The sequence below is a fragment of the Pelecanus crispus genome, chromosome 14 (assembly GCF_030463565.1).
Source record: "Pelecanus crispus isolate bPelCri1 chromosome 14, bPelCri1.pri, whole genome shotgun sequence".
Taxonomy (NCBI): domain Eukaryota; kingdom Metazoa; phylum Chordata; class Aves; order Pelecaniformes; family Pelecanidae; genus Pelecanus; species Pelecanus crispus.
The window spans coordinates 6,505,304-6,574,952 of NC_134656.1; the positions used below are offsets into that span (position 1 = coordinate 6,505,304).

At 51.5% G+C, this 69,649-nt stretch overlaps 1 protein-coding gene across 3 annotated transcripts; it reads left to right on the forward strand.

Moving 5' to 3' along the window:
* Positions 1-9,005: 9,005 nt before the first annotated feature.
* Positions 9,006-56,470, forward strand: PMEPA1 (prostate transmembrane protein, androgen induced 1). 3 transcript variants are annotated; one of them, XM_075721252.1, is made up of 5 exons: positions 9,006-9,112; positions 41,136-41,146; positions 49,045-49,199; positions 55,768-55,821; positions 55,922-56,470. In XM_075721252.1, the coding sequence occupies exons 1-5, from the start codon at positions 9,006-9,008 to the stop codon at positions 56,468-56,470; spliced, it is 876 nt and encodes a 291-aa protein (XP_075577367.1). The 3 variants fall into 3 exon arrangements, with proteins under 3 accessions (XP_075577367.1, XP_075577365.1, XP_075577366.1); XM_075721250.1 differs by lacking the exon at positions 41,136-41,146 and adding an exon at positions 25,853-25,891 and having other exon boundaries at positions 9,006-9,108; XM_075721251.1 differs by lacking the exon at positions 41,136-41,146 and having other exon boundaries at positions 9,006-9,108.
* The last annotated feature ends 13,179 nt before the right edge of the window (positions 56,471-69,649 follow it).

Here is a 69,649-nt window from a genome sequence, read left to right on the forward strand (position 1 = left end):
TGCAGTTGTGTTTTTAATTAAAATACATACGATAATACCAAAAGGAGAGAGGGGGAGGAAGGGAGGGAACCCAGATTAAGTTTTTAATTGTTTTAATAGTGAGATTTGGTTCAGTGAGAACAGGGCATATTGGTTTCCTTGGAAACATTGGCGATGTATTAGCTGTATAAAATCTAGCATAAAAGATTTGCGAAAGTGAAGCCTTTAGGTTTTAACTGATATTATAACTCTTTTCATTTGGAAAATCAGATTCACACATGGCCCCTGGAGTCCCCAAAAGGTGTCTTTTTTGTGTTTTCTCTTAAGCCTTAGAATTAATAATTTCACAGATTATCAGAATCATTAGAAATCTAAAACTGCAATAACAACAACAAAAAAAACCCCTTCAACAATTCAATATCCCTGATTCATACGATTTAATTAGATGTGCCTGTAAGTTCTCTTTGTGCCAAGCAGTGCCAGGCTCAGGCAAGACTCCATGTGATTTGAGAAAGAAGTACAAAAATTTGGCTTTTTAAACGTTCCAACAAAACGAGAGGTTATTGGTAATGGAGCGGTAGGTGACGCTTTATATGTTCACTTATTTTATTGTACACAACACTGATACCTGGATATACAATATACAACACACTCTAGCCAGCTTCAAGTTCAGAGAATCACTGTAGCTGCTGCTGACGACCTGGCCGCACACGAAGTCTTCGACGCCTCTGTTTTTCCTGGCGTCTGTCCTAGGGAACAGTACCCCCGGAGAGCCTCATCCCCTGAGACACCCGGCGGGCGTGGGGCTACGGCACCCCAAGGCACCACAGGTCAAACGTGCATTTTAAGGTTGTTCTCATCTGAACTTAAAACATTTTATTTTCATTCTCTTTGAAAATCAGGCTCTCAAATTATCAGTTTTGTCTCTTTTGTGTTAGAAAATAAAGCCTTGTGAGGGAGGATTCAGCACTCTGCAGTCGAGTGGGATTGAAACAACCAATTTTAATATCTGTGATTCACCTCTGAGCCCAAACTGGGATGATAGAGTGCATCTGGGGATCAAATACTGCTGAAACTCTTTTAAACAAAAGGGGGAGGGAAAAAAAGACTGCGGATAAAGTACCAGATGTAGGATTTTGGACTATCAGAGAAGAGAATGGATGGCTGGGTTTTAGCATGTAAGACTAATCACTCCGTTGAAATCATTTCAGCAGCTGAGTAAATAGACTTACGGAAAAGGCATTTATGGGAACATTTGTGTTCCAGGATCCTCCCTCTTTCCTAGTCCTCCTGTTTGTTTGTTTTTCTGTCTCTTTGGCGTTGAAGCTTTCCAGTTAACAGGTTTATTAGGTAGCGATGAGGCTGTCAAACACGCAGCTCGGCAGCGCACATGGCCCCCGGCCTGCACCGCAGCCGCGCGGGCCGAGCAAATGGCGGGCGAGCTCAACGGCCCGGCCGCCGGCGACGGGCCGAGCAAATGGCGGGCGAGCTCAACGGCCCGGCCGCCGGCGACGGGCCGAGCAAATGGCGGGCGAGCTCAACGCTCAATGGCCTGGCCGCCAGCGACGGGCCGAGCAAATGGCGGGCGAGCTCAACGGCCCGGCCGCCAGCGACGGGCCGAGCAAATGGCGGGCGAGCTCAACGCTCAACGGCCTGGCCGCCAGCGACGGGCCGAGCAAATGGCGGGTGAGCTCAACGGCCCGGCCGCCAGCGACGGGCCGAGCAAATGGCGGGCGAGCTCAACGCTCAACGGCCTGGCCGCCAGCGACGGGCCGAGCAAATGGCGGGCGAGCTCAACGCTCAACGGCCTGGCCGCCAGCGACGGGCCGAGCAAATGGCGGGCGAGCTCAACGGCCCGGCCGCCAGCGACGGGCCGAGCAAATGGCGGGCGAGCTCAACGGCCCGGCCGCCAGCGACGGGCCGAGCAAATGGCGGGCGAGCTCAACGGCCTGGCCGCCAGCGACGGGCCGAGCAAACGGCGGGCGAGCTCAACGCTCAACGGCCCGGCCGCCAGCGACAGGCTGAGCAAACGGCGGGCGAGCTCCACGGCCTGGCCGCCGGCGACGGGCCTCTGCGGCCGTGGGGCTGCTCAGCTGCGCGCTTGGCTCGCCGCCACCCAGGGCCGCGGCCCCTCGGGCACACGCTCGGCCCGCGCCACACGCACGCGTCCCCGCGACTCTTCCTTCCGCTCGGGCGCGGCTCCCCGCAGCAGCACCCAGCTCGCTGCCCGCGCGTCCCAGCGAGCAGCCCGGCCCGTCCCGGGCGACGTTCCCGATCGGTGTTTTCCCAGGTGTCACGGAGGGGCACTTTGAGGGTGCGAAATAACCGAAGCCCGCAGGCAGCGTTCAAGGGCGCGGCGCCGGCCGCCGCTGCTCCCCGCGGCCGGGCGCACCGGGGCGGCGGTGCGGCACGCTCAGGCCACGGCCGCGCCGCGCAACCTTTGACCTCGCCCCCGCTCCCCGCCGCGGGCGCCCCGGCCCTGCAGCTCCCGGCGGGCCCCACGGCCCCGCCCCCGGACCCGAGCACGCCCGGGCCGGGCCCGCGGCTCCCTCCGGCTGCGGGGTCCGGGCTCTTTAAGGCGGCGGCGCGGGAAGGCGCGAGCTGCGCCTTTGTCACGGCCCCGGGTCAGCGCGCGGTCACGGCCCCGCCCCACGTGGAGTCGGAGCCCGCCCGGCCGGGCGCGCCCCGCCCCCCTCCGCTGACTGGCTGCCGTGCGCCCCGCGGCCGGGCCCCCCGCTTCTGATTGGCTGGGGGCGCGCGTCATTTAGAGGCGGGGGGCGGGGCAACGCCGGTCCGTGACAGCGGGCGCCGTCTGGAGCCGCCCCCGCGGCGTCTGGGGGGATTTAAAGCGGCAGAGCCCCACCGGGCGCGCGGCGTGGGGCGCCGGGCTCGCCAGCGCGTTGCTGCGCCGCGGGCCCGGGCTGGCGGGCGCGCTTCCAGGCCGCCCGATTCCGCCGGTGCTTTTCCATGCGAGCCCCGAGGGGGCGTTACCGGGGGGGGAGCGGGGCCGAGCCCCTGCGCGCCCCCGGGAGCGGCCGCCCCGGGCCGGGGGAGGCTCTGGCCCCGGCCCCGGCCCCGGCCCGCGGGGGTGCGCCCCGCCGCGTGCTCCGCCCCGCCGCGTGCTGTGCTCCGCCCCGCGGGGCCGCCGGCCCAGCCCTGCCCCCGCTGCGCAGCCCCGGTGGGCGCCCCGGCCCGCGGGTGGGTGCTGCGGGGCCGGCGGGGGCGGCTCGCACCGGTGCCGGCGCAGGGAGCCCGGGGCCGCCATCTCGGGTCCCTCGCGGCCCTTCCCGGGGTCCCCCAGTCGCGGGGCTCCGTGGGGCGGCTCCCGCGGGGGGCGGGCGGTGCCGGGGCTCCCCCCCAGGGCCCGGCGCCCCGAGGGCTGCCGCCCGCCGGCGTGCGCGGAAGATCGCGGAGCAGAGCCTGGGTTTCTGTGTTCGCCCCTTCCGTGCGAGAACCCAGAGCGACCGGAGGCAGAGCCGTTGTTCTTTGGCGGACACGAGCACGCTCGTGGGCACGTCTGCCTCCGGGCCCCTGCGTGGGTGTCCGTGCATCACGTCAGGACAGTTCGATCCGTGCACTGTCTGCAGCTGCTCCACTTGGGAGCCGCTCTGCGGACGGAGCCCCGCGGCAAGGCCGCTGCGAGCGCTTGGGAGCTGGCTTTCGGAATTGCTCAAGGGCTTCCTGGGATGAGCTCGAAGTCTTGGCTTCCCTACGCCAGCTCTCAGCCGGCGAGTTCAGGGTCACCTTTGTTCGCTTTCCAAAGCGCCATTCCTCTCTCCAAAATGCCTCTTGTTCCATCAAGAAAAGTCAGTGATTATTTTATGTTTACGGATGTCAAACTCTTTCCTTAGCGCTGTTTTATTTTACGTATGCCTCCCTGGTTTTCCTAGCGCAAGAAAATGAAACGTTTTCAGCTGGGGAGCTGTGAATTCGGAGGGTGATTATTTTTCGTTAGTGAAGTGATCCATTTCCTACCAGTGCCTCCAATAAAATGTAAAGGTAGGGTGGAGTCTTTCGAGTGACGTTAGCTGGAGTTGTATCAGGCCCCAAATGAGACAGAACGGGTTGGAATAACATTCTGGTGGCTTCAGTAAAAATTTTCATTGCAAACAAATACTCATTGACTTTTTAGCCCTCCTGGTTGGGAACAAAAGCTCCTCAACGGGACCCAACCCAGCGCTGTGCAGAGATGGAAAACCAAAAAGCACTTGGGAGGCAGCTGTGAGCTGCCCGGGGTGGTGCCGGAGCTCCTGCCCGGGGCCCTGGTCCCGAGGAGCCGGGGGGCTGCGGAGGGGCTCCCCGTGCAGGGGGGAGAGGGCAGGGGAGGGCATTTCGGCACCTTCTAGGTGGAATACTGTTTGGGTAGGTGACTGACACTCGGCAAATGGGGTGAAGTCTCAGAAGGAAAATGCTTTTGCCGTTCCAAACGAGGATATCGAGGGCTTGTCTACGGAAGACTTAATTCTCAGTATCTTGTACGCTTTAAATCGTACCCGAGATGCAGCTGTACTGACTTGCAAAGGCAAACGAGCCCTTAGCTAAAAGGGGCGAGCGTCTGCGTCCCTGCCCGGCGCTGTTCTCTGTTGCAGCAGAGATCTTGTTCTAATCGTCGGGGAGAAAACTTGAGTTTCTGGTACCAAACAGTTAAAAAAAATAAATAAAGATGTTAGTCACCAGAAAGTGGAAACCATGTCTGGAATTGTTAGAAATAAGGCTTGCTTGAAAATAAATATAGAATTATTCACCATGGTAACTATTGCCCTATTGCGTTAGTGCATATCGATTTAACATTAATCCAAAGACTAATGCTGTGAAATATTTGGTCTCTTTAATGTTTAGTTAACAAATCTTTGGGGAGTTGTGGAGTTTTTTGTTTTGTTTTTCCTTAGAGCATGTCAACCACTTCTGGGAGAAAATGATTTGACTCTTAGGGTTACTTATTTCTCACATGGATCTCTCTTTCCAATTACATTTTATGAATTTACCCTTAGTGCTGCACTACAGTGATTACGCAGGGTCGCTCAAATCTTTAACTAAAGCTGAAGTGTTGCAGTGAGGAATAAAAGGAAGGATTTAAATGTGACCGCCCAGGCAAATGTCTGACTTCTGGTCTGGCAATGAGTGAAATTATATTATAGTCCAGAACTAGCCAGGGCAGACTGATGGGTCCATGGAGTTCAGTTTGTCCAAGGACCTCAGGTATTACTGAAGCTCCTGTGTGTCCCTTTCCGTGGATGAAGAGGCACAGTGAGCGGCCCCGGCTCACCCTGAAATTTTGTGGCAAACCCAGGAAGCGAAGGGAGATTCACAGTGCCAGACTCATCCCGGAGCCATCAGAGGTGTCTCCAGGGAGAACATAAAAAAGAAACTGGAAAAAAAAAAAAGCTGATCAGTGACAGAATACAGGAGCCAAAACTCAACAAAAGTGTGTTCTGGACGTACCCCACCGGCCGCGCAGTACTTGCTGGTACAGAAGAAACTCAGACCGACGGCAGTGGGCTGGAGGGTGGATAGCCTTATTACAAAGAACAGGGTGAAGCATTTAAAGTTAGCTGATGTACTTTTAATTTTTACAAGCCCATGTGGGATGACTTTAATTATTTGTTCTTAAATCATGGTGGAAAAATGCTGATTGTTCTTAAAGCCACATGAGTCGTTCAGATGAAATCGGGACGGCGGTAAACAGTGCATTTTTAAACCAGCATCGGCTTGCAAACAGTTATTTTTTCTGTTTTTCTTTTTTTTTTTTCTTTTTAAGGAAGGTTAGGAAGATGTGTGAACTTGCAGCAGCCTGCATCTGAAACTGGAGCCTTTATCCACCAAAGCTCTGCAAACTTGTAAAAACTCCCCCTAGAACAAGCCGGCTGATTCACGGCGTGAGGACGGGCGCCTTTTCCGCCACGGAGCCGGCCGTTCCGCAGCTCCGTAGCAGCCTGGGCAGCGGTGCTCCCAGCTGGCGCCTGCTCAGCCCTCAGATGCCCCCACCGCGGCTCCTCCTGCCCCAGCGCCCGCGCCCGGCGCGTCCTGCCTGCGAACGGGCCTCCAGCCGGGCCCGTCCACGTGCCGCCCCGGCTCCCGCTCCCTGGGCCCGTGGGCGACGCCGTGGCGGTTTGCGAAAGGCAAAGCCGTGCTTGTTGCACACAAGGGAGCGGAGAAGGACGCTGGAACCCACCAGCCAAGGAACTGACCTGCCGCAGAAGAGTGATGTATTACTTAAAGCTGCATCTAATTGCTTAAGACCAGTTAAGGATGTGCCTTGTCTGTGTCTTAAAATACAAGAATTCTGACTCAAACACGAACTACGGCCGCATCCACGCAGCCGACGAACTCGGAGGGCTCGGCAGCGGTGGCAGGGCTGCTGCTGGCAGCTGGTATCTCCTGCAGCTCGAGGAAGCGTGTAGTGTTCACCCTGACTTATTTATGGAGGCAATATTTTTTTTAAGTGCAAAAGGACTGTTAGTTGCAAGATAGTGGACTCAGCTTAGCTTACAGCCACCTTTTCTGGCCAGTCAAGCAAGGTCCATTGGAAAAGGGTCTCTAATAGTCAGCTGCCAAGTGTTTTAAAAAGAAAAAAATCTCTTTCCAGCTAAATAATAATAAAAGTGGGTTGATTGATAAAGCTATCTGAACTGGCATTTGTCTTCAGAGTTTTGAACGTTCGAGCTGGCCTTTCTGGGGTTTGCGGGCTCGCCCTCGCCCGAGGCCCGTGTCCCTGTAACAGGGGTAACGTTGCTTCACGTTTTCACAAAGCATTTCTACAAATTTGCCTGGCGCAAAAGAAACTGAGACTCCAGGACCGACCTGAACGAATCGGCCAAAAGGCAGATAGGAATTACCCCTCCTGCGTTACTGATGAGGAAACAGGCTGGGAACAAAATATAAAAATAGTATTGGGAATGCTTTATTTCCAGTTCTAGCGTAGATGTTTTTCAGGTAACTGTCCTTCCTCTCCCAGGCCTGCACGCCAACCCCCACCTCCGGTGCCGCTCCCCCTGCGTTTGCGGAGCGGCACTCGGACAATAATTCACGTCGGTTCGGCGCTGGGAAGCACAAACTTCTCAAAGCTCGTTTCTATCCGAGCCGCAAGATCCTCTTCCGTGTTTCCTTTGGATTAGTAATTGTTGGGAGTTACCATCTGTCAAGTGGCAAAGAGTAAAAGATTAAACAACCTGGCAATTCCTTGTTCCTTCTCTTTGGGCATTTTCACAGGACCGGATGGGGCCGCAGGGGCAAAGCACAGGCGGGTATTTAATGTTAGTTTGTAAGTAATCATGCAGAAATAAATTCCATTTTTGGGGGGGGGGGGGGAAGTAAAGGTTAAACCTTACCAGTGAGTGCCACCATGCCTGACCTGACTCTCGACGCCATCCGTCTTGCGTGATTTCTGCGGCGCTGTGCAAGACGCGGCCGGGCAGCCCCGTCCCCTTCTCCGTGCGATCTTCCCGGCAGCCCCTCTGGGGAGCACGGGCCCAGCTGGGGACTCTTCAGATACTTCCAAATCCTAAATCAGAACTAGCAAGCATTACGGGAAAATACGCTTTCTTAGAAGGTAACTGAAGCTGTCTTTATCTCCCAGTAGCAGGATTCGCCAAGTATTACAGCAGCTACTTCGCACCACTATAGTTAAGCTTGTTTCAGCATTTTCATTATAAACCTCTGTTTTCACAGGTTTATTTCCCAGAAAAAAATAAAATTAGAATCTGTCTTGACTAAAGCTTTTGGCACACTGAGGACTCGCGGAAGAGATGACGTTTTTTCCTTTTACCTGTCTAAAAAGTGAATGGGGTCACTCCGTTTCAAAGTGGGCGGCTTGAAACAAAAATGGGAATTTCTGTGCCTGAAGTCGTTTCTGAGCTCTGCAGAAGCAAGCAGCGTTGTTGGCATTAACATGGGAGCTGACGGCAGAACTTGCACCCAGTTCAGCCGTGGCCAAATCGGTGCTTACAGGTTCCCCCCCCCGCCCCATTTCTTTTCCAACCTTTCCCGGTTTTTTTGTGAAATGCTGCATTTGGGAACCGTCTGGGCAAAGCAAGCCCAGAGCTCCGCGGTGCCTGGGGGCCGGGGGGGGTCTCAGCGGTCGCCTTGGGTGGCTTGGCTGGGCGCCGGGGTCCCAGCCTGGCCCGCGCGTGCCCCCCCGCAGCACGGCCGAACCCCGATGCCTTTGGGGCCGCGCTGCACCACCACCGCCCCCCCCAGCTCCCCCCGCCGCCGGCGGAGGACGGGGGCGGCGGGCGCAGCGAGCCCACGCGCGCAGCAGCACCCGCCTCGCCAGGGCGGGCTCGGCGAGCGCCGACGAGAAACACAAAACCGAAGGCGGGCGCGGGGCGGGCGGGCGTCCCCGCGGCGCGAGGCGCAGGCCGGGTGCCCGGTGCTGGCCCCGCCGGCGAGCGCCGCCGGCCGCGCGCTGCCACGGCCCGGGGCGCGCGGCCGCTGCCGGGCCCGGCGGGCGCGAGGCGGCGCGGGTCCCGCGCGGGGCGGCCCGGGGCTCGCGCCCGCCGCCTTCCCTCCCCCCCCGCCCCCTCCGCCCGGCGGCGGCGGCGGCGCGGGGGAAAGGGCGGGGTCCCCGTCTGGCGCTGACGTCACAGAGCCCGCCCGCGGCTGGCGGCGGCGCGCGGCCGCGTCCCCGTGGCCGTGAATGAGCGCGGGGGGCGGGAGCGGAGCGGAGCGGAGCGGGAGCGGAGCGGGCGGGCCGCGCTCCCACCGAGCCCCCGCCGCGCCGCGCTCCGCCGCCGCGCCGCGCCCCACGAAAGTGCGGGGCTGCCGGGGCCGGGCCCAGCCGCTCCCCGGGCCGGAGGGGCGCGGAGCCGCCGCCGAGCCCAGCCCAGCTGCTGCGGGGGGCGCTGCGCCGCGCCGCGCCGGGCCGCGGGGTTTTATTTCCAATTTTTGATCGCAGCTGCATTTCCCTCCCCCCCGCCCCCCCGCGCCGAGGAGGAGCCCCGGCTTTATGTGGTGCTGCCCGGAGAGCGCTCGGCGGCCCGTCGCCTTCTTTTCTTTTTTTTTTTTTCTTTTTTTTTTTTTTTTTTTAAATGTATAACTTCATGGGTCTGAACAGCACGGCCGTAGCTATTCAGCCCAATGTGTCCTGCACATGCAACTGCAAAAGGTCTTTGTTCCAGAGCATGGAGATCAGTAAGTACTTGTCCTGCTGCTGCGGCGGGGCCGGCCCCGGCTTCCCGGCGCTGGGTGCGAGCGGGCGCGGGCGCGGGTGCGGGTGCGGGTGCGGGTGTGCACGGCGGCTCCGGCGCTTGGCGGCTCCGGCGCTCCGCGCCCCCGCCGCGGGCAGGGAAGTTTCCGCGGGGGCTCCCTTCCGAAGGGGGGACCCTTCGCCGCGATGCGCTTTCTCCGAGTGATTATTTCACACACACACACACACACCCCCCCGCCCCTCCGTGCGAGCTCCGGTCTCTCGTCGGTTGCTGCCGGGGTGCCTCGTGCGGGTGTGACACGGCGCGAGCGAGTGCGTGACACGGCGTGACGGCGCGTGCGGGCCGGGCCGGGCTGGCGGAGCGGCCCCGGGCGCAGCCCCCCCCCCCCCCCCCCCCCCCCCCCCCCCCCCCCCCCCCCCCCCGGGGCTGCCTGCGGAGCGCCCCGGCCCCGGCCCCGGCCCCGGCGGCAGCGTGTGCGGAGCCCCCGCTCTGCCCCGCCGCCGCTCCGTGCCCGCCGCTCGCCCCTCGCCCCGCCGGCACCGTGTGCGGAGCCCCCGCTCTGCCCCGCCGCCGCTCCGCGCCCGCCGCTCGCCCCTCGCCCCGCCGGCACCGTGTGCGGAGCCCCCGCTCTGCCCCGCCGCCGCTCCGCGCCCGCCGCTCGCCCCGGCCCCGCGATGCTCCGGCGGCTGCGGCCGCCCCTGCCCCGCCGCTCCGCTCCCTTTCCGCGGGGGCGGTGCTGGGGGGCCCGGCCCCGAGCTCCCCCCCGGGCTCTGCCCGAGTCCCGGTGCCGGCCGCCCGCCGCTCGTCCCGGGGCCGGGGAGCCCCGCGGTCCGGGCAGCCGAGCAGGGCTTCTCGCCGGGAACCCCCGGCCCCGGGGCTCGCCGGTAGGGAGGGCTGCTGGCCCCTTCTGGCCACCGCTCTTCAGCCCTCGCCGAGCAGCAGCGAGCACGGCGCCTGACCCCAATATCCACTACTTTTCCGTTTGCTCTGTGCCTCTTGGAAATAACGTGCGTGGAGGTGAGGGAGAAGGAATGTCCTTGCTGAGGAGGGAGAAGCCAGTTGGTTTCTCTGGCAATCTAAAGCGAGTGGCGTTTTCTGCAAAGGGAGGGTTTTCAAGGCGCCCGGGCTGGGTGGGTTGTCAGGTTTGTACCCCGCTTAACGCTTTGTTCCGTGCCGTGAAAACTGAGCCCTGCGCAGACTAATGCAAAATGGCCCAAAATGAAAACTTGGGAAAGAGTCTGGATTTTGCATATATTCCTGGCACTGCGATGGGGCAGGCTCGCGCTGGGTGCGTGTAGGGGAAAGTCAGCTGAGCTGTGCCTGTTTCTGCTAGCACAGGATTTGCCCCGTTACCTCCAGCGGGGTTGCAGAGCAGTATTTTGGAGCCAGCATCTGTCCCTTGGTATTTTGGATGGCTTTTGTCCAGTGTCATCTGCCTTCGCCTTCTCCGGTTTCGTCGTTAATTCAGGTGCCTGAGTCCTGGAGAAGGTCTGTAGGCATTTGTATGCCGGGTACTAAAACGCGTTCGTTCTGAATTTTAGCATAAACCATATACCCTTTGTACTGTATGCGCATTTAATCTTGATTTAATCTCATTCGTGTTCAGACAAAACTAAGCTGGATTTGCCTGATTTTATTAACACTACCGGTACTGAATAGACCATTATTCTTTCCTGACTTTAACAGGCCGGGCTAGATGTGCATACCAATAGCAGTGTATAAATAATGAAGATACAGTTCTTTTTTGTGTCAGCCAGTTGGTGAACATAAACTGTGTCCCACAGAATTACAAGGATGAGAGACTTTACTTCGCGTCTGATCAAGGCTCATGGTTATGATAAAAGTTGTGAATTAAAATGTGTAATGTCTTTTGAAGAAAAAGCTTCTCTTCCAGTCTAACTCTTGGCATGTGGTTTTGTTGGAACAACTCGGGCTTTTAATTTCATTCCTTGACTTTTTAGAAATAGCACGTTTTGTAATTTTTTTTTTTTTCCATTTTTTCAGCATATGAAAGGCTTGGCAGGAGGCAGGTGCCAGTTGGGGGGGGGGGGGGCGGGGGCGAGAGGCTGGGGACAGTGAAGTACGCTGGAGGACACCTTGCCTGAATTCGGACGGGTGTTGCGGGAGCCTCGCGCCTGGTGCCACAGGGCTCCCGAGGTCCTTCCCCGCCTTGTCCCCCGCCAGCCCTGCGCCCGTCCCCCCTCTGTCAGCCGCTCCGCGCTGGGGTCCTGGCGCTCGGGCGCCGAGTTCCCGTTAGCTCCCGGGAGCCTGGGATGGAGCCGCCTTAGCGCTGCCCTTCCTCATTTCGTTTTCGGGCAGGTTTCTTTATCGCCAGCGTTATTCATTTATTTCCTGCCGACGGCGGGCAGCGTTGGCTCGCCTCTGTGCTAGGGGAGGGCTTGGTTGCGCTGCGGGGGCCGTTACCTGATCGCTTCCTCCACCTGGGTTCAGTGGAAAGGACAGAGTTGAGAGAAATTCGTTATACAGCTCTTCCCCCCCGCTCCGATCGCTTGATTTCATTCATCTTTCCAATACGACTTTGAGGGAGCCTCAGAGCAGCTACCGCCAGATGCCATTTAATTTTCTAGCCAAAAGTTACCACGCAGGAATGCTTTGGGAAAGTGGCATAACTGTAAACTCTTTTCATTTAACCCTCTAATTAGGCTAACTGCACAACCGATCCCCAAAAATACTTCTTTGCAGGCTTTATTCCGTATGGCAGGCTGCGGCGCTGCGGTGGCGGGAGCAGCTGGTTTCTGTGTGCGGCGCTCCCAGATTAGGATTATAAAAGGGCTTTTTGGGGGCGGGGGCGCGGAGCCTCGCCCGCCGCCGGGGCTGTGGTGCCAGCGTGCCAGGCGGCGTTAAGCGGCCGGACGTCTGCGGCAGTGGTCTCTGATCGCTTCGGCTGGGGGAAAGGGGTCAGGGGTGATCGCCGCGGCGGAGGAGCCTGTAAATAACTAATTATTTGGCGCGGGGAGCGGCGTGCCTGCCTCCTCGCTGGCCTCCCCGCTCGCCCGCCCGGGGCAGCTCAGCGCTTGCCGCCGGCTGGGTGGGCGCGAGCCACCCGCGCCCGCCCGCTCCCTCCCGGCGGCCCCAATGGCGGGGGGGCCTCGCGCTTCGCGCCCCGCGGGGGCTTCTCCCCAAGGGGTTTGGGTGCCGAGGCTGGGGATCCTGCCTCTGCCGGCGCCCGGGCATCCCTGCGAGGGGATGGCTTCGAGCGCGGGGCGTGAGGGCAGGTCTCTCTGGGCTGGGTGGCTCTCGGCGCAGGCTTTGCTCGCACGGTGACGTTAGCCGAAGCATTCGGGGCCTGAAGAGGCGGCGCTGAGGCCGTTCCCCGCGGCGCTGAGGCCGTTCCCCGCGGCGCTGAGGCCGTTCCCCGCGGCGGGCAGCAGCGCTCTGACGCCGCTGTCAGAGCTGCGAGCCCGGCCGGCGGCGGGCCGGGCCGAGCGAACGCCAGAGCGCGTTTCTGCCCAAGCCAGGACTTCTAGGTTTTCACATTCTTTGGTTTAATAACAAACCAAACGCAGATGGCTCAACCAGGGATCACATCTCCTTTCCACTTCAGACTGCTTTTTTGGCAAATACGTTTCTTTCCTGACGCTGTGTCAACAGCAGTTACGGCTTCTTCCAGGGCCGAGCGGGTAACGGCCCTGTACTTCTTGACTCTCCTCCACCCCACGTTTTCCTCCAGGAGATAGGGACGTGGAAGGCAGAGCTGCTGCCAGTGTTTCAGCAAGCCGGAGAGTGTTCGCACAGAGCGTCTTCAGTTTGTGGCATCCCGGTTTGACTTCAGCCAGACCGGGGAGTTCCCCGTCTCCGGCTCTGGCCGTGTGTCCGTGACAGGCGCTGCTTTTTGCTGAGGTCAGCGTCCCAAGGTGCAGCCCGGGAGGAGCAGAGCACGATGGCTTTTGCTTGCGGTGGCCTGACAGCGGAGCACGATGGCTTTTGCTTGCGGTGGCCTGAGAGCGGAGCACGATGGCCTTTGCTTACGGTGGCCTGAGAGCGGAGCACGATGGCCTTTGCTTACGGTGGCCTGAGAGCTGTCTGTGCATGCCCTTGGCCATCCCTGGCCCCAGCTCTGTGGGTCCCACCTCTCGCACCCAGGGCAGCAGGGAAGCTCCTAATTCCCTGAGCCTGGAGAGCACAGGGGTCTTAAAAATACAGTTGCTTTTGTGCCCTCAGGCAGTGATTTTAATCTTAGTGTTTTATAATCCGTGTTGAATGGGAGAATGAAAAGACACAGAGGAGGAAGCCGAGGGAAAATAGTCAAACTTTGTGGTTTTTTTTCCTCTGGGTGAACACCTGGATTGCGTTGTGCTGCACAGCGGGACCAGCACACACAGCACCAGAGGTGATCCCGTATAATCAGAGGTGATCATATATAATGTGGAGACAAGACACGGCTAATTCTTCCTTTTCAGTCAGTATCGGGGTACATTCAGAGGAGGGTGTTTGACACAGTAAGTCCTGTTACCTTCTGCCGTGAAGGCATCCTCTACCCCCTGAGTAAGCCTTCGGTTTGCCTTCGTATTATTTAGTAGTATCTTTTCAGATCCTGGTTGTGAGAGGACCAGCACTGAAGGGTGTGTGGGAAACAGCAACCATATTCCTTTCCTTAAAGCCAGGAATTCCCAAGGCAGGGTCTAGGATCACCACTAAATTTTCAGGATGTTGAATTAGCTGCAGTACCGCTGCTTCCTGTGCAGATGGAGAGAAGAGTACCTGGAAATGCACGTTCTTACTTATTTTTATTTGCTGTTGCCCACCAAATATACTAATATTTTTAGATTTCCCAGGCTGAGAGTTGGTGGCTGGATAAATCCAGTTTTAGAATGAATTTGTAAACCTAAATTATAAATGGATAGACGTGAGGAGACCTTTCCAAGGGAAGTACCAAAATACATGGTGTCACTAATAGACAGTAATTACAATCCAGCTTCTTTCCTGAGTAACTCATTGTACAGTCATGTCTGTCGGTCTTGTTTCAGGTAATAGCAACTGTTGGAATTTGGTAACCCTAATTAGTTAAAAAAGGTCATTTATTTGCAATGGTGTTTCGTGTAAAAACTGACTACCAGATTGCTTCCTGGAAAGAGATCCCCTGCGTGGTGTGTGGTTTGTCTTACCAGGTCCCTCAAGTTCTCCGATACGCGGTGCATCTATTGTTGGCATGTTTCATCAAAGTAATAAAGCCTGGCTGGAAAGCCGGTGAGGAGAGAGGTACAAGGGCCACTTTGCTGCAATTAAGTGGAAACTTGGTTCACACCATGAGCGTACTCCCAGACGTCCATAAAGCAAAAGAATCATTAATGTCAGCGGGGATGTTTTACGCGGTGTTCTTCCTGTCTGCGTGGCTAAATTGCCGGGTGATTACTTCATAATTATTTTGGGTGGCAGAAGGTAGGTCACTTGGGCAGATCCCAGGTGAGGAAACACATCAGAGACCCGCTCCAGCTGCGAGCAGCGCGGCCGAGTCTGGCCCCAGAGAGGAACAGGGAGGATTTCGGCACAAGGCTCCCCTCCGCGAGAGCAGGATCTGACCCGTCATCTCCGTCTTCCAGAACTGATGGCGTGGGCTGCTGTGTTGCTGCTTCCTTGCTGCACTGAGCGTAGTAGTGGTCGTGGAGCTCCTTGAGGAGCGATGCGCGGGCGCAGGGTGTAATGGAGCAGCGTGACAGCAATAGCGGCATTAAGCCCGGTGCTGCCATGGCAGGAACAAGCTACCTGAGCTGTCAGCGCTTCAGTGCTTGCAGGGTGAGGCCATATACGTATACACCTCTGCGAGCTGACAGGTTTCCAATACTTGAAAAAGTATCGGGGTAGTGTCTGTGTGTGTATACAGGCGTAAACGTATTTGTGGATGTTGATTGATTTGGTCATACAAGAAAGTCGTTCAAAATGAACTGGTTAATGGAATAGTTGGTAACCAGAGAAAGGAGTTGTGGGGTTTGGGTTTTTTGTTTTTTTTAAAAGCAGATAAATTTCAGCTGTAGAAGTTTATCATCCAAATCAGAGGATTTGGGGAGCTATTGAGAGTAAAGAGAGCTTTGATGATTTGGCAAGGAGTGCAGCTTCTAAGGCAGCGCTTTGATCTGCATTTTAAATGCTTCTTTGTAATGACAGTTTCACAATTTCTTTTCTCATTTTAAGTCAGTTTTGCAGAGGTATGTTTTGAGAGAAAATAGGAACAGCACACATTATTCTTGTTGGCTTCGGAGCCAGCGAGAACCTGTAGTTCATCCCAGATCTTTTGGCCACTACGGTAAATTTATGATTACACCAAAAAGGAAATTAGTAGAGCTGTTAAATATTATCAAAGCTTTGCAAATCTTTTGAAATATCTCCAGTGTGAAACCTAAACTTGCATTAGCATTTTTGCTGCGGTATGTTGCACAGTATTTATCTAAGTATCCACCTAATAGGGCAGGTTCCTGATTTAGGTTTTTTTTCCCTGCTAGAAGACACGTTACTGTTTAGCACGTGCATCCTTTTAGTCTTGCGTTGCACCTAAAGACCTTGATCCTAGTGACTCAAGCTTTCTAAAGACAACCTGGTGCTGCTGTAGTGGTGCTATTGGGAGCCTTTTTCTTCCCCTTCTATCTGCAGCACATCCTCAGATAAACTCTTGTTGGAGGGAGAAGGTTGTTGTCGCCTACGTATTCTTATACAAGAGAGCTTGTTGCATTAATTTATGTAGTATGGGTAGAGTAGGAGAGAGGGTAGGAATTGGGAATGTTTATTAAGGTTTTCATTTAAATCTCACATAGCATTTTTCCTTCTTGTAGCCAGTTTGGGGTAGGGTTTATACCTCTCTTGGGAAATCAGCACCCTTAAGGGTGAGGGACAAATAAGCAAGTTTTCCCAAATTGATTTAGAGCTGCGTGGTAGCTCTGCTGGTGCTGGTTTTGGCCTCTCCTGAGCTAAGCTGTACCAGGCTGGCAGCTCTCTGCTTGTGGACCAAGTTCCGCTGGTGTGCAAGAGGGCACACATTTCATTTGCAAGCTAAACCAGCCCGTGAAGTTGGGTCTTCAGTTACATGTACAGGGTAGCATCACTGGGAGGCCTTAAGCAAATAGCATCCTGTATACATTTAACTTACATCCTTTTCCAAACTGTCAGTGGCTTTGTCCAGCTGGACATTATCCTCGTTATTCTGCATGTCCCTCTGGGACAGGATGCTGATTTGGAGCATGTGAGGCTGCGTGGCCCTGAGACTTGTAAATTCAGCCATCATGCTCAGAGGTGCTACAGCCAGTGCACTGGTGCATATTGCAGGCTCAGGCTGGCACCAAGTCCACCATCACCTTTAGATTTTTTTTTTTAACTTAACGCTACTTTTTCACTGCGTACAGCAAGGTGAAATGCTAAGGTCGTAATCGATACAGTACCCCCTTTTCTCTCCAAGTAGTCAGACTTCCAATTTCTCATTGATACAATACTAGGCTTATGCTCCATCTAGAAGAGAGCGTGTTTTTCTCTGCGTGTGGTGTATGTTAGTGTTGTCACAGGCTGTGGCATTACATAAAGATACCTTGCACATCTTTTGAAACTTGTGTCACAAGTTGTCCATGTTGGTGGATGTCCACAGTGCTTTCAGATGGGGCACACATTTGTGTTCGGTGTATTCGGTCTCACACATATCTTTAATAAAATGTGTCAGACTGGCTAATTTTTCACTTGCAGTATACACTCAAAATCGTGCATTTAGAAAGGCAAGTGCTTTTGCACATGGCAGTTCTCTGATCTGTTCATGAGACCCTGCTCGTGCCCACAGTGCTGAGGAATTGTGCCTGTGATGGTTTGCTGGCGTGAGGTGTGTGCGCTTCAGCAGGTGCAGCAGGATTTCCCACATTTGCAAACTTGGCCCAAGCAACCCAGCAAAGCAGAATTTAGCCTTGGAGAATGAAAGCTGATTGACCCCCAGGCTTGGAGCATACCAAGAATGAAAAGAGGTACTTGCACAAAAATCAATACTACTTTTCAAGAATATATGCAGGACGTGGTTTGGGGATTTTTTTCCATCTCTTCATTCTGTCCAATATGTTAAGTAGCTGGTTTGTTACTCTAACCCCCTACAAATGATTGTCAGTAATAATTCTGTAAAACTATGAATCAACTCTGCATGACTTTGTGCAAATAGACTGAGTAATTTCTTTGTTCTTTTCTTCTTACTTTGTAATTGCAGTCTGTAAAAGCCCAACGGTTTAGTCTTGTGGAAAGCATGATTCATTTATTGGTGTCTGTGCCGACTAGTTATCTTTCAGTAATTCCAAAGTGCTGCTACAAGCCAAGAGTGATTCATACATGGCTAAGTGCACAAACAAATGGGGTCATGGCCATCTGCAGAAACTTTTCTAATCTATTTATGGTATCGGAGAAAGAAGTGGGTGTATTAAGGATGATGGAATAGGTGTCAATTACATTAGTGAATATAACCAGTTAACTAACACTAACCATTACTCAAAACCACATCTACTCATTGCTAAAGATCACGACAGTAGGTCCTATTTAAATGTTAACGTAGGTCTGATACAAGAGACGGATTGAGTGTCTAGCTTGCCTCCTAAGGAGGTCACCATCGTAACTGCTGTGGTAGTCTCTTCTACCTTCCTTGAGATTTAGATGTTAATTTGCACTATGAGTATTTGTAGTAGCAAAGTCCGTCTCTTTGGTGTTGCAGACCTTAGTCATTATATGCTTCACATGCAGAATTCGGCCTAATACTTAATTAACTTGCTGTTGATGATCAGTGGTAGGGTTTCTCATTTGCACATCGGGCACAACGGCTGTGCAACATCTTAGTAGAGACAGTGGTGGTCAGCTGAGTTGCTTTTCCTTACAAATGCATCTTGGGTGCTTTAAAATCTCAGAGGGAAGACGACCTGCATCTTAGGAGGTAGCCTTCCTCTACTTCTGTCCCGTTTCACTAATTGTGAGAATTAATTTTCCCCTTTGTAACTCTGATAACAAAACAGCCGTGGCTGCAGCCGCGTCAGAATTGCTTTGTTCAGATTTTAGTCCTGTGCTTTGGGGGAGGCAGTTTGCTTCTGCCGCGCTCGCGAGTGGAGGCGCCGGGCCCCAGGGCTGGCTCTTGGTGCCCGAGTTGAATGTGGGAAGGAGGGAGTTTGAGACTAGCGATAGAAAATAGCAGGGGCAAGAAGCGCTCCTGGGGCGTATGGATGAGGGCAGCTGGCAGGCTGGCTCCAGGCTGCTGACTGCCAGCGCCTGCCTGCTCTTCAGTCTTGCACGCTGCAGCTGGGCTTTGCACCTGAGGTACGTGCCTCCAACGAGAGCTCGCGCTTGCAGAGCACGCTATGGTCACAGTGCTTTAGAAACGTCCCACGTCTGCAGGATGGATGAGCGTTACTCCGGAGGCGAGGCGGAGGCACAGGTGGACCAGCACATGAGGTTGGGAGGCGGCTGTGGCCCTGACTCCGCGAGCCCCAGGAGACTGGTGCGGTCACTGCTCACTTGTGTGTGATTTCTAAAGGACTCGACTGGAGCACAGAGCTCACGGACGCGAACTTCTGTAAATTGAATTTAAGCATCGGCGCCGGCCAAAAATATGGAAGAATTTGGCAACATGTTGTGGTTGTCCTTTTACTGACGTTTTGAACGCTGTGACCACTGCTGCCGCATCCTCGCTGCGTGCGCTCACGGAGGGAGACGGGGCCCTGGCCGACGCACGGAGCCACGCTGCGGAGGGGGAAGTGACCCAGACTTTTGCCCAAAGGACTGATGAGCCTCTCCTGATGTCTGAACAGCTTTCTTCTTCTGCCCTCGCTTTATTTAAGTCAACAGATTGTGTAAGCCACATGCTAGATTTACCTGCAGGGCAAGTGGGAAGGAAGCAGTGCCATTTGGATGAATTCCCAAAAGATGTCTAACCGCTGAGCGTTAAGACTAACATTTCCAAGCCCGAGTCCCTACAACCGTCCTCCTGAATCTGCTCACCTACTTCTCCCATCCCTGTGCGATGCGCCCATGGCTTCGGCTGCCGTGGACAAGTCCGGGGGAGCTGCCGCTGCGGCCACTTGCTGGTGGGTCTGCCGCGGGTTGGGCTCTGTGCTGAGCGAGCTCGGAAATTCTCCCTCTTAGTGGTTTCTGTTTAATATTATGATTAATATTGTTATTTCTAATAAAAACAAAGAATCCCCCTCCCCCCCCCGAAGCGAAGCGGTGCCCCGAGCCTCCTGCACCCTCCCGTGCTGCGTTTGCTGCAGTGCTGAGGGTACCGGCCTCAGTAGCTTCAGTGACCCAGGGTTGGACTTGATTTTGGTGCACACTCCGGACTTGAAACCTGGCTGGATTTCCTTGTGCTCTTCACAAGTATCGTCGCGATGAGACCCGGTTCCTCGAGAGTCGGAGAGCGTCGGTGTCCCCGGCGCTGCCTGGTCTGCAAGGGCTCGGCTTCGCTGGAGGCAGATGTCTCAGCTACTTTCCTGGAGGAGCAGATCCTGCTCTTTCTGTGTTTCTTTCATTCTTTCCACCATTGTTGCGCCTTACCAAGGGTGGTCTCTTGACCTCAGTAACTTAGTCCAGCACATACAGATTAGGCTCTTCAGCGCTGAGCCCTGAAAGCACCTTGGCCTGTTAGGTGCTGCCTTCAGGACACTTAAGGAACAACATGATTTATGGACCCTTGCTTCACACGATTTAGAGTAAAATTATCTTAAATTGCACTAATTTCCCGTATAATACACAGCAATCTCACTTTTGTTGTTACACTTACATTACTGTAATGGGACTTAACTTGAATTGAAAGATGCATTTTCGAGTTCAGCGTCTCCCTCTCCGGCGTGCTCAGGCACACGCACACGAGGTGTGCGACAATGATACTGACCACTGGTGTGTAATGCAGTGAGTGTTTTCTGTTTCTCTAGTGTGACTTACTCATAGCAGTATATACAAATTGCACCTTTTCCAGCTTTTGCTGTGAACGCAGGTGATGGCTGTCCTGTTGACCAATGTGCCAGAGACAGGCTGAAGAATAAGGATGGGGGGAGAGGTCTCTGGCGGGGGTCCTGCATGCTCCGAGCGAGGCGCAGAGCAAACTGTGGGGTTACAAACGTATTCTGTCTTGCTGATAGCTTTTAATCCTCATTGTTCTCATGGGTTTTCCTGATAAATACTTCTGAACATCCATTGACTTGCCATCCAGGCCTGAATTGTAAGGAACAATAAACATAATGGAGAGCCTCAATTTAATAGATTCACTATGAGCTTTTTATTAGTGCAGCTTTTTAAAAAAAAAAAAAAAAAAAAAGGCAAAGATGACTGCATTTATTTAATTTAAGTTCAGAAAGTAGCTCTTTGAAATCTGAGGGAAGCATGCCCGAGTGGGCTCCGTTCAGCTAATTTGGTTATGCAGCGAGGGAAGGATCCGTCCTGCCGCGCAGCCTGCAGAGCGCTGGCTGGTCTCGAGCGGGTTAACAGCCGCGTGCAGATGTTCAGGAATTTCTCTTTTGACTTGACCGTGGGGTTTTGCTGCTCTTCAGACCACAAGTGTGCTCCAGTCACAGCAGGTTCATGGGTTTGGAGATGCTTTTCATCCCCTCCTGTTCTTTCTGTTCGCTCGGGAAGGGATCATGCTGTATCTTGCAGCCATGTGTCTTCCTTGGTTACGCTTCTAGAGATTTGCAGACCCACGTTAAGCATCTATTAAATTAAGCAAAATGGCCTTTAGAAAGCTACATTTCAAGTGGAAGAAATGCTTTATGTAACATAGGGGTATGTGAGGGGACCTAAATACAAGCTTAAATTGGCTGTTACGGAAATAGGTATAATTGGTTTTTTTGCACAGTGATTTTACGGCTTCCGAGTTTAATGTCCTGATGAAATCCTGCATCGAGTCGACGCGCAGTCGAGGAGATGGGGTTGAGGAGCCTGAGTAAGGGGACTGGTCCTAGAACAGCATTGCCCTCGTTTGCAAAATCAGACCTACCTGTCGTTTGCTGAGGCTCTGCTTTGTTAGAAAGGTGTCTGGAGCAGCCGTTTCCTCTCGCCTGCATTTGCCCTTCGGTCTCTCCCTGCAGCACTTGGCTGCCTGGTGCTGGGGCTGGGCGGGGGAAGGGGTGTCTCTTACTATGGTTGTAACTACTCACAGGTGAAAATGCAAAATTCTCGCAGCTGTACCTTCCTAACTGTGCACATGCCAAGAACTGCAGCTTTGTTTTCCAGACTGATCAGTGCAGTTAAAAGCGTTGGGTAGTAGCTGGAGGCGCTTCTGTGGGCTTGGCGTGAGAGCGACTGCTTTGCTTCTCCCCTTGGGAAGGCTGGGGAGGGTTTCCCTCTGAACTGAGGCTTTCCCGGTCCCAGCCGGGGCCAAGTGATGCTGTGGGGCTGTCACCCGGCCGTTCTGGGGTCAGGAGCCTGAGGAAGTGGAGGATGTCACATTTTGACCTTGCATCCTCATATTAATCCAGATTGTCTTTCCTGTTTCTTTATTTAAAGCCTTTCCGTTCTTCTGTCTGGAGAGGCAGCGTTGGCTCTCTTGGGTAAAGACTGACCCATCCTCTTTTGGAGAGCTGGTTCCCCAGTAGCTTTTCTCCATAGAAAACAAGGCTCCTCCGAATCTTGCTGGCAGGAGTCGGAAGAATATTTTTTTTTATTTGGTATATCTTCAACCAGTTAGGACTTGGAGCTGGTTTTCCTTCTGGCTTACTAAAGGTCTTGCAAGGATGAAAACTGTTGCTTTCCTAAGAGCGTCTTAGCCAACACATGGGAGGAAAGCCTGGCACTGTCAGACAGGGCGGAAAAAGCTGAGATAGGATTTGCTGCTTCTTTGAAACTATCCCTTTTTAATTGTCCAAACAGCGTTTCAAAGAAAATCTCTGCTCCTCTTTATCTACTTCCAGCATTATAATTCTATATAATCACTTTTCTTTCTCAAAAATAATAGGGCGTGATTTTTTCTTTTGCAGAAGGAGGAAGGGATAGATTCCAGATGTTGCTGGGATACACTTTTTGCCTCTGTTTAATGTTTAGTGGCTTTCAGTAAATAGGCTGCGAGAGGTGGAGCTGATGTTTTTATTCCAGGACGAATCATCTACAATAAATCCCATCTGCCGACGGGGGAGCGTGTCTTGGGTGTGACTTGGTGCAGTTAGGAGCTGATCCTGGCTTTCCTGCCTTGCAGAAAGGCAGCTAAGGCTGAGGCTGGCCTGCGTGCTCCTTCAGGGTCTTTGCCCTTGGTCCTTCAGGGTATTCGCCCTCCCCTTCCCACCTCACTGCCAAGCTCCGGCTCCGTGAGTGGGAAACGCCACGCAAGGGTCCAGTCCCCTGCGGACACTGGCGTACGGCACCGCGGGAATGGGCACTTCTGCTCTAAACTGACCCGGTGCTTTTCTGGGAGCAGCTCTGATCGGTGGGCAGCCCCGGGTGGGCGAGGGGTGCCCCGTCCTGCGTGCTGTCCTGTGTGGGACGCCTGGTTCAGCAGGACTCTTTTGGCCACGCTGCCGGCAAGCCAGGCTTTTTTGGTGCTGGTGTTGCAGCCCAGCAAAGAGCATCCATGCGCCCCGCACCATGGCGCGAGGCCGGATCCGGGAGCTGGGCTCCAGAGACAGGCAGTGCTCTTCCTGCAGCAAAGCCTCATCTTTGCAGTGCATGCAACACTTCACCTGCTTTTGGAGCCTTCTTGCAGACTCAACCAAAAATCATTTTCCAGCCTGTGTTCCACACAGGCGTCGTGGGACAAACACGGCAGCTCCATTCCCTGTTTCATGTTTTCGCCTGTTTGAACTAAGTACATCTTTGTTTTGTTGGCAGCCTATTTGGTTGCACAAACAGTGTAAGACAAAACCACTAGCAGGTGTTGGTCCAGCCAGTATAATTACTGGTTCCTTGCTGCTGCTGGTAGGCAGACAGCGTGAGCCACCCTTCACATGGAGTCGTCTGGCAGGACTGTGGCTGCAGAAGGGCTCCGGGCACTGATCCACAGGGAATATGTGCCGACTGCTCAGCCACTCCTGTATCTCTTCCCTGCTGCTGATTGCATTAAAAAAAAAAAAAAAAAAAAAAGTTATGCATATATGGAGGAAGGGAAGAGAGCTGAGGGTGGCTCTGGTCAAGTTTAAAGCACTGACTTTAAGTGCGAATTCTCATTTGCATGTAAAAAGTTGGCAAAATGCGTGGCTGAACCAAAAGGCCGAATGTGAGCACGTGAGAGCCAGGCGAGCTGGGAGAGAGGCGAGAAGCAGCGTCCTAAAATTCCGCCCGACTTCAGAGGGTTCAGACTCACTTCTCCCACACATCCCAGGCCATTGCCAAAGCATCCTGGGCGAGCCACCCTGCGATGGGGCGACGTGCCCGCGTGCGCGCAGCGTGTCTGGCCTGGGGTGTGCGCCGCGCCGCGCCGAGCACCGGCGGGGGCATTGCCGGTGCTGTGGAGCAGGGTCTGGGGGAGAGCTTTGCTTTCTACCCTTTTGGAAATTTAACCGGAGAACAGCTGATCCTGATCTGGCCAGCTGCAGGAATGGAGGCTCTTCTTCTCAACCTCTAACTTTTCCTTGGCCTCCCACCCCTTTCTGGTCCCCCCACCCCTTTTTGGCCCCCCACCCCTTTTTGGCCCCCCACCCCTTTTTGGCCCCCCACCCCTTTTTGGCCCCCCACTCCTTTTTGGCCTCCACTTTTTCTCAGCTTCTACTTCCCTTCAGCCTCCCACCCCTTTTTCTCTTGGGCTTTTCTTTTGGCCTCCCACCCGTTTTTTTGGCCTCCCCTTTTTCTTAGCTCCTCCTTTTCCTTTGGCCTTCCTCCCCTTTTTGGCCTCTCACCCCTTTAGGGCCTCGCACACCATTTTGTCCTCCCACCTATTTTCAGCATCCACTTTTCCTCAACCTCTGTTTTTCCTTTGGCCCCCCACCCCATTTCAGCCTCCCACCCCTTTTCTGCCTCTGCTATTTGGCAGCCTCTACTTTTCCCTTGGTCCCTGACATTTTTTTTGGCCCCCACCTCTTTTGGCCCCCCTACCCATTTTGGGCCTCCCACCCCTTTTGGCTTTCACTTTTTCTCAACCTCTTCCTTTCCCTTGGCCTCCCAGCCCTTTTTTGCTTCCCGCCCCTTTTGGGTCTCCAGTTATTCCCAGCCTCTCCTTTTCCCTCGGCCTCCCACCCCTTTCCGGGCTCTGTGCAGCGAGCTGGCTGTGGCGGAGCGAGGAGGAGGTCCCAGCTCGTTGCCGCACATTGGCGTTTGGCTCGGCAGAATTCCTTTCTTTCCTTTCCCATCCCCATCCATGTCGGCGCCGCTGCCAGCGGGGCGGCCGCAGCGTGCGGGCACGCGGAGGCTCTCGGCTGCCCGAGCCGCGCCGCCGTGCGAACGCACGGTCGCTTCTGAATGCTTCCTGCGCGCGAAGCATTGATTTGCGATACGTCTGAACTCGTTCCTCTAAATCAGCCTGACTTAAAATCAGTGAGCTGACTCCGAGCCTGCAGATCCCGAGTGATTTAGCTGCTGCAGTAATTTACAGCGACTCTCTGACCCTTAAGCTTTTCCTGGGGTGAAAAAAGTTACTTATCTCTGTCCTCTGAGGTGCAAGGCAAGTAACTTTTTACAGCTTTATTCGGGAGGAACGATGTGTTAATATAACCCCTCGAACCTCCCAGCCTGCTCTCCTGCACGGGTACCTGCAGCCGTCGTGGCGGGCGGTGCGGGAGCGCTCGAGGTGCAGCAGCCTCGGCGCGGGGCGGCTGGGAGCCTCCCTCGCTCGTGGGTTAAAGGCTGCTTTTACAGGCCAGTAGGACTCCTTCGGCATCAGACAGTGGCAGAGCTAATTAGGATCAATTAACCATTATCAGTGATAGTTCTTATGGGCTTCATAAAAAAAGTGCCGTGCGCCGGTTTTCCCTGGTGAAATGCCCTGCGGGACTGCGGAGCGCTCGCCCCGCTGCAGCGGCTTGCAGCTTGTGAGGTGCCTGGGTCGTGCTGGTGGGGTCGGGGGGGATCTGCGTCCCGTCATCCATCAGTTTTGCGGATAGGAACACACTGCTCGCTGACAGGCGAGAGGGAAGTCACGCGTTGTCTTTTATTCCAAACTTTTTGCTGCTTTGTTCCTCGCTTGAAAATACATCTGCTGGGCATTGCATCTGGGGTTTTGTGTAAGATTTTGCTGTGGGTCTTCCTCTCCAGCACCCCACAGCCTGTGCCCCGCGCTGGGGATGGGGTGTCAGGAAACCCTGGCCTTTCAGCAGGGCTCAGCAGTGCGCGGGGCTCAGCTCCGTGCGTTTGCAGAGGAAACAGCACGGCACGCAGCCCACCGGCACCTTGAAGCGCACGGCGCTGCCCAGGGCCGCGGACAGGCGGTCTGGCACTGTTGGACATGGCGGGAAGGTCTCTGCGGTGGGCTGAGTGATCCCACAAACTTCGCAAACCTTCGTAAGGCTTCAGCTTGTCGCCAGGCGAGTTGGCCGCAAGTGCTGGAGGAGAGCGGTCCTGGGGAAGCCCGTGCAGTGGCATGGCTGGAGAGGAACGGGACCTCGTGCTGCAACTGCTGGTGCGGGAAAAGCATGTGGGGTCGTTACGGGGAGCGGCGAGACCCGGCTTGTAGGGCTTTTGGTACTCGTGGCTGCCGCGGAGGCGGTGGGCTCGGGCGCAGAGGTCAACCATGGTTGGCTACAGGGTGGGCTCTTCGAGAACGAGTCCCCAGGAGGGGAGCTGGGGTGTGTGTTGCAGCCGGTCGGAGGTGGCTCCCATCACTGACGGATGCTTTCTGTTTTTTTTTCAAATGTCTCCAGGCACTGAATGTTTAGGTCGCACCTTTCCAGGTAAACTGGGTAAGTGAAGTATTTCAAGAGTTGCCAAGATCTAATTACGAAGGCTGATTGCATGATTGCGGCTGCTGTACTGTAAACACCCCGGTTCCTGGCTTGGTGAAACGGGTGGTACGTTACCTTGCAGAGCAGCAGTACCTGCGGTTTGGGGTGCAGAGGGGGATGCAGCCCTGTCTTCAGAGGCTGATTGTGCAAACCTGGTATCTTCTGTCTGTCAATAGCTGGCTGCACTTTGGTAATCCTGGATGGGATATTTTCTTCTGTTGTTCAGTGTAGAAACATCTTCAAAAGCTGAATGTCTTTTTAAGCGTGAGTACTCTTCCATTTGCTGTTACTCTGGCAAACTAATGAGCAGCATCACATAGAGGAAAAACCCCCTGTAGTTTGTGAAAGAGGTTTGACAACGTCAATCTTTTTGGCATGGCACGTCGGACTCCTGTTGAATGTGGCAGGAGTTGGCCACGTTCAGGACAGACAAAACCAGGCGTCAGGAGCCCTGTTGAACCAGGCTGCTGAATTTGAGCTGAACCTGTTTGCAAAAGAGCCTTTGCTGGTTTAAAAAGACATTGTTGTAACAATTATGGGTCTCTCTCTCAGTTTAGAATTGAGTTTATGAGAGTACCTCAAAAGTAAGGCGTGTCTGCTCAAATGTGGTGTCCCAAGCCTTCTGGGGAAGAACCGACTAAATAAAGTGTTAACAAGAGGTGAATAAATGATTTTAATAAATAGCTAATCAATTGTTATAGAGCCTGGGAAGTCAATAGAGCTCATGACCTTGGCTTATAACCACGCTCAGATCTTTAATGTGTTTATAATACCTGAAAATCATTCATTAGGCTTTCATCAAGCATCTATTTGTAAAAGTCAAAATCTAAAATAAGACAAAAAAGAATTATTTCAGTTGTTTTATTCTGATCCTGATGGCAAAATTTGGTTGCACGGCAAAATAGTCCTTGCTTATGCAAAAAAGCTGTAAGACACCAGCAGTGCCATCAGCAGCGTTACCGTGGGGCAGGCGTCAGGCAGGGGAGCAGCAGGAGCCCGAGGCCGGGAGCAGCCGGTGCATGCAGGGCAGATGCAGCCCCAGTGCTGGGGCACTCGTGCCAGTCCATAGGGAAGCTGTCCTGCCGCAGTCAATGATTTATTTATATTTATTTTATATAAATGCCTTAAACAACAGATTTCAGCCGATAAGCTGGGTGGGTAGAGGGAGCCCCAGTGTCACGCTGCTCTGAGCAGTGTAGCTTGGGGGGTGTTTTCACTCCAGCAAAAGGTGTTTGCTGTTGCTCAGCTGTTGTAAAACTTGCACCCATGTTCTTGTCCTGTGATTTAGGAAAGCGTCTGAGCAGGGACGTGTTCTAGCTGTGCTGCTCATCCTGCTTTCCCTGGTCTTCCCTGTGCCATTTTGTGTGTGTTTGTGCCTCAGGGAGGGAGGCAAAGATGCAAGTGAAAACATGCGGTTTTCTTAGAATATGAATAGCAGAAAATTAAATATTTTTGTTGTTGCTGTTGTAGAGTTGTTCCCCACAGTCTCCAGTTGCTTGCTCCTTTGCCACATTCTTGTACCCTTTGGGGGGTTTTAATCTTACTACAGAGATACTATTTGGAGTATGGTGTAGGACACTTCATCGATCTTGCTGCTAGCTTAATTGTGTGCCCAGCGAGGAGCTGTATTTGCAGACATTGGTGCATGCCCAGAAAGTCTCCCTGGGCTTCTGAAAGCCAAGGTCTGCCAGACATGGCTGCAGCTATCGCATGGCTTTTTGCCTCGCCTTTGTTGTCTGGGTCCTTGTCTGCAGCTACAGCCTGGGCCAGCGGTGCCAGACGTCGCCACCTCCAACCCGCTTCCTTCCGGAGCACCGCAGAGCCAGGACCCCTGGGGAGAGATGCCCGTGCCCATCCCTTTGCCGCCTGGGCTAAAGCCCTGCACATGGGGCGTCAAAACACAAACCGTGGGCAGGGAGCACCACCTGAGAATGACTCAAGGGGGGTTTACCTGTCATTGGGTTTTTTTTTTCTTGGGTTTTTAAACTGTTCCACCGCCTTCCTGGTAACTCCTGGATGTCTCCGGTGTGGATGCCAGACTCTTGAATTTCTGTAAATGACTTGTGGACCTCTCTTGCCTGCTGAGAGCAGATCAGTTCGGCTGAGCCGTGGCCTCTGCCCAGAGCTGTGCACCGGGGCACAGCCAGGCGCTGCCGTCCTCCCCACGGGGAGCACAGAGGAGTGCTGCAGTTTCTGCTGGGTTTTGTGTTGGCTCTCCTGCTTCTCACAGAGGGTGGCTGGGAATGGGGACGGAGGGTGGAGAGGAGATGCCCTCACCAAGCAGCCACTCATCTGATGTAGGAAGAGATGCAGTCCTTGAACTCTTTAAAATCAAAGGGCAGGGTGGAGGGTTTGCACAAAACAAAAGTCACAAGGCAAAATATGTAACTAGGTGAAAATGCGTGGTCTACTGATTTCTTAGAGATTTGAGTGAATTCTGTCCAAGTGGACACACAGACCTCCCCTGTTTCCCAGAAGCTGGGTCACGCTCTGCATTCACTGCAACGCTCCCCTGTGAAAATACCCATGTGCATCATTCTTTAGTTTATTGTTGTGGGTTTGGGCATTTTGTTATATTAGTCTAAATGGGTTTGTTTCCATAGCTGCATACTGCTGATAAAATCCCAGTGTAGGATCGCTCCATCTCCCTGTGCATGTGTACCAAAAATAAATCACACGCAGTTGTCAGAAGATGAGCTGCTGCCATGGTAGGTGCCAAGCTGCGAGGAAGTTTGGGCTGGACCTTGCTGAGACTGCGGACACGTGGCATCTCGCCCCGGTGCCACCACGCAGCATCCTGCTGCAGCTCCCCGCTCTGCAGGCAGTGCTGGTGCCTGGGTGGCCCCGGGGCCCTGGAGCACCTGGGGAAGGAGTTGCTGCAGGAGGGATGATGTTTTGGAAATGGGGTAGGAAGTGATGGAGGCAGGGGGAGAAGAAACTCCCTGTCCCTCACCTTTTTTTCAGGTAGAAAGGTATGGATGTGGTAGGGTGTGTTGGTGAAGGGTTGACTTCAGGTGGCTACCAGGATAATAAAACTACTCTTGCTCTGAATTCAGCATATTTAACATCAGCTGTTAGCATTTCACCTCTCATCAGAAGGGAGTGGGCTTTTAATGGCTATATAAACTGTCTCAGCTGCTGGGGTTGTTTTTTGCTTGGCTTCAGGCTATAACTCCAAAGGTCCAGCCTGGGGGTGGCAGGAGGATGGAGGGTCCCCTGCAGCTGGCTGAAGTGGCTGCTGGCTGCACCCAGGGTTGCAGGTTCCATGTGGAGTACTGCTGGTGCCCGGGCTGGTACTGCACCAGTGCCACCACCTCTGTGCATGTGGGTCCCTCTGGTTTCACCGTCTGTACAGCTGGGTTGGAGCATGTCTTCTGGCAGAAAACCTGGTTTCTAAGAGGTAGTTGTCTTTCCTTTGGGAAGAGTGAAATGAATGATTTTTGTGTTGCCAAAAGTTCTGATCTGCAGGTTGGGGCATTTTGGTGCAGGACCAGCCCCGCTGTCTGCCAGGAGCGCTCGGGGCAGGTGCTGCTCCCGCTGCCTGCGGTGGCACGGCCAAGGGCATGGTCGGGGCACGGCCAAGGGCATGGTCGGGGCGTGGGAGCACCCTGCGGAAAACCTTGTCCTGAGGGCGCGTGGGGGGCGGCTGGCCGGGAGCGCTTCCCCTCGCTGCTCTGCCGGGGCGTCCTTAAACCGCTGGCTACTCACTCTCCTTTAATGCATCTTTTTAAGTACTGTGTAATAGTGTTTTCTTTCTGGCAGAGATGAAGGAGGGCTTTTAATAGGTCTTTTGTTTTCTCTTCGTGCAGTTCCCTGGCAGTAACCTGGCATTAGCTCTAGCATTTATTTAGGGTATTTGTATTTTTATATGTGCGGACCTACAACACCAGGAAGCCAAGGGGATTGTCCAGGGTCACACAAGAAATACGTGGTAGAGCTGGGTCTCGCTTCAGCTTTTCTGAAGGTTGAGCTGATCTCTAGGCTTGGCGGAGAGGGAATGTCTTGGTTTGTCTCCTTTTAACTGAGATAGACAGGGAAAGCAGAAAATAAAGGCTTCATGGAAGGAAGCATGGGGTTTTTTTGCTCCCCCCTGTTGGTGATCTGCGCAGAGCAGGAATGCGGGATGGTTGCGATTGGGAGTGTGAAGGTGGGGTGTGCGAAACACCTGGAGGCAAAGGGAAGCCCAGGGCCAGAGGGGCTGGAAATGCAGTGAGCTCCTTCACCTGCGCGGGGCGGCGTCTGAAGGTCACTGCCGAGCCCTGTGCCGGTGAGGAGGGGTGGGCTCCGTCACCCGGCGTGTTTTGGGGGCGATGCCTGTCGATGGCTGCAGCTGGGGTTTGCATCGCTGCTCCCGTCCCGCAGCGCGTGCGTGCCTGCCTTGTCTGAGGCAGCCCTGCGTGCCGGCAGCACAATGCTCGCCTTCACTTGCCGTCAGACTGGAGGTCTAGACGCTCTCCCTGCCTTTTGTTAGCGGGGTCACAGGTTAGGGAGCGTTCCCAGTTCCTTTTCCCTCTGCTGCTCAGGAATCCTTCCCGGAATCGGGTGCTCCATTCAGGACTGCAGCAGGGACCCCTCCGGAGGGAGTCACCCCGCTACCCAAACACACTTAGATTTAAAATTATTGCGGCAGCTCCCAAAAAGAAATGTGCTTTTGAAATGCAGTCGGGATCACCCCCACTCCAGTTCTTGCAGGCACAGATGCTCAGCTGACACCAGCTAAATAGAAACCTTTTAGCCCTTGCCAGTAAGTCTAGAGCAAACTGCCAAAAAGCATCGAGGACCAAGATACAAAACGAAGTCAGGCCCGAGCAAAGTACTTACAAATGGAGGAAGGAACTGATGTGCTCTGTCTCTTGATTTTTAGTACATGAGATGCTTCGGTCTCGGGGTTTTGTTAAAATACAATGGTGGAATTTTAAAGGTTTTCAGCAGATGCAAAGCAAATAAGTCCCCTAGCAACAAAGGAAAGGTTTTTTTCCCTTAATGCAGACTTTTTTTGACATGCAGCATTTGTGAAATTTCCCCCTCCCCTTTAAATCGAAGATCGGTTTTGCTGAAGGAGGCATTTTAATGGCTTTTAGGCATATGCAGAGATGGGACTTGAACCCCCGGTGTACACCTGCTCGTTCCCCCGCCCCAGCCCGCCCTGGCTGGCTGAGTGCTCCTGCAGCTTCAGCCTTCGCCTGGCCTGGGGGTGCCTTCCCTTCGTGCTGCAGCCCCTTGCCTGGGGGTGGGAGGTAAGGGGCAGGGAGCCATTTGATAAATAAGTTGGTAGCAAGTTTCTTGCATGGTTTCTTCCCCCCCTTCCTGGCAAGAAGACATAACAAAAAATTGGCAGGGTCACACTTTTTATTATTGAATTAAAATCTATTAAATAATAACAGTGAGCCAAAACCTGAAATTGCTACTAGGCAGTGTTCTTGGTGAAGTGAAATGCTTCTGGATCTGGCTCACTTCCGCATTTTGTGTGTATGTGCATGTGTATTATGTGTGAAGAATGAGTGCATGAAGCTCAAATAGAGGTTTTAAATAGAAATAACACTGGCAGCTCTTTCTCCGTGAATCCAAGGCTATTAAGTGTCTGGCTCTCGCCAACATGAATTGCAGAGGAAGTTCATGTAAACTCCATGGCTGATTTGACAGCTGCACAGCTGTGGCGGGTTCGAAGCCTGGACGCTGTTGAGCAGAAGCGATGACATTTTTCTGCGTCTGGCGATTTACCTCTGCAGAGGGCGAGGCGGGACGGAGGGAGCCTGTTTCCCACCCCGGTTCTGGCACCCGCAGCGCTGGTGCCGGGATGGGCGCAAGCTCCTGGGCAGCGGTGGCATTGCCCCCTGCCCCGCCGGGGTTTGGCGCTTCCCCGCCGTGGCGAGGGGTCACTGAAAGCTGTGACAATACGGGCGCGCAGGCTGGCTGCAGCCGAGCGTTCACTGGGGACCTTGTTTTATCCTTAGGGCAAAACCCACAAGTTACAGCCGGGTCAAGGCTTGAACTTCTTCCCCAAGGCTTCATCGGTGGTCTCGGATACTCCGCTCTCAGGTGAATGTCACCGACTTGTGCTGCCTGGGAGCCACGGGGGGCACCTGGGCCACCCCGCCGGCGGGGCCGCGTCAGCCGGGCAGGGCGTCAGCCACCCGCTCCTGCCCCTGGATGCAAACCTGCGCTTTTTGCCCCTGCAGAAATCCTAGTGCAGCGTGGGGAGCAGAGCGACCTGTAAGCACCGTGGCAGCCGGAGCAATTTGAGGTTAATTCCTCTGCGAACCTGCAGTGCACCGAATGATGCTGCTTGTATGGGGCATGGGGGGGAAATAATGTTAAATTAAACTCTCTATAAGGGGAGAAAAGCATCCGGCCCCATTCCTTACTGCTCATTTTAGTAATTTCTTCCAGATAACCTATACATCTGTGTCACTGCAATTAAAGCAGAAATTCTGTCTAATGAACAGTTGTAGCCCTTGGGCTATTGCGGAATGAACGGTGAAGTTGGAAACAGTCTTATTAAAATAATAATTAAGAAACAAGGGTGGGGAGACAGAGGGAGGTGCGAAGAGGTGGTGGTGGGATGCTACAGGGCGAGGAGCAGAGAGGAACTTCAGTCAGCACGGTTTGAGCTTCCAGGGCGACTCCTCGCCATGGCCCCCCTGGGAGCGATGGAGTGGTGGGGCTGGACCGGGGCTGGGCACGCCCCGGGCCCCCTCCCTCGCCGGGGCGTCCGGTCGTGCCATGTCCCGACAGAGCAGTGTGAAAGCCAGCCTTGCGCGCGGTGAAGGGGGCTGCCTGTGGGGTCGTCCAAGGCCTGCGGGGCGCTTGCTCCATCGTGGGCGGCGTTAGCCATCCTGCTAAGCCAGATCAGCTGTTTTGCTTGCGTATTTTTTTGGACTTTTTGGTTTTCCAACAGGTGATAAAGCTCAGGAAGGGAGGAGAATGTTTCTTGTGTTAGACTGGGTTTTACTGGGTTTTGCTTGTTCCAGAAAACTGTCCTTTCTCAGCAAAAAAACATGCTATGCACACGCATAGTTTGCTTTAACTTTTCTTTCTCTCTTGTTCTCCTGAGGACAGTGACTGCCCAGGCTGAACTGTGTCAGTGGTGGAGACTGGCCAGTTTCTATCATGTGAGATTTTTTTATTTACTTAAAAGCAAAAAAATAAACTAAAATTCCTTTTCAATGTTAACCCTTGAAGTTGTAATAGTGTCTCTCTGCAAGTCATCATTTTGTATCAATGAATCAATTAATACTTGGAGCTGGCTTTTTCAAACTTAATACACTCCTATTTAGAAACGCATGTGCTGCAGAAAGCTAGTGACATCTCAGATTAACAAAATAAAAAAGAAAAAAAGCAAATGCCATTTAAAAAAAAAAAAAGGCCAAACAAATCCCACTGGAGTGATACATTGGAATGATTTTAGTGGGATTTATATCTATGAGCTGTGGGGTTTTTGTGGTTTTTTTCTTTTGAAATGGTTGTGAACCAGAGTGATTACTTATCATTTTCATTTTAACTCTATCTGACAAATCGTTTTAGATGGAGAAAGCAATACTGCATCTTTAAATGGCTACTCTGTCAGCGCATCTTGCAGGGCTTTAAATGCCCTTTGTTATCGCAGTCTAGACAGGACGCAGGCGGAATATTTGATATGTTATAAGGCAAAGATTTGACAAGGTTGAATTAATTTACTGGCTTATTTAAAACTGAATTTCAAAACATTTTTCCTTACAAACTTGTCTTTCTCTCTCAATCCTATATATTTTTTTTTTCAAAGTTAGTACAGTATGTTTCAACTGTTTAGACTGGGAGAGGAGACATTAGCTTACTGCAGCCTGCAGTACTTTAATTGCCCTTTTTATGACTGTCTAGACATCATGCAGATGCATGTTTGTGGTGAGAAGACATTTCCCCCTCTGGTTATATGATAGTCTGAAACCTTTACATTGCCTATCTCCTTACCCCCTCTGTCTTGGAATGTGCCTTACTCCCTCCATCTCTGAAAATCACTTTTTTCCCCCGTTTTTTTTTTTTTGAAGGGCACTTCAGTCCCCATTTTTCTGTTCTTTTCCGCATGCTTATTTGCAAACGCTGGTGCTTTCTGGGGGAATAAAGGTATGTGGAGCAAATGGCTCTTGGAGCCCCGCCGGCAGGTCACGCCGCAGAAGCCACAGCGCAGGGATGGCTTCGTGCGCCGTTCGTTTCCGCGCGGCGTCCTGCGGGTACCTGCATCTCCGCCAGTACAGCGATGCGTGTGTGGGGCTGTGTTTGTTTGGGTTCCCCTTGCCATAAGACCGCAGCCTTGCGGGCCAGGTTTAAGAATGAAAATATCAGCAAGGTTTGAATGGGTTCAGAGTTTTAGTTATGCAAATCGGATGCATTAATTAACCCCGTTGCTATGGCTACCGCTTTATTGTTAAATGCAGTGAAAAGGGGACAAGCTGTGTCCATGGATAATCCTCCCCTCCGTGCTCTTCCCCCCTTCCCCATCCTCCCGACGTCGCCCGGCGCGAGGGCAGCTGCCGCTCTCCTCCCGGGGCGGGCGCCCACCCGAGCGTCCGCGTCCCCGCGGGCAGGTGGCCGGTGGCCTGCGGCGGCGGCTTGAAAAGCCGGGCTAGAAGTCGCCCCTGCGGAAGGGATGGGCGAGCCGGGGGGCTCCTCGCCCCCGCGGCCTCTTCCCTCCAGCCGCCCCCAGAAGCTTTTGTGGGGGCTGACCTCGCGGGCCGGCTCTCCGCCGCCGCCCCGTGTCACCAGTCTGGGGGCTGCGTGGGGACGGGACGGGGCGCTGGGGGCAATGGGGCAGGCAGGAGGGACGCAGGTGTGCCAGGGGATGGGGCGGCTCGTCCCGCCACGGCCGGGCGAGGGGAGGCCATGGGAACCCAGCCCGGCTCTTGGCTCCGAAAACCGTCTCTACTGAGCAAGTGCTGCTGGGTGCTGCACGGGAGAACAGCTTCTCTTTTTGTGCCTGCTTAAAAACTCAGAATGCACAATGCCACAGCAAAATAGGGACCTTCCAGCGTATCTGCTGTAGGAAGTAAAATCTTGCTCAGGCTGCTGATACAGCTGAGGTGGAAGTAAATTTATTACCTTTAATTTTATCAGATTCAGTGCATTTTAACTCGCCTCCCCCATTCACTCTGGTGCGTGTGTATATATGTAAATATAATTTTTTTTTTTTTTCCACGTCTCTGAAATGCACATGCATTCCCTCCCATCTGGTGGTGTTCAAACCAGTTCAAGAACTTCAAGAACTGAACTTGAATATTGCAGTGACCGAGCACAGTGTGCGTGTCTGGGTATTTGCATGCGTTTTGCATATTTTTTTTTTCTGCAATGCATAATTATGTCTGTAACTTAAGATTGTCCTTGTTCCGTGGGAGTGACTTACCTTGTGAAAGGTCATTCCTTTTGTAAGCAAAAGCTGCAGAACGATACAGACGATAACGGCGCTTAAGAAGAGGCAGAGAAGGGAGAGGTGTCCTGCTGAATGGCCCTGGGCAGGGCTGAGGAAATCCGGTTGCAGTTACAGCCCTGTCATGACCCGTGTGGCTTTGGCCAACTTGCTCAATCTGTGTTTCGACACCCGTCTGCGAGCTGCTCGTCGGGGCAGCCCGTGTGGCACCGCTGCCCAGGGGTGCGTGTCCCGGAGCCCCCAGTGCCGCGGGCTCGGGACGGGGGCACGGCGGGGTCCCCGGCACTGCTCCCGAATGCTGGGTTGATCAGCGAGACCGCATGGGGGGAGCCACGCTGATTCATGCAGGAAAAATGCCAGAGGAGCAGAGGTTTCCCGGCCACAGCTTGTGGTGTTTTGTGGCTTCTCTGTGCCTCTGCCGCATCCCCGCGCTGGGCGCTGGGCGCTGGGCGCGCGCTGATGGGTGTTGTGCTCGTGGCAGGGAGGCACGGGGCTGCTGCTTGTCCCTGTGCCCCTGTGCAAGCGCTGGTCCCGCAGGACTTGCCTGGCACTGCGGCACCTGAGCCGCAGCCGGCTCTGGCCGGGGCCATGGCCGAGCCTGTTGGGAATCGGCTGATGAATGGTTTTCCCAGGAGTAAGTGGAAATGGAAACTTTCTAGAGGACAGCCAAGGGTGGAGGGAAGTGGAAAGGGAGGACGCCGGGGGGGAGGCTCAGTAAAACCCAGTATATACAGCATTCAGCCGGGAGAGGCTGTGGTCCATGCTGTTGACAGCCGTAAACCTCTTATCTGCGCACCCACACGCTGTCACCGCTGGCTGTCACCGCTGGCTGTTTCGCAGTGGGATGTCTCAGACAGAGCAGGATAGCCTGTGCCGTCTCGCCGCGTAGCAGGCAAGGAGAATGTTTTGCTGTTGCCTTCCTTTCGGTGCGCACAACAGATGCAGCGTACCGGATCCTCGTGACCTGCAGAATTTAAGTTGCCTTGTTTTGATGGGCCTGGTGACTAATGAAATGCACATTACTTAGCGTCTCCAGCGGCGGGAGGAGGGAGCAGGCTACGGCGCTGCTGGCAGCCGTCGGTGGCGTGCACCGGGTGATGCGGCGCAGGCGGCTGCGGCTGGCTGTGAAGCCGCAGGTGCCGTCGGTGCGAGGCAGCTCCATTGCAGCGGGAGACAGGGCTCAAATGAAGCTGGAATTGGAAACCCAATCCCTGTAATTGCTGTTAGCTTTCTGGAGAGGTGGCAGAGCCCTCCTCGGATGGAGCACTTGCTCTCCTCGGAGCGTCCGCGACTGGCAATTTGTCTGTCGAAACAGATGTGGGCAGCAACAAACATCTATTTCTATAACTAGAAACAAATTTGGTAATTGCCTCTTTCAACAGGACTTGCTCAAGCAGGAAATGAAATTCCTAAATGGCAGTTAGCAAAAGTATTTATAGCTAAGTTCATAAATGAGATGTGCTTTCCTTTGTCATGAGTTTCTGCTGGGTGGAAGGAAAAAAAAACCTCTGTGGTAGCAAGCCACATATTGATCAGGAGTGTTTCCAGGTTATACGAAAATACTTACTTATTAATGTGCTTATTTTTACTAGCTGTAGAGGTACCCCTGACAAAGAAAACCCCTTTGGTCTTTCAGCGTTGGCTGGCAGGGTTCGATTCCGATACTGTGTACTGTGTTTTTTCACTCGTTCTTTGGTAGATATTTTTCTGGTTCACATTATTTATGATTGCAGACTGCAAACGCTTGTTCCCGAGTCCCTCTCTGGATGCTGGCGTGCGAGGGGGCGAGGCGGCGCTGCCCTCGCCCCTGCCGCAGACGTCGTCTGGGCCTGATGCCATCGTGCCGCCTCTCGAGGAGCAGGAGGTGCTCTGGTTGTTCGCAGCTTGGTGGGGGCCGTGAACCTTTCCCAACACTTTCTAGTGAGCAAGCAAATTTACCTATCTTTTAAGTGCAAAATCAAAATGACTTTATTCTTTTAATCCAGTTTAGCTGTCCTTACCCTTGGGAGTAACTTCAAAAGCGATGTACTCCTTGCAGTCATCTCAGTAGGCTGGGATCAGGCTTACTGTGCATAAAATATGTTGTCTCAAAACCCTGGAAAAGGGGAGAGTGAGAGAAATAGGCACAAAAAGGGAGGGAAGGGATTGGTGTATGCAAGATTTTTAGAGAGCACAAGTGTCCTGAAGAACCTCGTTAGTTCTCATTGCTCTGAGGGAGCTGGTTAATGTCTTCTGGAGTTTCTCTAAACAAGTCTCCAGCTGATGGGTCCCTGCTCCGAGCCAGGAGGTGTCCCGGCTGAAAGAGCTGCTGACACCAGCTCTCAAGTTTGCAATTTCCATGTAAAAACTGAGTGCTGCCATGCCCGTCCGGCCTTTCTGGCCCTTGTGCGCAGCTCCCAGTCCCTGCAGCTGCCGCCATGGCCATGCTAGCTCGGGAAGGTCACCTTTTAAAAACAGGCACAGCAGTGTGATCAGGGCTGTTACTGTGTTTTAAGGACTAAAAAATTTTCTGAGACCCAACCAGTCTGATACTTCTGTGGCTATAAGCATGAAATGGGGCCATTTTCTTTAGAACAAACAAAAAAAGGGGGTGGGGGTGCAGGATGAAGCCATCATTTGCCAGTGACTCACAGGATGTGATGCTTGATTACCCGGGGTGACAAATGAAGAAAACTAACTGTATTAAACGCATAGTTGCGGCCCAAAGATTGGCACTATGAACATGGCTTCTTGGGGCCCCATCACCCATTTTCCAGCAATGTTTTTTCTCAGTCTGGCTCCTTTTCTGTGTTACACTTGCTCTCTGCCCTCCTGCCCGGTTCTCAGCCGGCCGTCGCTAGCTCGCACGGTATTATTTCTGCTTGCTGCATCAGAACCGGCCACGTTGAATCTGGAAATGCAATTTAGCTGTTAACTGTACTGATGATGCACGAAGCAGGACCAAATCCAACGGGCTCTTCCCAGCTGTCCTGCCTGTTGTCACAGGCCTGATCCTGCTCTCTTTGATGCCTCGCTGTTGCTGCTGCAGCTCCAGCTTCAAGATACTGCTGCCGAGTGCCAGCAGGGGCAATATCGGTGTCAAGAGCACATTCTCTATCTATCTCCAGTACTTCCCGTGCTGCCTTGTAAACAAATACAATCGTTGACAATCTGATGGGCCCTTTGTATGTGGTTTTATGGAGGTATTATGTAGAAGATAAATGTAGCAGATAAATGCTAATACACAAATATTGCAGTAATGACTTTGCCTGGTCTGATTGTTTCTAAGATGACCTAACAGCCGAGTGGCGGAGGGTGAGTAATCTGCCATCTGAAGTTCTTTGTTCTTTCATCTCTTCTTCCCTGTCCGCAGTCTCTGGGAGGCAGAACATTGGTCCCTTTAACAGTGGAGCTTGGCATCTGGTGGGTGAAATGGCCTCTGTAAACCAGGAGCAGTGTTCAGTGCTGCACCCTCTCTGGCAGCCTTTGGATTCCAGCTGTTGCCTGGAGCTGTTTTGGTTCTTGCCTAAATTAGAGCAGTTCAAATGTAATGTTTAGCATAATGGGCACGTCCCCTTTCCAGGCAGGGCTGGGAAGGATGGGTCAGGGCAGAGCTGCTTGCACCGGCCTATGTTGCTGCCTTGCCAGGGTATTTTCTTCCATGCCGTATGTATGAACGGGGAGGGCAAGGGGCTGCAGTCAGACACAGTCCTAGCACTGGCCCTGCTGCCTGTCCTGTGGGATGCTGCAGAGTCCAAGCCCCCACGGCTGCTCGCTGAGGAGTTGCGAGTTTATTCCCTGCTAAAATCATAGCTCTGAAGGGTGACTAGATTCAGATGGCTCTTCTCAAATTCACATTCTTTAGCCTTGAGTAGAAAAAATGAGGTCCACTCTTTGGCTGCGTTGCTTAACCCACATCCTTTTAGAGAGACTTTGATGAGCATCTGGCATAACAACCACGGTTTGGCTGGACTCGATTCTGCTGTGTTTAATCCTCTGGTCCTTCCAGGGAGCCACATCCTGGTCCAAAATGTGCCCAAATTGTGGTATAACAGCTATCCCCTGCTCTCCGAAAGTGCACTCACAGCCAGCAGGCACAAATGCAAGCTCTTGGGGCAAGCATAAAACCCGCTCCAAACGGAGCCCAGGTGGGTGTGCATGGGGACCAGGCAGTCATCAGGCCAGCTCTGTGGACCCCTCTTTGGTCCAGGCCTGCTGCAACCCAGTTCAGTAATGTCTGCTCCCAACCTTTCTGGTTTTCTGCTTGCAAAAGACGGCGTGTCGGTATGTGTAAGGCAAGACGGTACAGGGTGTCCTCAGCTTTCATTTTCCAAAAGTGATTAGGACTTGTTTTGTGCCCTAATTATTGGGGCATGCAAGGTAGCAGTAGGCTCTCAGCTGTTTGTGGCAAGGACTGTCCTTGCACGTCTCCTTGTTCTCAACGGTGCCTCTGGGCACCGCTGAAGCTGTGGTCCTCTAAAATGCCAGCGAAAACTGGGGAGGGGAGCGGGCCGGGCTGTCAAGTAGCTGACAGAATGGATAAGGGAGTTCCTCCTCCTCCACAGCCCGCTGGTGCCCAAGCCCCTGCCTTTGCTGCTGCCTTCAGCCGGAGATGTGGGTGCTGAGGACAGCTGAAAGTCAGACCCATCGCTTCTGGTTTAGGGCAGCGTCTCTTCCTACCCATTGGCAATAAGTTTCATGCAAAGATGGCAGCCCATGTCTGTTGGAGAAAATGCTGGGTCATATCCTTGTTCTTGCGCCTGTCAAAGCCCGTGGGTGGGAGGAGAGCAGGCAGGGAACCCTGGACCGGTGGCTGAGAAGGATGCTTGCTGTAGGATCCTAATGAAGCAGCCCAGGTTTTGGGTGCTGACAGACACTTAACTGATGCTGGAAGAGGGGGACCTTCGTCCGCTCCTATTCCAAGACTTGTTTTCCATTTGATCTTTGAGGAGCTGTACAAGCTTGTTCAGAAGCCTTTAAGGTTACTGGCCTGAAACTGTTCTTGGCTGAAATCCTTGAACATCCCTGCTTGGCGTCCCATAGAGCTTGTAAGTACAGAGTTTGGGGAATCATGGGCAGGGAGGAAGGATGCATGGATGCTCTTCAGCTCCAAGCTTCGAATTATTGCCAGTGCCAGTCTGATTTGGCCAGTCCATTTCTCCCACCACCTTCCTGATTACTCTTGAATAGCCTCATCTGCACATGCTCAGTCAAAAACTAGCTGTCCTTATTTATGTCTTTTACGTGTGGGTTTTGTTTGGTTTTTTTTTATGTAACTAGAGCACTGCCATCAAGGGCTACAAGGAACCTGTTCAAACAGAAGATGCCCAAGGGTGGGGGTGGATGAAAAGATGAGAAAATTGGGAGGAGAGGGAACTGCAGTCAGGGCTGTGCACATCTGTGCTGCGTCCTGCTCCGAGTCACGCAGCCAGGGCAGCTCCGTGGATATCGGAGGTGTTAATGGAAAATCAGGGATGAAAGTGCTTGCTGCAGATTTGTGAATGCTTTTCATTAATTTATCCAGTTAATTTTGCCAGATCTGGAAAAACTCTGTGTGTGTGGAGACCTTCCTTTCTGGGGTGTGAGGCGGAGGTGCATGGAGGAGGGAGCGTTGCAGTCAGTTGAATTTACCTTAAATCCCCAAGGATTACGGAAGAAGCTGGGACATGTGGTGTGACATTACAGTGCCACCATATTTAGCTGATGGTAGGCAGCAGTTCATTGATGCATTTCATAAGCTTCAGGACCAGACGTGACCCAGCTGTCCCTGGTCTCTGGTGGCTGTGCCGGGGCCCGTGCAGCTCACTGGGCGCTGCTGTGGGACAGTCCCTGCCGAGGTGCCCCGCTCCATGGCGTTGCGGGCTCTTGGCTGGGATCTGTTGGATCGCGGTGCTGAGTCACCCATGAGAAGCAGGCTCCGTAAATAACCACAGGCGCTCCGCGAAGCGGCTGTGTGCAGTGAGGAGTGGAAAGTGCTGCTTCATAGTTGGAGCAAGGGCTCCGGGGGTGTCCTCGTCTCAGCTCTGCCACAGCCTCTCTGTAAGCATCTCTTCTCTCTGCGCAGGGCTGTTGGGTATCGTGCTGCCATCCCGCAGGAGACACGTGCTCGCCCAAGGGCTAGTTGCTGGCAGAGGGCTCGGGTGCCCTGTGCCGTGGGTTCCCTGCTCACATCAACAGGCTTGTGCCCAGTAATTGCGTCCTGCTGCTGATGGGCTCTTCAGTTCCGTGCCCATGCTGGAGCCATGCTCCTCCTGCAGTCCCAGGAGGGACCGGAGCCATCAGCGAAGCTGACTGAGAGCTGGGTCTTGTTCCTGGGCTGAGTGACCAGGGGAAGACTTTGTCCCTCTGCGGTGGACGGGCTGGGAGCCTTGGCTTGCCACCTGGCAGCTGATCTCGGTGCCCAGGGTCAGAGTGAGCGCTCCTTCACGCTGCTGTGGTCTGCCTCGCTGCATCTCCCATGCCAAGCTTTGCTCCAGCTGCTCACCCTCTTTGGCTTCCCAGGGACACTGGTTGCATCGTTCCCTGCTGCCAGCCGCATGTATCTGTGCATTGGCTTCATCTGTAGGCTGACGCTCTGCCGTGGGAGGAGGAGGGAGGCTGTGGTGTGCCCACCGCTGTGGGTAAAGCCTTGCTCTCCAGCCCTGCGTGGGCACCTGTGGACCCTGCTGGGGTGCTCAGGGGTGCTGCAGGGACAGGATGGGGCGAGGGAGCTCAAGCTCCCTGCTGTTAGAAGCCATCCGTAGCCCGTGTCTTCTGGAGGCTAGAGAGTTGCTGCTCAGGTTGGTACAAGACCTGATTACACCTCTCTGTACTTCAACAGGCAAGTCAGGAAAGTCTCAATCTCTTTCTGCCCATCTTATTGAGGCTTGTTAGGCAGCAGGAGGAATCTGTACAAAACGATCCCATTCAGCCTCGGTGTAAAAGTTATTGTACGTGTGTAGGAGAAAGTGCAAACCAGAGGCGAAGGCAGAGTACGCAGCAGGGTTCCTTGGCTCTTGCGTTAAGCACTCACAGGATGTTTCTCTGGGAAGATAAGTGACATGTAATTAAAAATAGTCCCTGCGTGTGGTGGAAAGTGGCCAGTCTGGAGATTCCGATGCAGCTGGGTCGCAGAGGAATGTCCCAGCGTAGATGGGGAGTCTGTTATCTCAGATTGCAGGTGTTTGTGGAAGGTCTTCAACAAGCCCACCTTGTGCTGCGGTGGGCTAAAACCGGAGGCCAGGTCAAACACCCCTCCTGCTGTGAGGAGCCTGGCTGCTGGGAGTGAGTACCTGTGTGGGCAGTGATGATACAGCGGTGATTCATGGGAAATGCTACTTCCACAGTTCCCTGAAACTTCTGAAATAGCAAAATCTGCAGTATCAGCCCCTTTTTAGTCTCCCCGACTCTTACTCACTTCCTTTTGGATTTTTCTACTGCTCAAATTCGCATCAGTTCCTAGATTAAGGGAAAATGCTGGAGGTAAAATTTCATTTTAAACCCACTTTTTTTGCCTTTTCTGCGACCTGTGCTATTGCAGATGTTGGGGCAATGTTGGAAGTTTCCCCATAGCGGTGGGGCTGTGCCCACCGCTCCCAAAGCCTGAAGAAGGTGTTACAGCTCTCCTCCGTACCAGCCACATGGAGCAACCTTAAAACACAGTTTTAGATGTATTTTCTCAAAGAATGCTGATGAAAGGAGCGATAATGGGGCTCTGCTGAGGAACCGTCAGAGGAGCGTCCAGCAGCTGAGGTGCATATCCCATCTGTTCTGGGTAAAAGTTAACTGATGCTTCGTTAACTTTCAACAGCAAGGCTTGCTTGGGAGGTATCTCATCCTGGCTCGAAGCAGCGTTGGGTTGCCTCACACCGGGCGGATGTCCACCAGAAGATGAAATCATCAGCAGCAGTTTTTTCTCCACACCCTTAAGAGCATGTTTTTGATAGACTGTGCAAGCTTGTGATTGGACTCATCGTGCTTGAACTGTCCCAGCAATCTGTTTCAAGTCAGTACTAAGGGGGTTTTAATGATAAAAATACCCAGAGGAAGTGAAAGTGAACATTGGAGAAGCAAAGTATTCTGCAGGGGATTCTCTGCTTGCTTTGATTTTGTCTCGGCAAAACAGACTTGGGTTTTAGCATGGTGCACCACAGTATTTATGATCACTAGCATTTTTTTCTTAGGAATTGTGGCTAGTGCAGCTACATTTGTTCAGCTTAGCCATTATCTCCTGAGTAATTTCACTTCTTCTCATCACTTCTCAAACAATATGCAATTTCGGTGTATATAGAAATCATAACTGAAGCTTACAGAGAATTGTTTTGACCTGCAGATGTGTATTATACCTGGCTGAAAGCAAAGGTCATTTTGGCTGCGACTGTGTCTGAAAGCTGTTCTGTCCACTTGTAAATGGTAGATGGAGTATCTGTAATTATTACAGCAAAATGCAGGTGTATAATTTCTTTTCTCCTCTTTATACTTGCTAGTGCTTTGGAGCGTTCGTCTTCAGCAATGATACTCTATGTGGAAGGAAGAGCATTAATAAACTTTATAGTAAGCATTTTATGAACTGTAGTATAGCTGTAAAAAGTAAGGAAGCGCATTTAATGTAGATGATAGCCTCACCTCCCCCGTGGCCGTTGGGAACCATGTGTGGGGAGGCTCAGCGCTCCCAGCATCGCCGTTGACTCAAATAGCTCTCCCTCCTTGCAAAAAAATCAATGAGTTTTAAACCTGTAGGTGCCAAGCATTTTGTTCATAGGCACTTGAGGAAGCTCGGAGATGCACCTTCCTGCAGCTGCTTCTCTTGAGCTGTGAGCGTGGTCTTCAGTGGGAGGAGCAGGGCCGGGCGCCCTGGCAGCCGTGCCGGTGAGGTGCCTCTGCGTCCGCCCCAGCTGCCAGCCAGCTGCCATTTTCATAAATTTCAGACGCTTCAGAGCCTTATTGTCTTGGTGGCCAGGCAGCAGCCCGGTGTGGGCAGCAAGGGCACGTGCTGCCTTCCTCCAAAAAGCCCTCCGAGCAGGGGAGCGGCCGCAGCCTGTGCGTTGCAGTCTGCAGGCTTTGGGAAGCAGCGGAGTCTCCGATCATTCATTAATGTAACGCTATAACCTACTGTGAAACCCGTATTTAAGGCCACATATGGTTTAAAGTGGCAAGCGAGTAATGAACTCGAAGAATGGGACGTGGCAAGTGATTTTACTTGATCACGAATATCCAGTTTCAGGATTGTGAGAATCTGGGAGAAAAATGCTTAGTTGCAAAACAGTTGCACGCGTGCTGACCGACTCCCAAAGCTGCAGTGTCTAGACAGAAAATACAGAAAAGCAGGTTGTGTCACTTAAATGTGATGTCTGAACCTGTTAGTTTGAAACGTATTCTGGAATAAAAATTATGCAAAATTAAATTAGTGTGACCTTACTTTGCATTTGGAGGCTGAGTATACCCATCTTGTAAAGCCTAGTGCATTTATAACACTTCCCTTGGGGAAAATTACAGAGAGAAATGGAATGAGGTCTCTTCTAATTGAAAAGTGACAATGATTAGGAAGCCAAATACAAAATGTGTTGAGTATTTTTTTTCTTGTTTTGTTGTGTGTGTGTTTTTAAGAATACCAGTAGAATTATAAATTATGTGCTTTGCAGTTTGGCTTGTTTTTCATTCCCCAAAGGCTTTTTATTAGCATAGCAGCTGAATTGCACTTGTATAATAACGTATTAACTCAAAATTTGGGTTTTTAATGATCTTTCTTCATTAGTTTGACTGAGCTGCTTGGATAAAATCTTACCGAGTATATTCAGCGTTCCAGTGTGTTGGGTTTTTTCTCCCTTCTGCAAATGAAGCCCATGAAGGCAAGTTAAAACAGAGGGAGAGTTGGCAGAAACTTTGGCGCCTCGAGTGGGTATGAGTCTCTTGAAACTTGAAAAGCGCAAATCGAGTGTGTGGGACTTTTTTTGGTTTGGTTTGATTTCTATTTTATTTTTTTTCCAAAGGCCAGATTGGGCAACATGAGCATTCTTGGGATTAACGCTCATCTCGACGTACCTGATGTGTTTGCTCCTTGGCACTGCGAGGCTGTGCTGCTCCTTGCAGGCTGGGCTTGGGGTAGAGCAAAACTCAGGGCACTGTGTGCCCTCTGCTCTTCCCTGAGCTCCTGCTGGTGCGGAGAGCAGAGCTTTCTGCTGGGTTTGGCCTCCTTGTACACAGACAGCATTGGGAAGAAATTTAATTTCAGCGCCACCGCCAAAGAAGGCGTGGGGGCAGATATGTCTCTCGTATATGATACCTAAACATTCAAGTGCTTGTCTGTGGTACAGGACAGGGGTAGATGTGCTCCGCTGCAGTGACTGAGCTGTTTGCTTCCCCATGCCAACAGAGAAGACTGGAGAAGAGCAGGGCCATTGGCATGAAAAGGCCAAAATCCGAGCGGGGGGAGCTGATCAGGTTTTATCGCTCAGACGCATTTCACCAAACCCGTTTACAGAATGTTAATTTGCAGCTTAATTGTTCTCCCTCCTCCCACAAAGCGAGGTATTAAAATTGCTCTTCTCTTGATAACGCCAGCGTGATTGCTGTAATGTTAGACCAGATTCCAGATTGAAATAACCCACTGTCGAGTTTGAAGAGCAAGGCACGATGCGTGGCTGAGCACTGCCTGCCCTTGCTGGCCTCGCCCTGTGGTCCCTGCGGGGGTCCAGCCCGCCCAGATGACCAGCGCCAGGAGAACGCGGGAGGGAGAGATGGGGCAGCAGGAGCATCCCTGCCGGAAGGCAGCATCCCCTTTGTTCTGGTAATCACGCCGTGCCTTACTATCGCACCTCTTGGCAGCTGTGTTGTAATACCCCAATTACAGGAGTCCCAGAGCCAGAACAAACAGCATTCGGGGCTGGATGGAGATGGATGAGATGCCGGTGTGTTGTCCCAGATCCTGACGGAATTCCCACCCTTTCTTCCGCTTCAGGCTCTGCTCGTTATATGTCTGTATGTGTGTGCAGGAAGCTTGGCTTAGGTTGTCTGTAAATGACACATCTCGTGTGTGTTCCTTCCTAGGAAGGAATTAGGGCAGTGCTTCCTGATGGCCAAAACTTCACCTGTGTCCCCAGAGCACTGTGACCAATTTAGCAAGGCTTGGTTCATTTCAGGAACCTCTCGTCCTAGGAAAGGAACTTTCCTTTACAACTACCTTGGTCTTGTTTTTCTTCAGAAATACAACCTCTTTTAACAGAAAAGGAAGTTTTCCATCACTGGCCTCATTTATACTTTTTTTTTTTTTCTTGTGTTTTCTTACCATGGCCAAAGCACATGCTGCATTTTGAGGCTAAGTTGACTCATCTTCCTAAAAACCTTGGTTGTTTTGTTTTTGTTTTTGTTTTGGTTTTTCTTCTCTGTAATGAATTCCACAAAAAACAGGCTCTGCACCCGAGCTGGGTGGCTGCTCTCCAGCCTGTGGGCTCTGCTGCCCACGGGTCGGTGAGGCAGAGGGGCTCTGGCTCCCTGTGGGTGGCCTGGAGAGCACCCGGGGAGCTGTGGGACCTCCCGTGCCTGGCTGGGGTGCTGCCGGTCAGCGGGGATGGGATGCTCTCTGTGCCTCTGGGTGCAGCTGGCACGAGGACATGCCTTTGGGCTATGCAGGGACACTCCCCTACATAGGAGGGATGACATGGGCAAGATGTTGTGCCTTTTTTTTAATGGTTTTGCATCATCCTCTCTTCCCTGCCCTTTAAGTTTTGGTGTGTTTGTGTGTCTGGTTAATCTGGTTTGTGTTTAGAAGAAACGAGCTCCTGTTGCAGCCCAGTCCTCCAGCACAGGGCAGCCGTGGCAGCTCTCGGGTCCGGTCGCCTGTCACTTCCACAGGCGCGCGGTGCCGCTGCTTTGGGGCTGGATCGTAAAGTGTTGGGAACATGGTTTTTTCCAGGCTCTTCCCCTCACAGTGGCGTTTGGGCACCTTGCCGGGGTTGCTGAGAAAGACCCAGAGCTCCTGTTTTAAGAAGATGCCTTTAGCTAAAAGGCATTTTTAAGGCAAGACTCCTTTGCAATGTTTGGCTTTTTATCCCTCTCTTCCCACCCCATGTGCAATCTTCTGGTGTAGAGGCAGCTGCTTTTTAGGGGTGCTGTAAGTGTATGGACTCCAAGTCACTCGTACGTCTAACTTTGTGACAGATAACGCTCTTGCTTTCAAGGCATAATTCAGCTTTTTGAAGGTGGTGGGCAGAGCTGGTTAAGCATTTTGGGCAATGGCAGAAATAGCTGCTGTTTAGCAGAATGAGCTCCAAGGTAACTGGCAGCGCTCACCACCTGGACTGTTTTCTTGACATTTATTTGCTTTTACTGGCACTTAAATGCCACCTGCCAGGAGAAAACTTTCCATTAAAAAAAAAAAAAAAAAAAAATTTGCCTGACTCAGCAAAAGCCACCCCAGCTGGTATGAGCGGTGTGATGCTGCCCTTCGAGGCATGATGGGTCTTCCCATGTATCTACAGATATATATATATACACGTGTGTGTGTCTGTAGATAAAATACAGATGGCAGCATCCATGGTAGCTTAGGGCACAGTTTTCCAAAACTGGATTGGATAGCTGTCCCTACTGAGAAGCAAACAAAGTTTAAATCCCCAGAACTATTGAATTTTGCTGGTCTGGCCCTCCTTTATGATGAGCACTGGAGTTGCTGCCTGGTCCTGGGCACGGTGAGCCCTGGGCGCTGCTGGCACGAGGGTGCTTGGGGGCAGCGACTGAGCGGTTTGGGGATGGCGTCAGCTCTGGGTACCAAATGCATGGAAATAATGACCCCACTGCTACATTTGTCTCCAGTGCTCAATTTTCCTTAGCCTCAGAGAGGTGTGAGGAATTATTTCCTTAGGAAATTTTGGGAGCGGCTTCTTACTGCCTCCTGCCAAGTGTCTCTGGAGTTAACCAGATAGTCTGTTGTTTGCTTGTTCTTGTTTGTTTGGAGGATTTTTGGCAGTTTTCCTTTGTGCCAGTTCAAGCCTCTCAAGCTGGCACTGTCAGCTGGCCGAGCCCCGAGCTGGGGGATGTCTGGAGCTCCGGGACATGGCCCCCATGGGCAGCCGCATCGTGCCCATCTGGCGTCTCACCGAAAAGCAGGAGGTCTCCCCGCCTGTGCCCTGTGGCGGATGGGCCAGCGTCGGGGAGAGGGGGCTGCCAGCGCTGGTGCCTGCTGTGCCGTGCTGCGGGCTCCCCATGCCGCTGTCCAACCCCCCATGAGAGAGGGGACGTGTGCCTGGTGCCAGGGTGTGCTGAGGAGGACTTCAGTTCGGTCCTCCCTGGAGGAAGGAGTGGTGATGATGGGAAGAGAATTGCAGAAATTTAGCTTGCATTTAGCTAAATTCTTCCATTAGGGTGAATTATGCTGGTTCATGGCTCCGTGCCCGAGGGAGGCACGCTTGGCACTGAGATGCTGCTGGTTTTGTACCCGGCAGCGGGGGCCTCCAGCACACTGCAGCTGGGAGGGCTTTGGGAAGTCCTGTCTGCATTGTAGCTTGGAAACACTCTGCTTTGTAGATAGTCTTAAAGATCCTTCCTAGAGACTCTTCCGTGGCGCTGAAAAAGTGAATTAATGAGGTCTTTATTAAGTAAGTAGCTGGGCTGAAAGCGTGCAGAGCCCACATAGGCAAGCGTGAGAGCTTTATGGGGGAAGGATGCAGCAGTGTCACTGGCGTCTTGGTCACATTAGTTCTTCTTGTGCTCAATTACATGCTGCTTTTTCTGGTGGCTTAAAGTCTGTCTGTCTCTCTTGCAGCGGAGTTGGAGTTTGTACAGATAATCATAATCGTGGTGGTGATGATGGTGATGGTGGTGGTGATCACGTGCCTGCTGAACCACTACAAACTCTCTGCGCGATCCTTCATCAGCCGGCACAGCCAGGGGAGGCGGAGAGACGAGAACCTCTCATCAGTAAGTCACACCCTGCTCTTCCAACCCACGTCATCCTGCGCCGTTTGCCAAATGATGTGACGCTGGGGAAACATTAGAGCCAAAAGCATTTGTTTGGGTCATGTTTGCCCATGTGCTGCTTGGTACTGCATGAAGAGACACCCTCCAGGTTGGATCTTGGCAACATCTTCTGTCTCTAAGTTACTGGGGGGGGGGGCCTTTTAGGGATGCCTCTGGCTCTTTAGGGTGCCCTGTGTTGTATCATATGGGCAGCTGTAGCCTCTGCCTTTGCCCTGAGCTTTGCAATTCGGATTTTACATCAGTAAAGTAACTGCACAAGGCTGTTCTTGGCGTGTCCTGTTCCTGAAACCATCACGTACCCTCAGCCGGTTGGGGTGCATATGCCTTGCATTTAACAGCCCCAAACAATATATTGAGTCCTTTGGCAGCTCCAGTTGGAGAGTCTCAAATGCCTGTATAAAAACTTATTGCCTGCCTTGAGGAGAATAGGAGATCCTGAAAGACTTTCTTCAGTTTTCACCAGTGGTGCTGCCATTACTGTGGTGGAGGGGTCAGAAAACATTTGTCAGCCAGACAAGCAGAAATCTTTCCAAGGGGATGCTTGAGAGGTTCCTTCTGTAACCTGGGCTTCCTGCCTCATAAAAGCCTGAGGAGAAACGTGTTAATTGTACCTCTGACGGGGACTCGAGGGGGAGCCTCTCCAGCCTCGGGGCAGATGTTGGTTTACGCAGTTTCCTCAAATGCAGCAGCTCAGAGAGACTTAAAAAACCTATAGAGAAAAGACATCACATTTTCTTGGAGGGTGAGCATGTACTATTCACCGCTGCCTACAGGGCTCTGTCTTCAGTGCAGGGATATCTTGTGCTGATACCTTTTTTTTTTTTTTTAATAGCGTTCAGCCTGAAGGATCTTAAAGCTCTTTAAATGCTAGGGCTTCCTCAAGGTCAGTGCTTCGCACCCTCTCCTCTGCAGGCTTCCAGGGCAGGCTGAACACACTGGTGCTGCCTTGCGGTGGTCTGAGTGGGGCCATGCTCTCTTATATCAAATCCATGCTTGCTGCAGAAAAAAGATCAAATACTAGAATTGCTTTCTTTTTTCTTTTTTCCCTTCTATTTTTTCTTTTATCTTTTTTTTCTTTTTTGAGAGAGAGCGCGATATGTAGCATCTTGTAATAAATAAGTCTTCAGTACAGCACTGTTGAAGGCTGTCCAGCCAGCAGACGCCCGGGGCGCAAGCTGTCCCTCTGCTCCGTAGCTGTTCTTTTTGTCACACGTTACTCGCAGCAGACGAACGTCCCTTATCAGACACTCTGTGCCAAAGTGAGGAAGGCACCCCTTGGGAAGGAGAGCTGCGCAAACCCTAAGCTCAGTTAAACCGCCTTTGCTTTGTGGGCTGTTGAGCCTGCCTCTGGAGGGCACGGCGGTGAGCTCGGCATGTGGCCGTTCATCGGCGCTGTGCAACGAGATCGAAGTGCCAGGAGTGCGCGATCCCACGTTAAACCAGCCGGTGCGAGGGTGGTGAGCGCTCAAGCACCTGCCTGCCTTGGGGATCAGAGCTAAGCTCCCCGCACGCATCCCGGCTCCTCCTGAGTTACACAAATCGTACGTCTCTTCTACAATCCCATGCACCCACTTCCAACAGTAGCAGAATGTGGGCATCCGAGCACATGAATTATTAAAAATAGCAGAAAGATTGTTTTCTCCTTTTCAGATTTTTTTACTGTTGTATTGTGTCCAGAATGTTTTACTTGAACAATACCAAAATGTTTCATTTACATTTTCAAAGCAAATATCACATCAAGCAAGCCTTTTTCATTTTAATACACCAATTTCTGTTTTCTTAAGTGGCCTGGTTTTTATTTTCTTTAAAAAGAGCAAGGAAGGCTAACATGGAAAGAGAAGAGAAAAATTGCATGGAGATTCAACAGAAATTCCAGGTTGAATCAAAAATTGTTGACTGGTCTAAAAATAATGCCTTTTCCCCCTTTTTCTTCTTTTTTTTGTTTTTAAATTTTTTTTAAATTTCACCAGGCCAAAATTTCCAGCGCTTTTTTTTTGGCCCAGTCCGCACACCAAAACAACTCCATTTATTTATTCAGCCTTCAGACACACCAGTGATTAAACAGCTTTTCAGCAAAGGCTTACCTCTGCTAGACCTCAACGAGGATGCAGAGTCTTCAAACCTTTCTCAGAGCTGAGGAGAGAAATGCAAATGTACCATTTTGGGATTTCCCCCCCGCCACCCCTATAATCCTTCCCCTTCTCCCTGCTCCTGTCTGTGCTGCGAGCGCAGCGCTGATGGAGCGGCAGCCCAGCTTCCCTGTGGCCCGAGCGCCCTCCTGATGGGACAGAGAAGCCCCTCGTGTGCTGAGCGGGAAGCTCGTTACGGTGGGATCAATCACAGTGAGGACATTAAAGGTAGCTCCGTTTGGATTCAGTACAGCATGTCTTTTTGTAGAAAACAGCTCCAGTCTAAAGGAGTGCTGAAGGCTGGCAGGCAGAGGCTGCGCTGAACTGGGTACCGGTTTATGTAATCCATTAAACTTGTGCTGAATTGGTGTTGGGCTTTTTAAATCCCAAACTTCATTTTGCTGTCGTGACTGCAGACGGGCACTGGAGCTGCGTACGTGCTTTTCATCTTTTGAAATACTAAAGTAATTTATCCCATGGTCAGGATGCTCCTAGGTCTGCCGGAGTGGTCTTTTGTTGTTGTAATTTTTGAGCTACAACAACTGAGGAGAAATTAATTTCCCGAAAAGTTTTTCTTAATGCGGTTCTTGCTATCAAGGAATTCTTGTATTGTCATGTGTTTCTCCAGCACTGTTCTCTCTGTACTTGAAACTCTGTGACCTTATAACAAGTACCTTTGTTTTTCCAGAACTAAGAATATTTAAGAAATACTACTGAAACCTTTTTTTGCAATAAGAATGGCACTGTCCCTGCACCATTGGAACAGTGATATCCCACTCCCCCAAGAAAAAGTGGTTTAAATGCCATTTCCAAGCATACCTTTGGCCCCCAAAATAGAAATTATAAGTCCTCCTGAAGGCTCAGAGACTTAATCTGCATCATGCAGCTTTACAGAGAAAATTCTCTGGCATTGCTAAAACAAGCAGTTCTATAAAAGTCGAAGATTGATCTCTAAAAAGAAAATTAAAAGTAATTTTAGGTTTTGCAGTGAGTCCTGGAATACTTGTGGAGGCTTTTACAGTCGTATCGCTCATCAGACAGCAGAATCTCAGCTTTCGTTTCAGAAAACCGTAGCTTTCTAGTCTCAGCCATTGTTGAGATGAATTCAAGTCCTAAATATTCCAAAAATCAGAGGTGAGTGAGGAGAGCCCCAAGGACAAGGATTTACAGCAGTGATGCTCCCTCATGGGCAATACAGTTTCGCTTGGCTCGGTGAGGCTGCGTAGCCATCCCATGTCCAAAGCACGAAGGCTAAAAGTATGTATGTTTTCTACCTCTGAGGCTTTCCCCTCCTCTGACTGCTGATTTCCAGCAATTTTAATCCCACTATTGAGTTTTTAGGAGAGATGAGCCATTACCCAGATGGGCTTCATGGTAGTGTGTGAGGCTTGTGGTCGGTCAGCTGTGGGTATGTAAGCATGTCTGGGTCAAGCCCTGGAGTCCCAGGAGAAGTGGTTATAGCAGCTGCAGAGATCCAGCTCCTACGGAAAATGGGTCTCCTGTCTGCTTCTTATCTCTCTGCGGATCTCATTTTAATGGTGTTCCTACTGTTTTGCTGCTCTTGCATCTGCATGTTGCCCGGAGCGTCGTTCCTGGACCTCATCTGTACAAACAGATGAGTTACGTGTGAGCCAGAGCTTTTCTTCTGAACGCCTGGGTGGGATGCTGGGCGCAGGCTTTGGGTGAGTTGGGTGCTTAGGGGCAGGGTGTGTTTTGGGTGGAGCAGCTCACGTCAGGGTGCGTACGTGCCCTCCCCATCGCCTGCCGCAGCGGGAAGCCCCAGCTGAGCGCAGCGATGCTCCGCACGCCGGGAAGCACTGGGCTGCAGCCGCCCTCGCGGGAGCCGGCTGACATCACTCCCGGGAAGGGGGAAGCAGATGGGATATTGCCATGGCGCTGCCCACTGCCAAGTTAAATATAAAACATCTAGCAGAAGGCAGCGGGGTACTCGCTGCTCAGGAAGTCTGCCATGGGGGCATGGCAAAGTAAACACAATTTTCGGAGCGCTTCCCGCTCCTGCCCGCTGCTTCGGCATACCTCAGGGTGAGGTGAAGGGCTGGCAGCGTGTGTGGCAGCGCTTTGGTGTCGGTGCCGTGGCCGAGCGGGGGTTAGAGGCGAGGATTTGATCTGTGGCAGATGCAGTTCCTCTCAGGTCTTTGGGCTGCTGGGGGAATTTGACTGTAGACTACCCCTGCAGGCAAGAAGTACATGTAAAATGGACCAGACTAAACAGTTGATGCCTGTGGAAACAGTTGCGCGTTGAAGTCTCAAGGTCTGTATGAAACGTGGCGTTGCACTGCTCGGGAAGGGCTGCGCGGCACACAGCTCAACCAGCGCGTTCCTCAGCTGTAGCCCAGGAGGGCGCCGGTGGTGCGGCACTTAACCTCTGCTCCAAGGAGATGCTCCCTAAAAAACCACCGAGAAGTGGGAAGAATCTGGTCCGTCTCATTTCCATATAAATCACTGTTCTCCTTGCACTGGCAACAGGACTGCCTTGAGGTTTATGTGCAGAGCTGAGCTTCAAAAACAGGAACCTGATGGGATTCTCTCCATATCTGATGCCACAAGAGAAAATATATTCCAAAGTTGGGGAAAATTAAGAAGAAAAAGGGACGGGGAGGGAGGGGGATGTAACGGGTGGCTTCTTGGGAGATCTTAACGCGGGGCTGGTGCTGCGTTTCGGGCCACTGGATGCGTGTTGCGGGGTGCCCGGGTGCCGAGGCTGCTGCCGCGGGGTTTGGGGCTGGCTCTGCCCGCGGGGGCACCCCCGCCTGCCTGCTCGCGAGGCGCTTCCGCGGGGAGCGCAGATGCTGCTCAGCCGCTTGCTGGGATAGCTGCAAAGGTATGCAGCAACGCTTTCCCTTGCGCGCTGCAGCCTGCTGTGAGGCCAGATGTGCTTCACAGCTGGGCAAAGTCCAGGGAGCATCAGACAGGCAAACTCCCTTCCGACGTTATCAGCAAAGGTGCCTGTGGTGCTGTGGTACCGTGGCAGCTTTTTACAGGCTTTCGCCGGGGCACCAGGCTGCCTGGACCACCACTGCAGTTATTATAGAAACAGGTATTTTCATCGTAGGAAAGCTTGTGGTTTGCTCATCTGGAGAGCCCTGCTGCGTAGGCTGCGCCCGAGAATGGCCTTTGGATGGGATACCTTAAGGGGAAAAAGGGGAAAAAGAAATGCCCTTTCCATTTTTTTTTTTTTTTTTTTTTCTGCTGGTGGTAAATACTTCTGCCTGTGCCTGACTTGCTAGTGCCAGAACTGGAGATTCACCTGCAAGGAACTGCGAAGTGCCAGCTGTTCCAGGTTATAATTACGAGCCTTCTGGCTTGTTTTCCTCCAGCCCTGCCTGCCGGAGGGATGTTGCTATATGTGAACGTTAGTAATATTTAAATATTTTAGTTCTTAAGGCAAAAGTGTCTAGGGTGAACTGTGTACGCTCAGAGCATCACCAGCAAATGGGAAGAACCTTTGTTTGTTTGTTTTGATCATGAACTGTAAACTAATCTCATGGTTTGGGGGAGATTGGCTTGTGGCTTTATCCTGCCTGAGGTTGTTGGCGCCTGGGTTCGGATTGCAGGATCAGGGTGATGCTTGCAGTGTAGGGAAGCCTCTAGACCACAGTTCTCCACTCTGTTTAAGCCAAGGACCACTTACCTTTTGGGGAAGAATACTCTAGAGCCACCCTGTTGCCACAGATTTCTATTTTTTTTTTTTTTTTTTGCCAAATCAAATTTAGGCTTAACATTTGGTTATTCACTTATTATCTCTATTTTCCCATGATTTCCTTGATTGTGTGCATCAGAATGTGGGTGTGAGGTTTTTCTTTTTTGGTTTTTTTTTTTGTTTTGTTTTGTTTTTTAAAAAAAGTCTTGTCATTATTTTATGGAGCATTTTCTGATGTCTTGTGAATCACCCACGGCTCATGGATCACAAATTGAAAAATACTCCTCTGGCATGTTTGAACCAGGGAGAGAAAGATGCTGGGTGGGTGTGGGTGGGAGGGGGGAAGTCTGCAAATGGGAGAGCGTTGTTTGCCGGTGTCGTTCTCATCATTCATTCTGCAAGTGATCTATTGAATATAAATGGAGGTGAAAATGGAGGGAAATTTTAATCAGAAGTGTTTTCGGTTGGTAATTGCTGACGCCCTTGGCATACACCCATATGATACCCGGGGTGTATGTAACAGCCCATAGCCCTGCTAGAGCCCGCTTACGGGAGGGCGCGTGCTGCGCGTCGCTGCGGCGCGGCAGGGACGCGCCGACGGCAGCCTCTTACCTGGGCTCCGCTGCGGGACGAAACCCGGCACGAGCTGTTTGCAGAAGGAGCTTTAACCGCTGCTGGCAGGGAGACTCACTGCGCTCTCTTCTCCTTTCCAATGCAGGAGGGAAGCCTGTGGCCTTCGGAAAGCACCGTGTCGGGGAATGGAATCACAGAGGTGAGGGCGATGCGGGCGTGGGTGCCGCCGCCTTTCCCGCTGTCCGGCGCTGCAGCGTCTCATCCTTCTCGCCCTCTTTCTCTCTCTTTCTCCCTTTCAGCAGCAAATCTATACCCCGAGACCCAGCGACCGCCTGGCAGTGCCATCCTTTCTGCAGAGGGACCGCTTTAACAGATTCCAGCCAACCTACCCCTACATGCAGCACGAGATCGACCTGCCGCCCACCATCTCGCTGTCGGACGGCGAGGAGCCGCCCCCGTACCAGGGACCCTGCACGCTGCAGCTGCGAGACCCCGAGCAGCAGATGGAGCTCAACAGAGAGTCGGTCCGGGCCCCCCCCAACAGAACCATCTTCGACAGTGACTTGATAGACAGCTCCGTGTACGGGGGGCCCTGCCCCCCCAGCAGTAACTCTGGCATCAGCGCGACCTGCTACGGGAGCAACGGGAGGATGGAGGGACCGCCGCCGACGTACAGCGAGGTGATAGGGCACTACCCCGGCTCGGCGTTTTACCAGCACCAGCAGAACAACAACGGGATGCCCTCCATCTTGGAGGGCAGCAGACTCCATCATTCACAAATCAATGGCCTTGAGAGCACAACCGCATGGAACAAAGAGAAAGAGAAACAAAAAGGGCACCCCTTTTAAAAAAAAAAAGAAAAAAAAAAAAGAAAAGAAAAGAAAGGGGAAAAAAAAAAAAAGAAAAAACCAAGAAAGTAAAGAAACACTCTGCACTTCTCATTAAAAGAAAAAGGGGGGAGAGAGAGAGAGTTGAGGAAGATGAGCAAAGGAAAAGAAAAAAAAAAGCCCTTCCCCATCTCTCCATGTATAAATATTTACTTGTTATGTCTGGTCTGAATGCACAAGCCTACCAAGCTTGCAAAAACATTTCTTTATTGAGCTGTGTCTAGACGTTCAAAAAGAAAAAAAAAAAAAATCAACTGTAGTCCATTTTTTTTGTTTGTTTCTAGTTGAGCTGTGTGTGAATGCTTTTTTTTTTGTTTGATTATTTCACTTATCTTTAAAGACAAAATATTTGCACAAAAACATTTTGTTTAAAGATCTGCAATATAAATATATAAATATATATTAAAAATAAGAGAAAGTGTATGTGTAAGGAGCAGGAGTATTTTTGTATTAGAAGAGGCCTATTCAAAAAAAAAAGTTGTTTTCTGAACTAGAAGAAAAATGGCAATTTTTTGAGTGCCAACTCAAAAAGCGTGTATTACATTGTAAAAAAAATATGAAAAAAACAAAAAAAAATCAAAAGCAGGGGTTTAGAGTTATTTATATAAATGTTGAAATTTTGCACTATTTTTTAATATAAATATGTCAGTGCTTGTGTTGGTCAAAGCCTCTATCATGTCTACCATGAATCTGTTAAGGGATATATGTTGAAGTGAAGAACAAAGTAGCTGGAAGGGGGTGGAAAAACGCTGAAGTGGAGATGCCAGCCCCGGGAGGAGCGGTGAGCGAGACTGCATCTTATGCAAATCCTTAATTTCCAGAGTCCCTGTGCGTGGCCGCCGACAGTCACGGCTTTATACATTCCCTACAAAGCCAGAGGAGTTGGTGCGTGTCTGTATGTCACCCGGTAGGATTATTGGAGTAAAAAGGTAAACCAAAAACTCCCTGCTTCTGAGAGTCAGTAATGACCGAAGCAGCCAAAAATTACTTGATTTTTTTGGGGGGGAGGGGGGTGGGGCACACAACCTCTAACTTTTTGGAGGGGGGTGGTGGGGGTGAGAATAAACTTCTGTGTCTGAAGGAACAAAGTGTTTTTTGGTTTATTTCTTTCAATGTTCAACTGAAGGGTCCTATTTGGAGCTAAAGCGGTGATTACGGAAGTTAATGTGAGTAAATGGGAACGCACCCACCGGCTGCCTTTCAGCTGGGGCTTAGATATCTCATTGAAAGTACGAGCTGAGAAGTGTGGTGGTGGTGGTGAAAGTCATTTTCATTTTGTACTAACCTCCCAAACCTCTATTTGGGATAAACGGGCACAGCCGTGTCCCGCAGCTCCGCCATCCCCCGGGCTGCCTCTGGTTATCGCTATTTTTTACTTTATTATCCTAGCTAAAGAGGCGTCAGATACAGTAGATGGAAACAAATCTGCTCCTGTGATGTATTAATTAAAGGCTAAAGAAATATACGCTTAATGCTTTAGAAGCAAACCCTCTTTACCTCTTCTGAAGATATCCTCATCCACAGCAGCACGGTCCCACCTGCCCTCCCGCCCGCCGGGTGTTGTGCATCCTTAATTTATCTTGGGTTTGGAAGCATTTTGTCTTACTATGCTATTGTTTACATTTTTATATTGAGTAGGTGTCTGGTAGGTGTTTTACCCTCGCAGTGAATCTGTATGTGACGGAGCGAGCGAGTGAGAAACCTGAGGGCGCGAGAGAGAGAAAACAAAAGGGGGAAAAAAAACTGTTCTGGGTCCCATCTCCCCGGCCGGGAGAGCATCTCTCCGAGCGCCAGGAAGGGTCGGTAGGGGAACCGCAGAGAGCAAAGATTTTACAAGGAGGTGCGATTTCATTTTCTGCAGGATGCTATCTAGTAGAGTGACATAAATGAAAGATATAAAGGCAATAACTATTGTTTTTAAGCAACTTTTCTATTACTTGAAAAAAAAAAAAAAGAGAACGGTTTTGAAGTTCTGACCATTTGAACAATATTTATATATATTTTAAAGATGATGATGAATAGCTGAACTTGAAGTTTGATCTTTATTTTTTGCTTTTTTTTTATTTTTGCCTAGAAATAGTCCTGTACCTTCTCAATATTTCAAACTGCTTTTCCACAGCTCTTGAAATCTTCATAGTTTTACGTCGTGTAACCTAAATTTTGATGACCTAAAAAAAAAAAAAAAAGCCAGAAAAAAAGGTCGTGCAAAGGAATAAATCTAGTTTGTCATGAAAGGTACAAAACTGATGAATTTATACGAGTTTTTAAAATGTATCTTTCCTTTATGTAACATGTCTATTTAGTGCCTTATTAAAGAAACGGTAACCCTCCCTTTTTAGAGAGGGGAGAAGCAAACCATCGTTAGCGTCACAAGTAACCAGCGTCTGGTCTCTTGCTCCTTTGGACCTTGCATTCAATTTTCCAGCCCCTTCTCTCCCGGCAGCGCTGCCTGCTCCCCGCAGCAGCTCCATGTGCCCGGCCACGCAGGCTGCGACGCTGCCGCTGCTCTTCCCCGACTCCTGCTAAGGGAACTTGACCACATTTATGCACATTATCCTACCCGGGGAAGTAGGAAACTGGTGGATATTGTAAATGAGATGCCAACCAAAAGAGAAACCGAAGTATAGTATCTACTGCCCTCTTGAGCCAAAATGCGTGAATAGTGGGGTTGGGGTTGGGGTTTTTTTTCTTTTTTTTTGGGGGGGTGGGGTGGTGGTATTCTGTGATCTGAACTAGTTTGTTTGCTACAAAAAACCCTGGTTACCTCAGCAGGTTTTGGGTGGACTATGCATCACACATTTAAAACTGAGCAGTGATTAAGGAGGTGTCGGGGGACTGGAGGCCGTTAAGTAGCGGGCTCGTCTTCTCACTTGGCGTCACCTGGCCACCAAACCCCACAGAGAGGTCCGGGAGGTGGGAAGGGTCTGGAAAGGTGTGGAGGGGTAGTGGGAGAGGGTCTAAAAATGCAGTGCAATTAAACCCAACTCTCACAATATGAAGTCCTCAAAATTTCAACCGATTCTCTGGTTTTTTTCCCTATTTTTTTTTTCTCTCTCCCCCATCCACTCCCAGTGTGAGCTTTCATTTCCCAAGCATCGCCAAGCATCTGCAGTTGAGTGATCAGTTTGTTGAGTTCCTGGGTCCAGTTTCATTTACCTCTTTCTCTAGTTTGGGGAATTTAATGAGTGTGAAACAGGGTGGCTCGTCAACAGCAAGCCGCTGTTGCGAATCATGCCTTGCGGTCCCTGCCGTGCACGCACACCAAGCTGCCGCCTTTCCCGCTGCCCGCGCAGCTCCCTGGGGAGCGGCTGCAGCCCCGGTGGGGGAGAGCCCCGGGTCCCAGGCAGCGGGTGCAACTCGAGTCAGCCTCGCCAGAGCCAAGTTGTCACCTTTTGTCCTTTTTCTGTCCATCCCTCTGCTTTGCAGTCCTGAGAACTGTGTATTTCAAGTGCAGATACCAGATCTGGGGCCCAGATCAACTCCAAGTTCTGAATGGGTGTTTAGAAATAATGGTCTGTTCTTTTTTATTATTGTTGTTGTTGTTGTTGTTATTGTTATTATTATTACTATTTAATGTTACTTTTTGCCTCGGGGTCCATTTCTTCCCAATTCCCATGTCCCATATTGCCACCAAGGCAGAGAATTTGCTTTGCACACCCTTGCTGATGTCTCTACTCGTTTCCTTCTGGCCTTCGTGCAGCTCAGGAGAGAACTGTACGAGAAGCTGGACCGTGGTCCTGCTCCGTAGCAGTCTCGAGCATCTTGCAGCTGCCAGCGGAGAGATTCAGGCCCCTTAAGAATGATTGATTTTAAAACAAATACAGAAGAAACAAGGCATTGCTAACGCTTAGCAACCTCTTGTCCTAGCCTGCCGTTTTGCGCGAAGTTTTAAGAGTCACGTTAGCTTTAAAAGGGGTTGTTAATCTTACAGAGTTTCTTAGCTTACAGTACGGCAAACAGCGTCCTTAAAGTGCCCCCAAATCTTAGTGGCCTGGAATGGGAACGTGGCTTTGTCGACCAGGATGGTGAGGAAGGATGGGTTTCGTTTGGGGCTGACACCGGTAAAGCTTGTGTTCCCTTCACAACCCTCGATTTCACTGGTTTGAAGATTCAGCTTAATTAATCTAGTGCGTTGTTTCCATAAGTGTTAACGAAATTCATTCTATCTTAAGTGGGGGTATAAGGAAATCCAATTGCTTTCTGGAGAATCGCCCTTTTGTATGTGTATTGAACTATAAAATTGCACTAACTGCTATATTAAAAAATAAAGAAATAAAAGCCCAACATTTTTACTAAGGATCAGGAAAAGACTGAATCCAGATGTGTAGCATTAATAGTGCTAGGTGAGAACAGAATGAATTTTTAATCTCTTCTGTCTCTGTATCGCTCAGAGATTTTTCTATGTATAACACAAAGCTACAAAAAACAAAAAGAAGTTTTCCAGAAACCGCGCTTCAAATTTTTGCTGTACTATAGAAGCTCATGAAGGACAACATTAAAGTCCTAATTTGCCTGCCTTATAGACACATTTCATTGTATTAATATTTTCTTAAACTTCCAGTTGCATTGCTTTGGCTTTGGAGTTTGTTATAGGCAGTCCTGTATCCTGAGTTCTGTTCAAGTTTAAACTTATGTAAACTATTGACAGCACATGCAATGCAGTACTTATCTATATTTTGCTGTTTTAGTATGAATATGTACTCTGATGCCAATTTACAAAAATCTGTTGTAAACGCTTATTGTGTAACAGTAACCGATAGTGGCAATTATATGTCATTCTAAAAGCTGCAATACTTATACAATAAATTTTACAATACTTTGGAAAATTTGCCTTCACCTTTTGCTTTGTTACCCAAAAATCAGAGTTTGCCAACACAATGTAATTTCAAAAGCTCTTCCTATTTTCTTTTCGAATATTGGAAAATGAATATTCTCAGTTTTTGATATTTGTGTGGTTTTCCCCCCTTCCTTGTTAAGTAGCCTTCTGAATAACAGGCCAACCTCTGTATTGCCACGACGTGTTTTTTCCCATGAAGCTGTAGCTGGTTCCCTGTGTATTTGCATGCTCGGTCCGTGTGTGCGTGTACAATTCTGTTTTCTTTTGAGTAGATCAGGTGTCGCAGCTTTAATCCCAGAAGAAGCATTCCTGACTTGCACCAATATGTCCAACACTTGCGATCCTGCCTTTCAGCCAAGAACATCACTGATGGTCAGAAGGTCTTAACTTGAATAACCGTCAATCAGCAAGAACTGTGTAGATTGACTCACGTCCTAAGCACAGATAATTTGTGTGACTTTCCTTTCTGAGACTGTGGTCAAATTGCAGTGATCACATTAAAATGATTGAAAACGTAACTGTTTGCAGGGGGTTTTCTTTTTGTGTTTCTGAAGGGGGTCCTGTAGATTCACCCAGATCTTGGGTTCCTTCTTGGGACTAAGGAGTGTAATATAAGGAGTGTAATTAATCCCTGGGCTTCTCATGAAGGCTGCCAGCTCCGCCTAAGCCCTCGGTCTCCCCAGCCCTTCTCTCTGGCTGATGGCAAACCTCTGTTTGAGGTGGCAGCATTTTTGAAAGTGGCCCCTGGCTTTTACAAGCAGCCCCTCCAGCTGATTTGGATGGGTGACTGGTGGACACTTGGCTTTAATCTGGGGGAGCCGTGAGCACGAGGAGCTCCTGTGGACATCAGTGGGACGCCTGGATGCTCTGCACGGCCGGTTGCTTGCAACGCAACCCTGAGCTGATGGCCAGCTGGGAAAATATCACTAGTGATGACTGAAAGCAGCTTAATTGCAGCCCAGCAAGGAGAACCCCAAATCCAACCCTCCAGCTCTGATCCTGGAACTGTGCCGCATGCCTCCTGGTTGCGGTTTATTTTGTGGGATTCCCGGTGTCCTGTGCATTGCTGTGGGAAAGATGACCCAGGGTGATACAGTACTGGAAAGCAGCTGCCCTGGGTTGGAACACTTTAATTTTTCCACATTGTAAGCAACTGGCTGCTTTTACTGCTCTCCCGTTGCCTGGCTCGTTGGGAGGGCTCTCCTGGCTTCAGGGAACGCTCACCAGTAACTGACCACAGGCTCTGATGGGCCAAATACCCGACTGCATCTGGTTTGGAGCCCTTCTACCTTTAGACCCAAATTACTCGACGTACCCCGGTGTCAGCAGCTGTAACGGGGCTGGGGGGGTGCTTGGCAGGGGCTGTCCCTGCCTGCTCTCAGGGCCCTGGCGAGCACTGGGGCTTCAAGCCTGGCACTGTCCCCATGCCCCGAGGGAGCCGGAGGTTCCCAAGGAGCTGGGGCACCGCTTGGAGGAAGAGTGTGTTGCCGTGCAGGGGAGGTTCGTGAGCAGCTCTGTGGGTTAAATTGCTCTCATTGCCATTTCAGACCGTAGGACGCTGGCCCCAGCAGTCTGGGCTCAGGGATGAATCAGTGAGTGATGATTTGGGGGTGCAAGTGAGCTTCTTGAGGCACAAAGACTGAGCTGATGGATTGGAGGCACCAGAGAGCGTGCTGTACGCAGTACTGCTCTGTGCTGCCAGCATTTGGTGCCTTCCAGTCCATTTACAAACCACCAGCTGTTAGCCAGGAAGCCTTTTTTCCTCTAAGTCATGTTTTAAGTGATCAGAACCTGGCTCGCTCCATTTTAGCGACTGACCAACTTTCACACAAGTGCTTGGAGCTAAGATTTTTAACCCATTTGCAATCAAGAGCGATGCTTTGCCCCAAAGCTGGGCTCTCCAGGGCTGGATTTCTTGTTTCCTTTTGGGATGGTACTTAGCAGCTCAAGCAGGCTTGCAAGGAGGCCGGTGGCAGCTCGAGCGGGGCTGTGCTAGGGAATAGCTTTTAGGAAGCAAAATCTGTATTTCAGCCTGAGCGCATGGACCAAACCAAGCAACTCCCCCTGTTGCATGTGCTCGAGCAGGTAATGAAGACGTGAGTTTTGACTTCGTTGCAATCTTCATTAGCCCTGCTCCTGCCTCAGCTGCCACGCGTGTGCGAGCACGGCTGGGATTAACCCTCAATACGGTGGGAGCTCCGCAGGAGCTGACACGGCTCATGGAAACCGAGGCCCCCATCCTGAAAAGACACAGATGTCTCATTTTATGCACTGTGAATAACACAGATAAAAATTCAAATGGCTTACTCAGTGCGTAACACTGTGCATGGGAGTCTTGTGGAATCGGGGCCGGCAGGAAGAAACAAGGCTAAAACCCACGTTGGGGATGAGCTGATTTGCTTTGCCAACAGAGCGCTTTGACTGACGAATGCGATGCCGTGGGCAGCGAGGGGCAGCACGACCCGGGCGGGACGAGCAGCTTGGTGACCATGATGGGATGCTGATGGCCCCGGCGTTGGCTCGAGCAGCTCCAAACCCGCTTTCCTGTCCCACGTGCAAAGAACCACCAAAACGCTTCATTTCTGAGAGGGGGACAATGCCCCAGTCCCAGGATCACAAGTATCCAAGTGGGAAACATCCACCTTGCTCCAGGCGCAGTGAGGCGGGGGAAAGGGCAGGGTTTGGTTTGAATCATTGTTTCGAAATGACATTTTTCATTTTCGGATTCATGGCTGAAACCAGCATCTTCCCACAGAAAATGGGAACTCAGCTGAAACCACATTTTCCAAAGGGGAATTTTTTTACATGAAAAAAAAAAAAAAAGCCAAGTTCAACCAGCGCAGTGCATGGGAATGGACAGGAAGATACGGTTACTAAGCTACCTTTCCGTGGCTAATGAGGTGATCCGGGGACACTGCAGCACGGCTGATTGGTAAAAGATTATTTTTAACCCTTTTCCTTTTTTTTTTTTTTTCCTTTTTTTTTTTTCCCCAACTCAGTGGAAGAAACAATTTTGTGACTTTTGGAAACCACAAGTAGCAAAGCCTTTGATTTTAAACAGATTTCTGTGCTGCAAATTGAATAGGACTTAAGAAATCAGATTCAGCTTTCCTCTGTGCTTCCAGCATTGAAACCCTTTTTGCAGCGCTTCTGGCCCTCCCTGGCTGCGCTCGCTGGAAGGTGTAAACTCCAGCTATCTGAAGTTCACAGCAGCTGCTTTTTTTTCCTCCCCCCCGCTTTTTGTGTCCATATTTTATCTGCTTTTCCTAGCCCAATCCTAGCCCAAACTCTTCCCCTCTGTCTGCCAGCCCTTCCTCTGCCGTTGCCCTCCTCGGGAGCCGCGTTAATCCCCGCTCCTGCTCCCCGGCAGATGATTCATTTCTCGTGCGATCCTGGCGGTAGCTCGCGCCACGTCGCTGCCTGCGCCTGCATTTAATCCAGTTTGCGCCTGGGGGGCACGAAGCAGCCCCCCCAGGGCTCATTCAGCTCCAGTCCCGGTGCTCAGGGATGGTCCCCCCAGGGAGTCCCTCTCAGTAAAGACAGAGGAGATGGCTTGGGGTGCTTTGAGGTGGGGAAGGTGTGAAACCTGGACTCTGGCTTTGTAACCTACTCAGGCTGCTTTTCCCTCGGGTTGATTAATTGGAGGTTTTCTTCCCTCCATGCTGCTGGCCCCAAAGCCCCTGCACAGGCTGAGACTTGCCTCACCGTCGAGGGAGGGGAAGCCTTGACCAGGGACAGAAACTCCTGAGTAAGGTGGCAGGAAACACAAATTCTCCCTCATGGTGAGCGTCGCAGTGATGGGTTATGCTGTTTATTAAGAAAGCAACTTGCTTTTACAGGAATCCTTGCTGTGGACTATCCTGACTGTAACGGGAATTTAGTCCCAACGCTTGCTGCTATCCTTTTTTTTTTTTTTTTTAATTTAAAAAAGTCTAGAAATTCCCATTGCTTTGACATAAAACAGGACTGTGTAACAGTGTTAGTAACAAAAGCAAAAGACTGGACAGGAGAAGAGAGGAAATAATTCCTGCCTTGTGCTCCTAGACATGATCAGGCTGGAAAAGCACTGCTCAAGATTCACTTCATTTAAGGTCTGATGGGGTCAAAACTGCTCCCCCCTCCCCTTTTCCCCTTCTCAGGAGCCCTGCAGACAGCTCACCCCTCTCCTTTCAACCCAGTGCAGGAAGACTTATGGGTTTTGCTCAGTGAGCGGGCAGGCGCGGGCAGGCAGGGGCAGGCAGGGCAGCTGGCCCAGCCTGGGGCTTTGACCCAGGTGGGCACAATCCTGCCATGGCCCAGGAGGCAAATTTAAGCAGCTCCAGGCAGGGTGATGGCTGGCTGGGGGGGGTTCTCTGCTCTTCTGCTAAGAGCTAAAGGAGGTTTTGAAGAGGGTGTTTCCTGACCACTCTCCTTTGTAGCTGCATGAGGTGGGACTGGTTTTGGTTCAATGATGCCCCAGGTTTCTGAAGCTGCCTGGGTGATGCAAAGGAAAGACAAATCCTCTGAAATAGTAGCTACTTCAGTGCTTACTCTTTTTGAGGTGAGATTTGTGGCGGGTTTTTTTTAGGGTACCCAAAACTGGGCTTCATGTTGTCCTGGAGCCACATGCTGCAGGAGCTGTAGGTGTGCTTTTCCTTCCTCTGTGGCTGAAAGTGCATTGATCACTGCAGCTCCAGGGCCTCCTCCCTGGCTGCCTTCCCCCCAGGGGACCACAACCTGCTGCTCCCTGCATGAGTGGGGCTTGCTGCCTGCTGGAGAGTGTCCCTTGTCTGCTGGTGGTGGTGCCCAGCAGGTCGGGTTGGTGGCTGCACCGCTCCCCAGCTTCCTCCCTGGCTCTGCATATGGAGAGCCTGTTGTCAGGTAAGATTAAAAGGCACATAAATGAAATTTAGAGCTCTGGCTGACCAGACTGATGGCTCTGGACTAGGCAGAGGAGAGGTGACATGAAGCACTCCACACAGTGTACTTGGAGTGGGTTTTGCAATGCAGAAATGTGGGAGAGTGTTGACTGCTGCTCAGGATTCATTAGTTGTCAGCTCTTGGTGGGTGTTTGTTCTCCCCCCTCACGCAGTCCTGACTCTCAGTTCAAATGCACACGGTTGCCTTGAGATTGATTGTTAGCAGCAGCAATAAATCACAATCACAGCAGCCAGTGGTGAGTTTTGGATGCCAGTCAAAATGCAGCTCCTCAGAGTATTTATGTCTTGCAAAGGCAGGGAACCTGGACATTGAACAATTAGATCAGCGTGGCTCTGTGAAGTTGCGTTTGATTAAGAGAGTAACTCTGAAGTGCAAAGCTATTGCTTTGGTGTTGATGTGCATTGCTAATAAGCAGCCTGGTTTTAAAAACAGAGACTGGAGACTTAAGTATAAAGCACCTCTGCCATGTTGCTCATGAAGCAACGCGCTCCACCAAGGCAGGTGGCCTTGCACCAGGCTCCCACCTTCTCCTTTCTGCTGTGGCCTCGCTATTGTCAAGGCATAAATGGAGAGAAAAAGATGGCTTTTGCTGCATTGGAAGCTTGGCACAGATGTCATATCTTGTTTTCCAATACTGCAGAAACTACTGGGCTACTTCAAAAGACCTCCAAGATGGATCTACCTGACCCGCGGAGAGGAATGGCTGTGCTGTTCCAGGGACCACAGCAGCTCTGCCGAGCTGCTTGTCAGCAGGACGTGGCGGTGGCTGTAAGTCCCAGGCAGTCACTGTAGTGTCATGGTTGGGTATTCTTAGTTTGCCATGCTGTGTCCCCTTTGTGTTGCCAACAGAGGATGGGCTGTGGCTGCAGCTCCTGCTCCGATATTGTAGCATTGAGTTAATATCTTCAGGACTGAGTGCAGCTGGCTACCTTTTTGCAAGGGGTGTTTATGGCATTTTAGTACTTGGCCCATTAAGATGGGTAAGAATTAGGCATCCAAAACACTTCAGGAGCTCTAAAATAGACTTGCAAGTGTGTAGTCATGCAAGACCAACCCCTTTGGAGTGCTCCCTCGTGTTTTGAGGAGTCTGTGTAGGTCTGGTGTAGTCAGCAGAGCTGGTGTGAGTGCAAGGAGGGAGCTGGGTTGGGTTTTAACTTGGGGTGAGTGCGCACTGATGGCTTTCTTGGGGAAGATGATGAGCTGTAAGCATGCATTCACTCCAGACAACTTATTAATGTACTTGTCCATCACAGTGCGCACAGATTTTTTTTTTTCCCTCCTTGAATCTCAAACCGAGGCCCTGCAAGGTTCAGATGAGCAGAATCAGGATAACAACCAAATGATGCACGACCATGATGGGCCCCACTGCTTTCTTTTCTCATCTCTGTTTTTCTCTTGTGAGAGTTGCTGTTCCCCTCTGCTCTGCTGAGCAGGGCTGTTGATTTTCTGCTCCAAGGAGGAAAGTTGAGGTTCCCCAAGAGCCTGGCCTTTTCCCTGCCTCCCCACTCCCAGGGCAGCCCTCTCATGGGCATGGTGGGGCTGGAGCTAAATATAAGCTGGGGAGGGGGAAAAAAAGGGAGAGTGAGGGATGGTGAGTGAGAGGATCTGTTTATTTTCCCTCTGATCTCTGAGCCCTGTTATGCTTTATGGCTTTGCAAACAGGAGGTCTGGAAAGCTTCCTTTCCTCCTGTGCCAGTGCAAGGTCAGCTGGGTGCATAATTCCTGCACTTGAAGGAAAAAATACTAAATATGACTAGATTTACAGTAATGTTGTAAGAGTGGCATGAAACGAACTCTACTTATCCTCTCCAGGCCAGATTTTACTGTAAATGCCTAAATAAACTATTTATATAAACAATTTCTGCAAATTTGCACGGTGCCTGGATGCACTTGCACCCTACTGCTAAGAACTTAGATCTGATGAGTAACCTGTGGCAGAAGATCAACTTTTATTGCGGAAAACCCCTACGGAAAGCGATGCAGGCAGGTGCTTTACGTGCAACGGATCTTGAGGAAGGCGAGGCACATTCAGCACACTCGCTCTTTATGTAAGCATGAGGATGTGGTCGCCGCTGCCTATAGCCTGGCGATGCTTCAAAGGAAACTCTTCTGTTTTGGGGTGCACGGTGTTTGAGTAGCTGTGCCTGAGAACAAAGGGACAGTATCAAGGAATACAGGCGAGACTCCTTGTTGTGTAGAAAAGCACGGTATGAGGCAAAGATTTAAGGAAGTAGATTAACTTGAAAAAACTTGTTCAAGTTTACTCAGCTCTTCCGATTCGTCAGAAGATGCCCGAGTCATTGGTGAGGTTTCTGCCCTGAACTGAGGTCTTCTCAGACTGAGTCATGAGCAAACGTAACTAGTTGTGAGTAATTGCTGGAACCAAATCTGAATTTGGAAAATGGGCTTTGTCTTTTCTCTTAAAGTTTTGGTTTATGGGAAAAGGCATTGGGTTTGCTTTCCTGCTCTGGCTTTCAGTGCCATGCGTGGGTAAAAGTGCAGCCACAACTCGCTGCTTCTGTGTGTGCTGCCCGTGTGTGGGGGGGTTTCCTCCAGGAGACTATGACCATCACCCATTTTCTGTCTTGGTCTTCAGCTTCTGGACTGACATTAGGACTTGGGCAAACAGCACAAATGTCATCCAGCACAGGTACATGTTGCTTTTAAAGAAATTCTGCATTATCAATCCTACACAGAAAAAAAACCCCAAACCCTCAGGGACTGCATCATGTTGTCTGCCATCCCCGTGCGCTATCTGTGTGTGCTGTCCCCCTTTCTGCTTCTGGGTTCCCATTAACGCAGGACTTGTTCATGGCTTGAGGAACAAGGTTCAGCTGCAGAAACAACCCAGTCCTCCAGCACTGTCCTTTGATGCATCTCAACGTCCTCACAGCAGACCGATGGGTGGCAATTCCCAGTGCTGTGACCGCCGATCTGCCTTTCCTGCAGACTCTCGTTTCTTCTCCAGATCTGGCTGAGATACAGGGTGGCAGCATAGGACTTGAGTGGAATCAAAATTGCATTTTAATTGTAAACATTTGTCCAGAAATTAATGTTTCTGAACTAATGTTTCTCTCCAACCAATGCGTTTGGAAACAAATGACTCTTGCTAATTGATTTTCCCTGTGTAATGGGAGACATACATGTAGAAAATCAACCATGCATAATTGAAAATCCCCCTCTTTCAGCAGGTATCCACATAATCACTCAACTGATGCATTTGCTTGTCCTCTGGCAGTTATCACCTAGGAGTCGCATGGCTGTCTGGAGGGGGTTAATTTTTCTAATTTTTGTTTCTTGAGCTGAATTAAGTGTTGAAAATCACTATAAACAGGCTACCATGTCTAATAAGTTTCCTTCTAGTTGCAAATAAGTGTACCCAT

Excerpts from the sequence above, each read along its gene's own strand:
- PMEPA1 (XM_075721250.1), top strand. The coding sequence starts at position 9,006 with ATGTATAACTTCATGGGTCTGAACAGCACGGCCGTAGCTATTCAGCCC. Across the intron at positions 9,109-25,852 it reads GTTCCAGAGCATGGAGATCA|GCACTGAATGTTTAGGTCGC; the intron begins GTAAGTACTTGT and ends AAATGTCTCCAG. Across the intron at positions 25,892-49,044 it reads CACCTTTCCAGGTAAACTGG|CGGAGTTGGAGTTTGTACAG; the intron begins GTAAGTGAAGTA and ends TCTCTCTTGCAG.